This window comes from Perca fluviatilis, unplaced genomic scaffold (assembly GCF_010015445.1).
Source record: "Perca fluviatilis unplaced genomic scaffold, GENO_Pfluv_1.0 PFLUV_unplaced_scaf_20, whole genome shotgun sequence".
NCBI lineage: Eukaryota > Metazoa > Chordata > Actinopteri > Perciformes > Percidae > Perca > Perca fluviatilis.
In genome coordinates, this window is record NW_024375614.1 from 9,804 (window position 1) to 81,892 (window position 72,089).

A 72,089-nucleotide genomic window follows, 5' to 3' on the forward strand; every position below is an offset into this window, starting at 1 on the left:
ACAAACCCCTCTGTAAAACCTTAAACATATACATAGGAATACAACTGGAAAGTTTGGTGTATGTAAGTGCTGCTGAAGTGGAGATTTCTGACTCAGAGTATGAGAAAAAACCCATTTTGAGAAAATGGCCTTTAAAGATTTGTATTGTAAAAATTCATATTTTTTTAGTGGAAACAACTATTTACAGACACAATATTTTATCAAATCATTAGCAACAACAATACAAACCACCTAAAACACATCAAAACGTATAACACTGCATTTATGGCCTTCAACTGAACAGAACCCCAGTAAAAACCAGTGTACACACACACACAAACGGTCCCATGTAGAACTGCCACCCTGGCCTAGATACCATCTACAGCCTAATTTTCCATTCCTGCTTCATATGTAGGCCCCTCATCCAGTTCCTGCTGATGCCTTTTCACTTTCTTAGCTGTGCTCAGACTCTTGCGCCTATGTTTTGCACAGGCCTCAGCTTTCGAGATCCTGAGATCAGTTTCTCTCATTGCATTGACCGTCACAACTGTGCTCTGAAGCCACAGCTTCTCCACAACAGCAAGCATGGCAGAGGAACCTTCACTGAAGGTGGAGATGGCCATACTTGCTGCTGCCTCAAGCTTACTTTTTGGACACCGCGCCCATATAACAAATTGAGGCACTCATTTGCATTTTGAGTGCCTCCAGCATTCGCTACAGCAGGCTTTGGCTAGACATGTGGTGGTACACTGGGATCAGTTTCTTCCCAAACTGTTGTGTTTCTAGAAAAAGGTTTCCAGCATGGCTTTTATTTTGCAGGTGTTTTCGCAGTGTCATTTTCCTTTGCTCGCCTATATAGCTGTTAACAGTGGACATAAGAGTGGAGGAGACCTGCCCAGATTGCTGCCTTCATCTAATCTATTGAACCCTGGTTATTATTACCCTGGTAATTGCCCCCGCAATCATTTTGCCAAGTTTTGCATTTATTGGCAGTCAGTTTCCCCACACCCTTCCCTACTAACTACCCTGTACACTCAAATTTCTCAGTACCGTACCCATTTGCTTGTGGGCATGATTGATACACTCCAATTTCACGCCCAGGGTATGGGTTCAGTGCAACCACCTCCCTAAACACTGCACTATCCCCATCTGAGAGCATCTCAATGTACCACACCTGGTGGCGATTTGCCAGACCTGGCCCACATCCTCTTTGCTGACTGCTCCATTGCGCTTTCGATCCTACCTAGTAATTTCTTTGTACAGTCACTGTGTGTCTCTTTCCAGCTGTCATTATTAGATTACATAACATTTCATGTCATTTAGCTATAATGTTTAATTGCTATAACGTCCAGAGGTGACACTCCTCTAGTGCCACCAGCAAATAGGGTTAAATGCCTTGCTCAGGGACACATTGGTTGATGTATCACAGTGGGAATTCCCCCAAAAAAAAGGCATGTGTCATAACCACTGCGCCATCACCACCCGCTGTCAAGCTCCTGCTCTGTTATCTTGTGCTGTTGCTTAGCATTTTCCTTCAGGGCACAAGCATGCCAATATGAGGATAGGACAATGCACACACCGATCCCATAATAAGAGGTGAAGCCTCTCTTTTGCCAGGTGCCATCAAAAGTAAGATATGAAGAAGAGACGGATCCTGACTAAATACAGGGTCACGTGACGACCAACTGGGTCAGACCATTGACATATATAAAATGGACCGATAAAGCCTGCTGCTCGGACGGAGACCAGTGAAGGATATTAGAAGCACCTTTTCCGGTGATGGCCAGCTTTACTGAGCAACCTCAAACTGACAGACAAATGTAGCGTATTGATAACGTATCTGAAAGTTGTAAGTCTTCTGGTAGCTGTGCCAAGAGAAATCTCAATCATTCCCAATCTTACAGAGACGGAGAGCGTTATAGGTATATGTAAGGAGATAACATAGGCACAGGCTAATTACTGATCACTAACATGCTAGTTAACATTAGTAATTAAACCTAAACAGCTAACGTAAGTAACTGAACGCCTGCAAGCTTCTCCTGTACTATACGGTAATTCTCTATTTGTGTGACAGGTGAAGCCGATACAAAGTGATGTACAAGGTAATGGACCCTTTTATACATTGTCGTGTTTCTTTAGAAATAAACAATGGACAAATAGTCTTAAACGCTTCAGATGTAAAGTTATTCGCAGTCAATGGACGTAAAAAATATCGGCGGTCAGCGGAACGCTAACAGGAGGTGATGGCCAGGTAGCAACAAAATGGCGCCATAGATGGCTCGAAGTTCGAAGCGCGCTTACCCCCTGGGTCAGACAGAGATGCACTTCCTCCTCTACTGGGAACAAGTGAAATGTCAGAGCACGCGTCACGCGGATGCATCTGAACGAATACATGTTGTAAGAAATTGGCATCAGCCAATGAGATTTCGCTTTTTGAGTGTTAAATCCCCATTTGTGCTTTGCATGGATTGCTTGCTGATAAAAAGGAAATTACCATATTTGGATCCAACAGCATTGCACACAAGAGAGAGAGAGAGAGATAGAGAGAAGTTTCTAACATTATATGTGATGACAGGGTGCAGACAGCGATCGAGGAGCAGCATGTTGATTTTAGGATTTGTTGAATTTAGGAGAAATCTACAGGCCAACGCACAACAAAGTGGAGTAAAATAAAGACCTTAATGTGTAGTTTGGACTTTTTTTCTCCACAAGTCTGACAGAAGACATGTTATTGAAGACAAATAGCCCAAAATCTCAAAACTGACCAGTGAAAAATGTTAGAGCTCAATGCTGAGTGTGTGTGTGTGTGTGTGTGTGTGTCTGTGTGTGTGTGTGTGTGTGTGTGTGTGTGTGTGTGTGTGGGGGGGGGGTGTGGCGCAATGTGTGTGTTACTGAGAAGGTGGGACTTCCAAAGAACAAGACACTTCTGAGGGTGGGAACATGTGTGTACAGCAGCAAAATTCCCAGTTAGTGACCGGAGATAATATGTGGTGTTTTTTTTTTGTGTTGTGTGTGTGTGTGTGTGTGTGTGTGTGTGTGTGTGTTGTATGTGTGTGTGTGTGTTTTGTGTGTGTGTATTAATTTTTTTTTCTAATCCTTACTTGTTCTTTCAGCCCACAGCCCTGCCAGGGGAAGGTTGTCTGTTAACTAAGAAAGTTCCTAATCAAACTTCTTAGGAAAACACAGCTTCATCTCTTATCAAAAGAAATCTCAACGGAGGCAATGTTGGCATCACTGAGTACCTGTGTGTCTATCAGTGTTGGTCAATTATTTTGGTGATAATTCTTGATAATCTCAAGAATGAGAGAATGAGAAAGAAGAAAAAGAAAAGGAGAGGAGAAGAGGAAAGGAGGAAGTGACAAAACGTTGGGAAATCTTTCAAAAATATCACACAAAAAGCAATTAAAATTTAGAACAAAATTACCAAAAGGTTAAAAAAAAAAAAACTGTTGAGAAAACAAAAACGTTGAGACGTTGAGAGAGGGACAACAAGAGTTTTCTTCATGGACTGAGGGGAAGACAACACAAGGGTTAAAAGGGTTAAAAGCCGTGTTTTATGAGCCAAACTCAGACCTGTGCACCACGTTCTTATACAGCAGCCAAAAAAACATTACGAAGAATTTCAGCGCTTTACTTTTTGTAACAACATGTACGAATGGTTCATGAGAACAGCCTGAAGTAAGCCAAGAGATGTGTCACAACAAACTCTCCCCTCACCCTCAAGGTGTTTATCAGAGGAGACGCTAAAGACTCCAGTCTGACTCACAAAGGTAGACATGTTACCATCCGAGCCACCATGTCATGTACAGGTGTTTTCTGCTAAATTTGAAGTTGATTCTTCCCTGCACCCTTAATCCCAGTGGTCCCACTAAAACAGGCTGAGGAAGTTAGTTTTGTATCAAAAGATGATTCTACTTTGATGAATAATGTCACTTTTTATTCTCGGCATTATTTGTCTTATAAATCTGAATCTGTATGCACTTCTGCCCACTTCTACCAAATGAGGAATGTACCAATGAATCTCAGTGAACTAAACTATGGAATCCCAATGTGTTCCATATTGATTTAAAAAAGACTTTATGACAAAATCATATGAATAAATTGTGTAAATTATACAAATGCAGCAACATACACACCACCTCCGTTATAATCAACAGAAGCTGCTACACCACGGACTGAAGAAGCTGCGCTGCTCGTCTCTATTTACACAGACAGGAGATACACAGAGTGACAGACGGGTCAGTCAGGGCTGTGTGTGTGTGTGTGTGTATGTGTGTGTGTGTGTGTGTGTGTGTGTGTTTGTGTGTGTGTGTGTGTGTGTGTGTGTGTGTTTGTGTGCAGGGGCGGCCGGACTGGGGGTAAAACCAATACTGATTACCAGGGCCCAAGAGGAGAGAGGGCCCTTGAAAAGTCTGGAATATATTTTTTTCACCTGGATATTTTCATTTCCTAATTTTTCATAATGCATGTCAGATGAAATGTAAAGTTAGTGTATTGGCTGAATAACTTGGTTGATTGACTAACTACATTTTGTATACAAAAAAGACTATCTACGGTCTCTCCCATCCCTTGCTAATGCGCCAAATGGTTTAGTCCATCTGCACACATTTTGTTTGTTAGTTCAGTTGAGCATCTGGTGGAGCGCAAACTTCTGCTGTAGAAATGTGTTTCTCAAAGAAAGTCAAATCAGGCTACCAAAAAGAAAAGAAAGACAGGAGAAGGAGGAGAGAAAACAAAAGGAAGGGAAAACTATTGGTAACTGACTTCTTTTCAAAGAAAGGTGAGCACAAACTAGAAAACAAAATCCTCCAGATTCATGTGTACAGAGGCCCGATTATTATTTATTTTTTAGTTTTTGGGAGTGAGGGAGGGTGAGTTGAGGGACATGGGGGCCCATCAGGACTGCCTATGCATAGGGCCCAGGGTCTTGTGCTACGCCCCTGTTTGGAGACTTCGAGGTTTAAGGCCAAAAACTCAAATTGTTTACTCACCGATTTTGAGAGCACTAAACTAGAGTTGAATTCGCATTTGATATAAATAGCAACACCTCCCCCCCTTTTTGGACGATCTGATACGATACACATTATAACCATCGATGCCAATAGCTTTATCAAGGACAGATTTTGTCAACCAGGTTTCAGATAAAACAACAATTTCAGCATCAGTTGACCTGACCCATAAATTAACCATATCCAGTTTGGACATTAAACTCCGAACATTTAGGTGAATAATACCCAAGCCAGACCTAGATTTAAAATCTTCAGGTGTATCACATAGCATAAAAATATCAGGTCCCGGATTAGGCTGAACATTTCCAGAGATTAGTAATAAAATAATAACAAGGAGTCTGGACTCACAACACATTCTCACACCAACTCGTAAAAATAAGGACGTTCGGTCAGGAGCCTTCTCGTTCTTATTTGGACGTTAAAAGTCTCCTTTCGCGGCTCTCATGTAAACATGCTTGGTCGCCACTATTGCCGTCCCTTTTTCGTCCCTTTTCACCGGGGAAAGGACGCCTCAAAAGCCGGGAAACACACCGCGGGTGAAGCGCGACAATAACGGAATCGCAGAGGTTAGGTTTAGGAGAAAAACAACGGGGAAAGGACGCCTCAAAAGCCGGGAAACACACGGCGGAGACGGGGAAACAAAACGCCACACGCGGGGCGCGAACCCGGGGCGCGAACCCGAGTCTCCTGGGTGAAAGTCCGGTGTTTTACCCATCCGCCACCCCAACCACCGTCCTTACGCAGCAATTTCCCATTAGATACCACTCGCTAAATCTCATCCAACTGCGGCTCTCCCCTAGCCTGGGTAAACCCTGACGGACTTCCGGCAAATTTCAGATTTGCTCTGCAAGTCAGTCTGGCGAAGAGCCCATTCAAACCCATTTCCAGTGTTCACAAAACAGTACACAAGAGCCGACGAAGCTGTGTCCAGATTAATTAAACAAAGTAGTTTAAGCTGCTTTCGAAAAGCCCTATACTCCCACTTTGAAAAAAATGTTGCAATTGTGGAACCTGGACATTTTTGCTGTACCTACTGCCATTTATTGTGTACTTGTAACGCTGGAGGTTGTGCGGTGCCAGCCCCGAAATACGAATTGTTACAAGAGGAGATTTCTACACCTGTTAAATGTAGAAATGTAACCCCACAGGAGCAAGGGTTAATTAGAGATCTTTTAGAGGAATACATGGAAAGTTTAGTTTTGGAGAACACACAGTTATACACCATGAAAACAGCCTGCACTGGACTTGGCACTGAGCTGATCAATTCAGTTCTAGAACATAGCACTGAAATTTTTGACCTCACATACATTATGCAGAATCTCCCCGTGTTTAATAAACAACATGCCCAAGAAATTCTGAGGATAATTCATGAGGTGTGTGGTGACTTTGAGTACTTTGTGTCTGCTGCACCTCAGGATAGTTTTTTGTTGCCAGATATGAATTACACAGGCTACTTTGATGAGGAGGACAGGGAGTGTGATCATGTGCTAACACCACACAGCAGCGTCGAATCTGGCTTGTCTGTGCTTAGCTCAGACTAGATATGGAAGTAATGTAATAAAATAATAATGTAAATACAAATTGTAAATAATTGTAAATAAATAACTTGAAAATGTTTTACCACCTGTGAAATGACTGCATTTGAATAAAGTTTGTGAGACTCAATATTTCTCGAAGGCTCATCAATATTGTTTTATTTTGAACATTATATTAAATAACTTAAATAATCTAATAACACTTACACATTACCCATTTTAACCAAAGTAACAAATAACTACAAACATGAATAAAGTGCTCATTATGCTTTTTTCCCTTTCCTGTTATTTTTTGCGCATTCTATATGTTTACAAAGTGAAAAAGTACACCCTAAAGGGACTTACCATCTCCAACAGAAAACACTGTTCAAAAACTGCTTCAAAAACCTAGTGTAGTCAAGCCTTTACTTCAGAGACAAACGTTATAATGCTCGCCTAGCTGCTAGCATGGCACGTCCTCATACTCTGCTTCTGGCTGGCTAGTAGTCCTTACCTAGGTACTGTCAGGGCACGCCCTCATACTCTGCTTATTATTGACTAGTAGTCCTTACCTAGCTATTGAAAATGTGCGACTCCCAAAAAAGTAACAGAAGTGTGATTCCTCACTCTGTAGCTAAAACAGAGAGCTCAACACACAGGGTGAAAAAAGGAGCTGCAGCAATGTGCAGTACAACAAATATATGGTCTTTTCTGAAAATTATACCATGTAAAGATATTCTGGTACAACCTCTAAATACAATTATGTACATGAAAAAGACAATAATATGGGCACTTTTAACATTTTCAGAAAATCTTTGCAGACATCAACATATTTCCAAAGTAAACGTGATGCCCACACCCTTAGTTCTCAGATTGGCACACTTCTCCAGTCTTTGATTTTTTCCCTCATCCAACGCCACAATTCACCGTAGTCCAGCCTCTCCAAAAGGTTTTTTGTGAAACCTGGGAATGCACTGAATTCCCTCCCTGATTGTTCCTTAAATAGTTCTGCCTCCCTAAAAATTGCGACTAGCGCTTCAACATCACCACTCTGTTCATGCGCTCGATGGGTGCCAGTCTGCCTTGTGACCTTCGGTTCTAAATCAGTGCTGTCCACCAGCTCCCTTAGCACTCCAATAGATTGACTTATTCTGGCTGCGGATCTGCTCATTCAGGTTGGCTCCAAGGCCTTTCAGGAATGATTTTAGGAAGTTGTTGAGATGTTCCAGGTGTAGCTCGAGTGGGATGTTTGTACCCTTCCCGCCTCGACCATTCCTAAAACGGTTCCATGTCACACTGTGAGCCATGCGGGGTGATAGTGTAGCGTTGACCTGCAAGGTGAGAAGGAACGTGCTGTACGCATAGTGTGTGTGTCCATAAGCTTTGTAAAAAACTCATATCGCAAGTCACAGCTGATTTTTGGAAAGAATAAAATAACGTGATGGAAAATTTACTAAACATACCATACCAAATTCCCCACAGCATGCCAAGCTGGCATATGTACTGAAACACCTCCCCAGGAAAAGCCCTGCTGAATTCATGATGGCAGGAGTGTTTCCCCATCCCCAAACAAAGAACAAGAATTCATGAAGTATCCAGACATATCCATGTTGACTGGATTTGGAAAGTCATCAAACACTGTGAAAAACATTGGTTAACAGTTTAAATAACGGTCATCATCACATGTACAACACTGTAATGACCAATACTGACCGAAAGCCAATACTTTCGAAATACAGAACAGAAGTTTTGATCAATTTCATCAAAAACTATTTTCACATTGCGATATCATCATGGTATTTATTTTTTTAAGAGCTGTACCTCAACTTGGTCATATTCGTATAGAGTGTTCCATGGTCTTTTGCAGACGCAGCATTGTAGAATATCCGGTATTGTATCTAAATAAATATATAAACATATGATAAGAAAAGTTTCTTTACCACAAAACATCAGAGCAATGTTTTGCAGTTCAATAACAACTGCAATTACCCATTCCAAACAGGTAAAACAATAATTAGATTATTCTGCGTTGGGTTACTCACTTCAAACAATACTCAAATTGCATGCCAGTCCTCGAATTTGAAGACCATGCCTTCCAGTCGGTCTTGCTTTGTTTCACCATCAGCAAAGGCCCACTGAATATTTCGGCAGTTCCCCTCTGTCAGCCGGTCACCACCGACTAAAAGACTGGACATGCCATCTGGGCCATTCGGCACATACCTACATAAATGACAAATAATTGGTCTACTACCATCATAAAAAGGCCTTCTCCAACCAGGAAGTCACAGTGTTGCCTTGTTCAATGCTTACTCATTCTGAAGGTGGCGAAGTACATCCACGAGGTCCGCAGTTTTGTTCTCATCCTTGAAGAGAAGTCCCAAGGGGAACTGTAATAGAAATAAACATATATAATTATTACTTAAATAGTATCTGTGTATTCACAATGCTAGTGGAAAAAGCATACATTAATGGATTATTGTTATCAGTACTCACATCTATGGAGCGTTGTGCCATTTCATCAGTGTAGTCATGGGGAATGTGATGCACCACAATGTCCGAGAATGGTTTCAACACCGAGAAGTACTTTGTTAACATTCTGCTCCCAATGACAATGAACTCTCGTCGCATGTATGTCTGAGTTTCAAGTCCAGGAAGAGATTTCCCAAGGTCATACTCCAGGAGGTCTTGAATTGGTTTGTTTTTATCGAGGGGGATCCTGTCTTGTACGGCAATGTGATGTATCCAATGTATGCTTTGGTTATTGTGGATGGTGGACTGGTGGTGAGTGCGGATGAAGAAATCCAGATTATCAAATAGGATTGCATATGTAGGTGGTGGAGTACACTGTGTGTCTGGCAGAGTCATTGGTATCAAAAATGCTTCTCCAGCAGCCTGGACCTCATTGCTGCTTTCAGTCACCTCCTCTGTTTTGATAAACAACAAACACAACAAAAATAATCACCCTTTATGTATTGATGACATAACCTAGGTGTATGAGATTGTGTGTGTTTGTTTGCTCACCTGATAACTGAAGGTCTTCCATGCTACAAAAGATCTTGTTGAGTGCCATCTCTGAATGATCGCCGATGACTTCATACTCTCCTTCATCCTCTCCTTCATCCTCTTCTTCATCCTAATTGACTGTGTGCGTTTCTGCTCCCATAGTCTGAAAGATTTCCTTCTGATGTTTCAACTGACAAAGACCAGCCCGCTATTCATTAGCCATCTCCTTCTGCTTTCCGACTGCAGCCCTGTGACTCGTTGTTATTGACATTTTGCTGAGCCTATCAAAGACGGCCTTATTTGCCCCACCATATTGAAGGATACTATTCAAATAGTACGCAAATGCTGACATGCGTGGTTGTCTTCCTCTTAAAGCAATGGCGGCTGCAGCACAGGTGGCATGAAGGGAGTTGTTGGTGATGGTTAAAAAGACAGATGAAAGGAACGGCGAAATACGGTCGAGATCAGAATGTAGACTGGAAAATGAAAAGGACTTTAGGTCTTTAGCTGATGACCTCCACAGCATGAAGCCTTCATTGGGATTGCAGAGTGTTTTACACTCATCCCAAATTAGCTCAAGGATATTGAGCTTTATTTCCTTGACAAGCTCTTTGTGCTTGATCATCAACTTGGCAGCTGTTTTCCATTTTCTCTTGTTGATATTGTTGACTATCAGAGCATCTTCTGGATCACAGACTTTGATTAAATTTTTCTGTGATGGGTAGTGGGTGATGACCTGAAAAGATAAGTTTTAGATTGAGACCATTTTACAATGGGAATTGTTTCTGTCAAATATTGTAATGCACTAGGTCTATGGCTACATTGACTACGTTTACATGCAGCCAATAACCCGTTCAAAACCGGAATATTAGCAATAACCCGGTCGCGCACGGCCATGTAAACACCGGCAAAAACCCGAATATGCACAAAATTCCGGTTTTAAAAACCCGAATATGCTACCTGGGTTACCCCTTTTCTAACCCGAAATTTTGGTCATGTAAACGCGTATTGGCATATCTCCATCAAAAGGAACATTGATTTGTGTTCTGCGCATGTTCTATTCGCAAGGAATCTTGGTCTTTTGAGTAGAGGAACTTCTTGTATGTGCCAGAAAACATAGTTATAATAATAATTATATACTATAATAATATAGTTATATATATATGTCAATGCAGAAACCTACCGCGCAGTATACCGGAGTAAACAAGAAGTAGAGGTAAACATGGCGAGACGCAGCACAGCACCACACTTTTGGAGCGAGGAGGAAACCAATTTCTTTATTAGTGTGGTGAAAACCATGAATATAATGTCTTTTGTTGACGGCAGAAAGTACCGAGATAGTGAGATTTATAAGAAGGTGACCGAAAAGTTATTGCGTCTTAAGGTTTACGTCGGGATATTGCCATTTGATTACAAATGCTATGTATACAGGAGTAACTCTCTCTGCTCACGCATGTAAACGGGTTATTCCGAATGTTTCAGAAACCCGAATAGTAACCTTAACCCGACCATAACCCGAAAATTGACAGCTTGTAAACGTAGTCATTGATATTGTGTTGACATTAACATAATGTTAGGAAAGGATCTGACTCGTGATGACAAGCTGTTGCTATGGCGAGCCATAAATAACTAACATGTATAGTGGCTTGCATAAGTTTACACACCCATGCTAAAGTTGAATAAAAGAGGAATACAAATCTAGCTTTTGGAAATTGATTTTAATGCCTTAATTAAAAAAAGAAGGAAAAAGCCACCCTTTAAGGACACCAATTTTCTTTGTGAATAGATGTGTAGATCCAAACCAAGTATAGGGGGCAAAACTTAGTTCAATAACTTGATGTGTGTAAGGATAAAAAAAGTATAAAATCAACTGATGTTTTGTTGCTCACATTATAGGCTGATAGGACTCTCGTTAATATAAAAGTCGAGGAAGTTGGAGTTAAAGTAATGTAAAGTAAAAAGTTAAAGTAATGTAGACTACACCACGTTACAAGCTTACCTCCATAATACTCCTCCGAGCAGTATTGGCTCGACAAGGACTTGAAGGGTTTGGGCGAAACTTTTTAAAATCCCTCAGTGTTTTTGAGGGAGTAGGTTCCCGTTGTCTTTTGTCAGCATCGGTCGATACCATCGCTTCCTCGTCTTTCTCGTTCTCTACCCATGACCTATACACTGGCAAATCACGTTCTAATCGCAATATAATTCTCTTACACCGCTGGCAAATGCGATCAGAGCTTGATGTTTTCTGTTCGACCGTCAATCCAAGATGTTTCAGTCGGTCTGAGATGCTATGAGGTTTCCTTGCAAAAATGTTGGTGGAGTGGCGGTGGACACCAGCTATAATCATATTTTGTTTACACAAACGGCAAAAATCGTCAGCCGCCATTGCTACATCTTCCCATATTCCTCGACATCACAACAGTAAACGATAACAACCACCGTACCGTGAACGTGCCACCATTCTCGAGAGGTTTTCCCGTCGCTCTAAATACGTCATCTCCTTCATCGCTCTGATTGGTTGAAGGAATATCCAATAGCGCCCAGAGGCATTTGAGCGGCGTCCGTTGGTGATGCCCCTTTGGAAATGAACTGTCAATGAACCTTTCCCAGACCCACTCTCAGTTAGAGTGGGTCTGGTGTCAACCAGGCTAGCTCTCCCCAGTACGTTACACAAATACGCGGAAGGGTGCCTTTTTCGTCGCATCAGACGCTGAAGGACACTGACCAAACGTAATTATTTTACGAGTTTGGAATGAGAACGGGTTGGGACTTAGCTGATTTGTAGCAGAAAGTGCCAGATCTAGAATTTAATGATATCAAAAAGGCAGTGAGTGAGTCTGCAGAGACGATGAACCAATCCTTCAAAATGGAGAGGCAGTGAAGGTGTAGTAGATTTGTAGTCTTGTAAACAAACATAAATGAGTGACTTGGCCCCTGGGATTTTAATTGAACAATGGGAAAGTTTGGTCAAGGCCTTGAGACTACATAAGGGAACTGCATATGGATGGACTCATTCTCTGACTGCAGTTTGACAAACCCACTGTGAAGGGGGATCAGAAAGATAAACAAAGCTAGATAAAGCTTCATTTTTAAAACACTAGAGAGACAGCTTTGTGTAGGTGAAATAGATAACAATGTGGTGAGTAGTTAACAGGAGACCGGTGAGTTGAGGCAGGTGACAGCCCAGTGGTGGTGGAGGCAACTGAGGCTGAAACAGATGACAGTCCAGTGTTGCAGACAGCTGAGGCTGTAATCGGTGACAGCCTGATGGTGGTGGAGGCAGCTAACCGGCAATTTCCACTGGATGCGGAACGTCCGCGGAACGTCCGCGGAACGTCTCCGGAACGTCTCCGGAACGTCGACGGAGTCATCAGGTTTCCATTAAAGTCAGTGTGTGTATTTCCACAGACTGCGGAACGTCTGCGTCCCGACTCCATCCCAGTTCCGTCAGTCCGCAGCCCTCCGCAGCAGATACGCAGAGCTTCTATTTTTGACGGACGACGGAGAGCTCCGCAGCAATTCAGCACACGGCAGATAGTGCGGGACAGGAAGTCGAGCACAGAAACAAAATAAATATCCGGTTAATTTTCAAAATAAAATCCACCGTGCTCACGGCGGATCATATTTCCCTGCACTACACCTTGAAAACACAGCACGGAGTCATTTCCCCTCTACTCCTCTGGATGGAAACTAACTGGTGGTTGTTTTCTGGTTATATTCTACGTGAATTCACTTGTGGGTCCTCGTGACTACAGCTGTCAGTCACGGCCGCAGCCGTTCCGCAACAAATCCGGACCCGGTGGGTATTGACGGACGGTGTAGCACGCAGCAGACACGCAGCGGAGCCGGTCCGCAGCCGTTACGCATCCAGTGAAAATCCCCGGTAACGCTGTAGCAGACGACAAGTCCAGTGATGAAGGCAGCTGAGACCTTAGCAGACGACAAGCGCGGTGGTGGAGGCGGCAGCTGAGACCGTAGAAAACCACAAATGTGGTGGTGGTGGAGGCAGCTAAGGCTGTAGCAGACGACAAGTCCGGTAATGATAACAGATAACAGCCCAGAGATGGAGGCAGCTGAGGCTGTAGCAGGTGACAGCCTGATGGTTGAGGCAGTTGAGGTTGTATCCACTGAGGCTACAGCAGATGACAGACTGGGGAGGTGGAGGGAGCTGAGTCCATAGCAGGCAGGCCCTCTGAGGTGGTGATGGTGAAGAGGTGGGGGCCACAGCTGATGTAAGCAGAAGCCCGATAAAGAGGTTTTAGGCAGGCAGCAGCTTGGTGGTAGAGACTTGGCTGGTGACAGCAAGCAGTGAGGGCTAAAACTGCAGCTAGTGGTAGCTAGTTAGTAGCGGCTATGAGTAAGCCACCTACTTTGCTGTAAGTAGTGCTAAGAGTAGTGCTTAGAGTATATACAGTGCCTTGCGAAAGTATTCGGCCCCCTTGAACGTTTCGACCTTTTGCCACATTTCAGGCCTCAAACATAAAGATATAAAACTGTAATTTTTTGTGAAGAATCAACAACAAGTGGGTCCCAATTATGAAGTGGAACGAAATTCATTGGCTATTTCAAACTTTTTTAACAAATAAAAAACTGAAAAAGTGGGCGTGCAAAATTATTCAGCCCCTTTACTTTCAGTGCAGCAAACTCTCTCCAGAAGTTCAGTGAGGATCTCTGAATGATCTAATGTTGACCTAAATGACTAATGATGATAAATAGAATCCAGCTGTGTGTAATCAAGTCTCCGTATAAATGCACCTGCTCTGTGATAGTCTCAGAGGTCCGTGTAAAGCGCAGAGAGCATCATGAAGAACAAGGAACACACCAGGCAGGTCCGAGATACTGTTGTGGAGAAGTTTAAAGCCGATTTGGATACAAAAAGATTTCCCAAGCTTTAAACATCCCAAGGAGCACTGTGCCGCGAAAAATATTGAAATGGAAGGAGTATCAGACCACTACAAATCTACGAGACCGGCCCGTCCCTCTAAACTTTCAGCTCATACAATGAGAGGACTGATCAGAGATGCAGCCAAGAGGCCCATGATCACTCTGGATGAACTGCAGAGATCTACAGCTGAGGTGGGAGACTCTGTCCATAGGACAACAATCAGTCGTATACTGCACAAATCTGGCCTTTATGGAAGAGTGGCAAGAAGAAAGCCATTTCTTAACGATATCCATAAAAAGTGTCATTTAAAGTTTGCCAAAAGCCACCTGGGAGACACACCAAACATGTGGAAGAAGGTGCTGTGGTCAGATGAAACCAAAATCGAACTTTTTGGCAACAATGCAAAACGTTATGTTTGGCGTAAAAGCAACACAGCTCATCACCCTGAACACACCATCCCCACTGTCAAACATGGTGGTGGCAGCATCATGGTTTGGGCCTGCTTTTCTTCAGCAGGGACAGGGAAGATGGTTAAAATTGATGGGAAGATGGATGGAGCCAAATACAGGACCATTCTGGAAGAAAACCTGATGGAGTCTGCAAAAGACCTGAGACTGGGACGGAGATTTGTCTTCCAACAAGACAATGATCCAAAACATAAAGCAAAATCTACAATGGAATGGTTCACAAATAAACATATCCAGGTGTTAGAATGGCCAAGTCAAAGTCCAGACCTGAATCCAATCGAGAATCTGTGGAAAGAACTGAAAACTGCTGTTCACAAACGCTCTCCATCCAACCTCACTGAGCTCGAGCTGTTTTGCAAGGAGGAATGGGCAAAAATGTCAGTCTCTCGATGTGCAAAACTGATAGAGACATACCCCAAGCGACTTACAGCTGTAATCGCAGCAAAAGGGGCGCTACAAAGTATTAACTTAAGGGGGGCTGAATAATTTTGCACCCAATATTTCAGTTTTTTATTTGTTTAAAAGGTTTGAAATATCCAATAAATGTCGTTCCACTTCATGATTGTGTCCCACTTGTTGTTGATTCTTCACAAAAAATTACAGTTTTATATCTTTATGTTTGAGGCCTGAAATGTGGCAAAAGGTCGAAAAGTTCAAGGGGGCCGAATACTTTCGCAAGGCACTGTATATATATATATATATATATATATAAGTCCTGATCACCCTGTCGGGGTTGTATTCGCTATAACAACCACCTCGCTCTACATTATCCCTTACATATCATCATTACTGAGTTTAAACTACATTCTCGGTTATGTTTGCACTGAATAACACTAAACAGAAACATAACTCTTGCAGCGCACATGAACAGATGCACAATATTAGCTTACACATAAAATAGCACCCTCATGAATTAGATTACTGATGCTAACGTACATTCATAAATCCTGCATAACATCGTCCCGTACCTACAGGACCTCAGACTTACTTATTGATGCACGCACAGAGTAGTGTGGACAAACTTAGTCCAATGAGGGGAGAAAGGAAAGTGTGATAGCGTTCCACTTTTAACGCTTTTTTCTCTCTCACTCGAGACCGCTGTGTCCAATCGTTACTAGAAGGTAGAGCGATCTACAACTGACAGGGAGAGAGAGAGAATGTATCACTACAGCCAATCCAGTCTGCTCAAAGCGATGGTCTTTTTCACAAATAGTTTGCACGTAAAGGGGGAAAAGGTAGCTTCCACTTAAGGAGCCCTATGTCCTGTCTTTGTGTCTTTGCTAGTTTAAGACCGACGCACTTGTCAATTTCCCATCCAGCGCCCATGACTAGGATTAGTGTGTTTGACAGGGTGGGGGCATCACGATGGTGGCTCTCCATCGTGATGTCGGCCAGTCATCACGATGGACGATGATATCGTCCATCGGCACAACCCTAGTTGTTAGTCATAGCTAGTAACAGAGCTTAAGTTTAAAGCAGGTGGAAGCTGATTAGTAGTGGAGTGAGGATTAGGCTAGAGGTGGATGAGCCAAAATAAAAGTCCATGTATTGTAGGCCAAGGCACAAAATGGCTACTAGCCCACAGCTAGCTAAGCTACACAGAAAGACTCCAGCAATTCCAGTTTGAAGACATTCACCAGTAAAACACATTAATGTGCTCTTCCTGTTCCAAAGAATGATGCAAACTGTGAGTCAGTTGTGCAGAGATACAGAGGCCCAAAAGTACCAGGAATCAAGCAAGTAAACTCCACAATGGAACACAGTAATCCACTCAAAATGCTTCAGAAGTCCATATGTTGTGATTTTCAAGGTTAAAATATTATTTAAAAGAGATGCCATTTCCAAAAAGACCTATCTGAGATCAAACTGTATTGAATAAAGCAACAAAACAATAAAGACCTAACACAAAAGTGTGAGTAATGAAGCTCAGCGCAAATTCTTTCAGGAAGACGTCATTACCCCAGTCACTACTCCATTCTTAAATCAAATCAGCTGTTCAAGAAGTGACGTGTCAGTTAAACCAATCAGACTCGACCACGAGATTCAAGGGCCAATCACAGCCTTACAACTCTGCTTTAAATCTGTTCTCTCCTTGTGCTGTCAGCTGTCGTTTCAGGCAAAGCGCTGGTCCCTCCTCCTCCCCTGCCTCCTCCGGTAGTTGTGTTTCTCCCGGCTGACCGCTCCGTTGCCTCTTCGGTCCAGTCTCTGGTCTCTTCACCGCCGCCACCAGTGTCTGGACTCCATCGGGGGTTATGTTCCTATTCCCTACCCCTTTAAGAAGATTAATTCGATGGAGTCCAATCTCCAAAAGACTTTGTACATTCAATATCATACAGTTGTACAATAAATATTTTTGCATATCTGCAAACGAAGTCTCTCCTGATTGAAATGTTTGGAGCCAGAAGGCCGTAAGTCCACTTACGGCCTTCTGGCTCTGAAAAATACATGTAGGACCCACATTTTTATTCAGAGCCAGAAGGGTGTAAGTTTAGTTGCTGCATAAAACAGCATTCAAAATGGCTGACACAACTGCACGCATGGAACTGAGGCAGAAAAGATTTTGATGAATATTATGAAACAAACGGATGAATCCTATATTGAAGAAGTTGAAGATGAGTCAGAGTTGTTTTTGAATGCATTTCCTCATAAGAGTGATGACAGTAAGACATAAGCATGCCTTGAGAGCCTTGCCTTGTTAGCCTAGCATGGCTAATGTTGTTAATCCCATTGTTTTGGTCTGATCTGGCTAACTGTGCTTGCTAACTAGCCTAGTATTCTGACATAGAATATTCTTTTGAACTTTCTCATAATCTACTTTACCCTAGCCTTGAAGAAATAGATTCAGGGCACTCATGTAGGATATTATATTAATAAATATTAATGTGTTAATCATTAAGGGACACAGCCACATGAGGTGAGGAAGAGAGATCAACTTGAGGGACACATGGAGACAGCACATGATGGAGGAAGTGAGTTCTGACTTGCATAGAAAATAAGTTTGAACATTCACCTTGTCTAAGCCTTACCCCAAATTATTAGTATCAGGGCATTCATGTAGGATATAAATACATTTTAATGATATCATTTAGGGACACAGCATGAGATGAGGGAGAGATATGAGGAGATGGAAGAGAGAGAGGGACACATGGAGACAGCAGAAGATGGAGGAAGAGAGACAGACAGGGAGACAGATCATGCAATTGATGAGGGACACATGGAGACAGAAGAGGATCGAGGAACTGAGACAGTAGACATTGTGCTAGAATTTGTTCAGGAGGGAGGGGCTAACAGGGCCGGCCGGAAGAGGAGACAGAAGAAGATCGAGGGAGTAAGATAGTAGACATTGAGCCTGTTCAGGAGGGAGGGGTTGAAAGTGGCCAGGAAGAGGATGCCAACACACCACAAAGAGGAAGAAAAAGACAGAGAGATGTTGAAAATTGGAAAAGAAACCAACATAAAAGGTTAAGAAATTCTGGCCAAACATTAATTCACATGGCATTCATGTTCCAGGAAGGAAGGTGAGGGAGAAGAACTGTGCCTCTTGTCGTTACAAATGCAATCAGAACTTCCCAGAGCTAGTGAGGGAAAGTATATTTAAACATTATTGGGAGATGGGAGATGCAGGAAGGCAGAAAGACTTCATTGTCAACCACGTTATCAAAAGAGGGAAAAGAAACAGTGAAAAAATCTCAAGAAGAACACATTTGTTTGAGTATTATCTAACCTTTGAGGGAAGACAGATAAGGGTATGCAAAGACTTCTTTTTGAAGACCCTTGATGTGTCTGAGAAATTTGCGAGGTCTGCAGGCGGCCATCCGTCGAGTGAATTGGGAATTTCCCCTCCAAGCAAGAAAGGGCGGCATGCACCTCAAAACAAAGTGCCTGAGAGTAGGAAAGACAAAATACGAGAGCATATCATGTCAATACCCAAAACTCGAATCCCACTATTCCAGGAAAGATACAAACAAGCTCTACTTGGAAGGATCTCTGAATGTCCCAAGAATGTTTGCGCTGTATAAAGAGAAATGCGAACAGGAGTGGAAGATTAAACCAGAAAAACAAAGTCTTTATAGAATGGTGTTTGACACTGAGTTCAATCTAGCTTTCCACACTCCAAAGAAAGACGCGTGCAAATACTGTGAATGGTACCAACGTTTAAAAGACAGTGAGAAGGAAAGTCATAAGGATGACTTTGAGGCCCACCAAAACAGGCCAGAGAATATAAAGATAATGACTAAAAGAAAGCAAAGGAACAGAAGTCATATAAGGCTGTCACTTTTGACCCGGAGCAAGTGTTAACCACCCCCTGGAGCAACGTTAGTAGCCTGTTCTACTCACGCAAGTTAAGTACTTACAACCTCACTGTATATGAAATGGACAGTAAAGATGTTGAGTGTTAGATGTGGCATGAGGGGGAAGGCGGCCGAGGATCATCAGAGATCAGCACTTGTGTTTACTCGTACCTTTCACAACTTAATCCTGAAGTCAAACATGCAGTTCTTTATTCAGATACATGTGGTGGACAGAATAGAAATGCTGCCTTTAGCACAATGTGCCTGCATGCAGTCAGCACACTGCCCCTCTTCACTATTGTTGTCCGCGAGGCCAGATAAAAACTCAAAAACAAAGAAATAGCAGAATCCATGTCATTTCTTGCTTTACAACATATATAGCGTTGTCAGTATTAACAAGATAACCATATAATCACTTAGATAGATGTGTTTTGAAAAGCAAACTATATCATTGCTTAGAGTGTATGTTGAAACCCCCCAAAAAATAACATATATCTTGCTTATATATTAATCTGTTTTTGCTCATATATTAATCTGTCTTTTGCTTACATACTGATCTGTTTTGCATTTTATGACAGAAAGAGTTTTCTTTGAGAAACAGTAAAGTGTAGGAAAGCACCTAGACAGATAAGAGCACAGGCAGGAGCTGCGGCCTTGACCAGTGCATGCAGCTGTGTGTGTGTGTGCGTCTTGAAGGCACATGTGTGGCCATACACAGCACATGAGCTGTAGAGTTCATGAAGTTCATTACTGTAACGTAATTCGTGAAGTATCTCCTACATTACCTTACAAGGATATGGAAGTATATATAGTACATCCCTTTTGATAACTTTGGGAGGAGTAAAATGTTTTTTGTGTATAAATATGAGTGTTTTTGCCGAGTAGCGGCCCCCTTTCGGGTGAGCCCCTCTTTTGGGTCCCTTTTGGCCCCTTTTACTCTTTTGGGTCCCTTTTGGCCGCTTTTACTCTTTTGGGTCCCTTTTGGGCTTCCTTCGGGCTCTTTTACCGAGTGCTTTACGTGGCATCGGGATACCATGAAGCCTTCTCCATCTACCCTTGCACTTTCTGTGTTTTGGGGAAGATTCATTATCACTCTCCCAGCCGGAGAGGGGTTCCCTTGCGCTCGCTGAGTGTAAGGGAGGGAAAGAAAAAGAAAAAAAGACTATCTCTGAGAAGCGGCTTCGGATACCTCTGTTATACAGAGGCCAAAAAAGTGCTCTTCTCTCTTAGTTTTTACCCAGACGCTCTCTTCTTTGCGTTGTGGGGAAGATTTATTTACCCTCTTCGAGATCGAAGAAGGAGATTACCTGCTCGTTTATGAGTGTGGGAGAGACAGGGCCAGGAGGAAAAGAGAAGCACCTTTAAATACCTCTGTTAGAGCGGAGGCTTTATCTTTATTTTTAGTTTTATGTTGTAAAGGACCACTTGCTTTTAATTTCTGCTTTTGTCACAAAATAATAAAAATCACCTGAGTCTGATTTTAGACTAGGGGAGCCAATCTTTGCCAGTTCTTTATTTTCTCTATGATCGTACCGCCCGCTGTCAAGCGGGGAGGGTTTCCCCCCCTACAGGGGTTAGTGACTCCTCTTTAACCACCCATGGAGAGTTGCCTCCCGGCGGGGATCGACTTGGACACGCAGACCTCCTGTTATCTCCTAGTGGGAGTGCATTTCCCTACCACAGCCTGGTCAGAGCCTCTGAGCATCACCCTCTCTCAATCCGGCGACCAAGAAGGGCAAGGCGGGCGTCCTTGAGAAGGAAGGGACCTCCGGTGACCCTAGTACTCACGGCTAACCGTGAGTACTAAAGAAAAATCATTGGTTTTAAAGATCCCCTCGGGCAGTGCTTGTCATATACAGGGGGATAAGAGCCCGTGTTTTTTGGGGACGTCTGGTGTAGTGTGTATCTAACCTCTTGTCTCGCCTTTGGGTTCCCTGATCCGGGTGAGGGCCTCTCCTTAGACGGAGGGCGTGTGTATCTCTATAAACTAATTAATCAGGGAAGCGTCAAAAGCAACTCCTTTTTAGTATAGGTCAAAACATCCGCCCCGCTGACGGGCAACTGGCGTTCGTCCGTACGGCAAAAGAGGACACTAGTAGGGCCGGGGGTTTGCTGAGGGGAAGGCGATAAAAAGGGGTTGGCTCGGCCTCAGCGAACTGCCACACCGGTCGACACTATTGACCATAAGTACATGGAGTCTGGTCACAGCCAGATGGAGTGTGACAGTGTACATGCTGCAGTAGGTTCCAATCTACTCCCCTGATGGCAACTACACCTTTGTGAGAGTGGCAAGACAGAACAAACCATACACCGTACATGAACTTGGTCACAAGGACTTCCTGGACTTCAAGTCTTTCTCCCATCACGTACTCAAAAACAAAACCAAAGATGAGGAGGGAAAAGCAGTGCATTGGCAGAAGATTAAATGGTTTCGCTACACAAAAGAAGAACCCAGAACAATCTTCTTCAAGTATGATTTCACCGACCCAAGCTTCCATGAACTGAAGGTGGCAAAGCAGGCAACCAGGGGCACCAGAAGCACCCATTCCGTGTCCAAACCAAGTTCAATGTATGAAAGCCCTCCTGGGATCAGTGCATTAAAGAATAAAGATCTAGTCACCCTGTGCAGCAATGGGAGTATTCCTAACACATACGCAGAGTTCTACAATGCTCTGATAGTGGACAGTGAGTAGAACTAAACAAACTAGTGAACAGAAAAGCAAATAAGACGCGACCTGATTCTTTGGATGTGGTCAATGAATAGAGTAATTGAACAAAAAAGAGAAGTGAAATGAGTAAAAAGAACACGAGAGAACTGTCAATTGTATAGAGTATTTGAAAAAAATGAATGAATGTAATGAAATAAATTGAACAACTCATGAATTGCCAATCAGAAGTGTGTATAGCAAGTTCAGTGACTTTTATTACAGTCTGTACTGTTCAGCAGATGCCCAGAATGGAAAAGTGAAATGAGAAAAAAAAATTAATGAATGAGTTAAATGAAAATTAATTACTTGTTCAAGTATTATTCAAGTGTTAATTATTCAATCAATTCCCGTTTTGACCAATTATTTTCTGCATTGTTCAGCAGATACGCCCAATATGTCCATAGAAGACTTGGAAATGTTTGGTGCCAAAAAGGCGTATCTGACGTTTTTACCATATTTCTTTGATTTTCAAATGTTTTAGAACATGGTCATTGTGTTAATATGCCATAAGTTTATTACTTAAATACTCATTCATGTAAGTATGCCTGTGGTTGCAATATTTGTGGTTTAAGGTTAATAATACAGGTGATTAAAGTGTGGTCAAAATTTAGTTTTGTCTCTCCTGTAAAGTTTGTCAAAAGCCACTTACGCCCATCTGGCACCAAGCCCTCGAAATTTTGGTCCAATAAAAAGAGGTGGTCTCGGTCCGGACCATGGTCGCGTGACAATAACGGGATGGCAGAGGTTAGGTTTAGGAAAAAAAACAACGGGGAAAGGACGCCTCACACGCCGGGACATGGCCGCGGGGGATCCGCGACAATAACGGGATGGCGGAGGTTGGGTTAAGGAAAAAAACGACGGGGAAAGGACGTCTCACACACCAGGAGACCGACGCGGGGGAGGTCGCGACAATAACGGGACGGTTAACGGGGAAACAAAACGTCACACGCAATCCCTGGCCTCCGGCGTGAAAGTCCGGAATTGTTTGACCCATCCACCACCCCAACCAAGCTCCTAACGCGGATTTTCGGCATTTCATACTACTCGCTACCGTAGACGTGCTGTGACCACGACATATGCTTCCCATTTAAATACATTAGTTACATTTTTGTGCTGGCCACCACGAAAAAAACAAGAAAAACGTCCCTGTGAACACGTATCAATAGATTAAAAATATGTGACCATTTCACGAACTGCCGTGAGACCGGGGTGTGTTATAACCAGGGCATGAAATTAACACCTGCCCACCCGCCAATGAATTTTGTAATTGGCGGGTAACACTGTCAATCTACCTGCCACTTTGGCGGGTAGCCAATGAGAATTGAGTGATTCAGATGCGTAACTATCGGTAAGCAGGGTACGCGGTTGCTTACGGGCCTGGTCCAATCAGGGGCCCGCATCACTGGAAGACATTGATTGACAGCCGGGGCTCCCTATCGCGCGGCCACTGACCAAGCGGGAGGGAGAACGGGTCAAATTAATTTCCTCATTTCTGATATGAAGGCGAGACGTGTGTTTGACTCAAACATCTCACATTGAGCAAACAAAACATAGAGCGAAAGACCATGCAACACTTTTCAAACTGTCCTGCCAACATGTATACATCGTAACATCAATGTACGCTGTAACGATTTTTCACTCTAAAGTTTCTGAAAATTGCTGCTGTTTCATCTTGTCAGCTGTCTGCAGCGGCCTGTTGCTCCGTTTCCCCCGCGACTGACTGACTGGACACAGCCCTAGGCCGAGGCACATCCACACCCACCCCTAATTGCAGAAGAAACTCCACTCAATCAGGAAACTCTCTTCACCCACGCAGACGTCACCCTACCCAGCAGTTTTTTTTACATACTAACCTCGCCTCATAATTTGCTCCGAGCTATGTCTGCAAGTCCAGAATTACATGACGTTGATAATGACGCCATTGTGTGTAAGTATTTTTAACTTTTTCATCTTTCCTTTTTTAATTTTACTGTGACTTATGTTTTTTTTTTTTTTTTTTCATACCACTCTCATTTAATTGTTTTCCAGCTGCCTGTAAGACATACGAGACAGCACGCAGGAGCTTCAGCTAGAAACAACCAGATCTGGCATCGCGGGCAGAAGTTGCGAAGAGTTCAGCTAGGAATTTGTCGAAGAAAAGAGGGTAAGATTAGATCCGTTTGGTTAATGTGAATATTTTTCAGGTGCATTCATAGATAGGTCTTTTATTGATTTTTACAGCTGCTGGAAGCGAGACAGAGTGTGCTGACTGCGGGTGAGGTGGACATTTGGAAGTGCGCCACATAGACCTGATGATCCGAAATACAGGACAACGCACCACAGACCAAAATGGACAGAATTCAGACAGAATGCTGCCAGTTACCTACAGCTTCGAGGCGGCCACGGGTTAGGGGTTGAAGGTGCTGTAGGATTTGGCTTCTCGTGAGAGGTGGGATATTTGTTGTGTGTGCTGTGTCTCCTATGCTTTGTACATTTTTTTTTCTGATTACGTTTGTGTTCTGTGTCAATAAAGATCTCTTTGAATTAACAGCATGTTCGAGAGAGAGAGAGAGAGAGAGAGAGAGAGACTCACTCTCTACTGGTCAAACACCCCATTTTATTTTTTCCAGGTTTATTGAAATTCATGCAGTTCAATTGTCTTATTGTACTCTGAAATGAAAGAATAGAACAAATTAACAATTTAAGTTAAAAAATAAATCATGGAATCAATTTATAAACCAAATGTATTCTAAATTTTTGACTCATCAAAGTAGCCCCCTTTGGCAGATATAACAGCTGAACACACTTGTGGCATTCTTTCTACAATGGAAATCAAATATTCTTCAGAAAGTTCTTACCAACTCTGTTGCAGAAGTTCCCATAAATGTGTGGCACTTGTAGGTTGCTTTGCTTTCACTTTTCTGTCCAGTTCATCCCAAACCAGCTCAATGGGGTTCAAAGCTGCAGTAGGTAAGATTGCGAAGTCCTGAGAGCCAGGACTTCGTCAACAAATTTGAACATCAACAACTTCTCAGTCCCTCCCCCCTTTCTGCTGCAGCCCAAACCGTCTCCTAAGCCCCTCCCACACAAGGGAGTTTGACAGAACTGCCGGCATGTCAGACAACATGTTCAATAACTAAACACTAACACAACGTTAACTTTACTCACAAACAGTAAAACGATGCTAACTAGCAGGCTACCATTAGCCATTTCAGCATCATATGTGACCGACCACTGTGCAAACGTTACTATCATCCTCACCAACGTAGCTTTGTGGACTTTGGACTACTAATAACCAAGTGAAAGATAAATCATTCATCGTAATTATGTTACCTGTTGAGAGGAAACATCATCTACATCTGCATCGTTCTTCAGATCTTTAAAATCCCGCAGCTCACGCCACCTCTTAAAAGCCTCTCCAATATTCACCGGAGTTTTGGGAAACCTTTCTGCAGCTCGTGCGCGGGGAGGGGGGAGGGGAGAACGCTCTTATATGCGTGTACGTGCCTGAGCAGTGACTGACACGCAGATAGACACCCCCTGTGGCCCTGATTGGAGAAAATCAACCGGGAGCGGTGGAATTTTGCCAATGGCACTACAGGCTGTAGGCGGTGCCAGAGGAGCTGCTTTTTTTTAACTTTACATAATTCATGTAGTTCTACTGGAACATAGGGTCATTTTCAGCAAATATGACAGAAAGTTAGTTTTATAAGACTTACCTACTGCATCTTTAAGTCTGGTGACTGTGCTGGCCACTCCATGTTTTTAAGCTTACCATCTTGTTCTTTTTTCCTAAGGTAGTTCTGGCATAGCTTGGACTTATGTTTTGGGTCATTATCTTGCTGTAGGATGAACCCCTGACCAACTAGCCGCATACCAGAGGGTACTGCATGGCGCTGCAAAATGCTGTGGTAGCCGTTTTGGTTCAGGGTGCCTTTCACTCTGTACAAATCACCGACCCTGGATCCAGCAAAACAGCCCCAGACCATCACGCTTCCTCTTCCATATTTGACAGTTGATGTCACACACTGAGGAACCATCCTTTCGCCTACTCGATGGTGTACAAAAATCCTGCGTGATAAACCGAATATTTCAAATTTTTATATATCAGTCCATAGCACCTTCTTCCAGTCTTCAGTAGTCCATTGACGATGTTTCTTGGCAAGCCTCTTTTTCTTATTCTGACGTCTTAGCAATGGCTTTCTTGCTGCAACTCGACCTATCAAACCTGCAGCTCCAAGTCTTCTCTTTACAGTTGAAACTGAGACTTGCTTATTACGAACACTATTAAGCTGTGCTTAAAGCTGTTGTCCTGTGACAACAGCTGTTGTCACGCAAGCTGTTGACTCTCAGAAACTTGTCTTCTGATTCTGTTGTGGCTTTGGGTCTGCCAGACCTCTTCCTGTCAGTTTCCCCCAGTTTCTAAGTGCCTTTTGATGGTGAAGAATACTGTACTCACTGACTCCTTGACTTTCTTCGCAATCTCTCTGTAGGAAAGACCAACATTCTTAAGTGTTATGATGGTCTGTCTCTCTTCCATTGTTAATTGCCTTTTTTCCTGCTATTTTTATAGCAACACACTACTTTCTGCAGTACAATACTGTTCAAATAATGCCCACGTGGTTATGGTACCACAGTGTGTTCCAACAATACGTTTATACAAACAGAGGGGGTTGTAAGTAATCCAGACAAGTTATAACACCTGTGGGAATTGGTAGCACCAACTTTCAAAGCTTGATCAACCTCCATTGCTGCAGAACAGCTTTACATTGTTTACCCATTTCTTGTTCCCTGAAAAAGGCATTTTTTTAAAATTCTGAAATTTACATTATTTTTCAGTTTTGTGTAACCTTACTTTTTATTTTAACCTCAGGCAGTTCACCACTTACCTTTGTACCATTTCAAGCTATTCATTGGACTTGAACTGCTAAAATTTCAATAAAAATCAAAAGAATTGGGGTGTTCTAAAACTTTTGACCAGTAGTGTAAATATAATTTTATTATTATTATAATAATAATCGCCCTGGGGGGCAGCCTAACCCATGAAAGACCTGCCAACCAATCACGAGAGATTTTTCTTGTTTAAAAGTAGTGGTTTCATCCAATACTGAGTGAGGAAATTCCAGCCAGGCCAGACACTCTCTGGCCAGGCACGTGTAGCTGCTATTCATATGCTAATTAGAGCCATTCACACCTCTGCAGGAGCTCTCCACATACGTCATGGTTCGTTTTCAACAATATGTGGCACAGACGAACGTGACGTTCACAGCCTGTAAATTGTCGATAACTGCCCAAAATTAGGGGGGATTTCGGGCGTTTACAGGGACGAAAATGCTACTTTTCATGCAGTGATGATTATTGCAGCACACATACCCAAGGGCGTCGGACTGGGGGGTAAAGGGGACTGAGTACCCAGAGCCCTCATGTGAGGAGGGCCCAAAAAGATGCTAGAATGAATAGCTGTGGATACAGGGAGGGGCCCGTAGAAAATACCTTTCTACAGTGTACAGAATTTTGAGCTACGCCCCTGTACATACCTTGAACTGGTAAAATAAGCCTTAACATATTTTTAGACAGGATTGTTAATGTTTTTTCCCGCTGTTAATTTTCAACTTTTTCATTTACATCATTGATAGAAACTTATATGGTTATACAGCTAATATGAATAATCTAATCTAATAATGCCTCTGAACCAGATGGGGAAAATCCAACATTTATTTTTTTTAAGAGCCTAGTCCTCCATGAAATGCATATGTAAATATAATGTGAATGGAATCTTTTAAGTGTTTTTGCCCGTATAATATGTCCACTTTCTCACCTGGTTCTTCCAGGTCCCTCTCTTTGTCCATTCTCTCTCCATCCTTCTCTCTCTCTCTCCATCCTCCTCTCTCCCTCTATTCCCCTCCCTTCGTCATATCACTGACACTCACATACAAAACATTTTGTAATCAACTAGAAAATAATCTTCAAATAAAAGAGGAAACAAAACACAGTAGTCCTACTATATATACAGTATGTGTCTTATAGGCTACCTAGCCATTTTCTCACCTTGTTCATCTTGCTCTCTCTGCCCTTCTCCCTCTCTATTCTCCTCACTCCTTTGTGCTTTCAACCAGAAGGCAAATGTAATCAACAGAGAATGTATATGTAGGCTACCAAAGGTTATAAATTCACCTATTTATAACATATGCAAATATGGGGTTGCTGTTCAGTGCAGTGGGATAATGTTAAAGACTTAGCTTATACTTTCTCACCTGAACCTAGCTGTTTTCTTAAAGAAAAAAAAAAAAAACGTATATCCATGTATGGGGAAACAGACCTAGTCCGGGTTTGTTGTTCCAGTGTTTCAGCTCTGATATGAATGAGTCTGATGATGAGGGAATTACTGTAATTGTTGGGGCTTTGGAAATTATAGAGTGTGGTCTAGACCTACTCTATCTGTAAAGTGTCTCTTATGATTTGATACTATAAATAAAATTGTATTGAATTGATACGTCAGGTCATAATTTTTTTCATTGGCATTGACACTTAAAAATAAGAAAGTGTCTGGTAGGGAGGTAACTGCAGCGGCACTAGGGTATTTTTAGCAGTGCTCAAGCCGTTACGGCAGGCTATTAATAGAAAACTTTAAAAACTCGTAGGCTACTCCTAAGCTACCTATATCTGCCTTCAGTTAGTAATTTTGTCTGATGCTGCACAACAAAATTGGACTCCGTGGTGAATAAGCTAGGCTAATACAGATATAATTGCCATCATTGTGATCAGGGATCACAGATTTGTTCCACAAATACTACACCTGTAGCCTACTTAACATGTTCATTCGATTAGATTTAATTTTCACTCCATTAGTGTGACGGGGCGCATAGCTGCCGTCACGGTAGCAATGTAGCAGTGTAAATGTTGCCTGTTTGTTTTGTTAGCGTGTCAATATGCTCTGTTTCAAATCATCTGTTAAACTAGCCATTCATCAAATTCCCCACAGTAATCCCGTAGCGTTCTTGTGCACATATTTACAGCTAATACTGCGGTGATTTATAGGCTATAGCTATATCCACCAATACATCATTCTCTATTGTTTAAAACCATACCGTTTGTCACAAACATCGCCATTTATAATAATCACACAACACTTACGTCTTTGTTAACTACATTGCTGTTTATTGAGTTTAAAAGGTAACAGGATAACGTAGTCTTTGTGGCTTACCGGCATCTGCTCTCTTTTGTTGATAAAGGAAAGTTTGCCGCGATCGGCGAGTTTATGAGGTTATTACATCCGGAGTAACAGTGTCCGAGCAGCACTCTATGGGTCAAGATGGATGATCGAGGAGCGGGTATGGCAACCCCTAGCAATGGTTCGGCTATGGAGGCCAGGCCCAAATCCACGGCGTCGTCCCGACCTCCCTCTCCGGTGGAGGAAGACAGGACGAATCGCTTGGAGAAAGTAGTGATAGCGATGGTGGATCACCAGCATCATCAGCAGGACCAGATGGAGGCAGAGACGCTTCGTCAAGACCGGAGATGGAAAGGAGTGGAGCACCAGTTTAGGCAACTGCAGCAACTGGTGAGACGAGTCGGCATCAACGCAGGCGACGGGACAGACGCTCGCTGAACGGCAGCAGATGGACCCACTCAGCTTCCGCCCCTCAGCAGCCTCCGATCCGCTCTACAACATGCCCTTTCTGGATGTGCCAACTCCTCAGCCACATCCAGGTCAGCACCCAGGATGTAGAGCTCCCTCAACTCCACCGTTCTCGGCCTTGCCGCACCTCAACACCTTCAGCTGAGGTGGACACCCCCTAGGATGTCCCCTATGAAGAGGACGAAGATATTGAGAACTATTTAACCACCTTTGAAAGGCTGGCAGCAGCAAGTCAGTGGCCCCCTGAGACTTGGGCATTGTACCTGGTGCCATTGTTAAAGGGTAAGGCCAGATCTGCCTATGTAGCCATGAGTTTGGCAGATAGCCGGGACTACATGAAAGCAGGCCGTTCTCGACAAGTTCAACATCAGCGCCAAGACTTGCCGCTAACGTTTCCGGTCCAAGACCGTCGTGGAAGGTGAGACGGCGAAAGAACTTCAAGCCCGGCTGAAGGACCTGATGGGAAATGGCTGGTTCCAGAGTTGCAGACCAATGAGGAGGTGTGCGACCGAATCGTGCTGGAGCAGTTCCTGGGCATGCTGCACCCCGAGCTTCAGGTATGGGTGAGAGAGCGCACCCCTGCCTTGTCCGCGCAAGCTGCGGACCTGGTGGAGAACTTCATGGCCGCCAGGCAATCCAGAAGAGGAAAGGGTACTTGTATGCCAAGGTTGTGGCCAACCAGGTCACATTAGGCCCAATTGCACAGTGAAGAGAATGTCTGATTCCAGAATATGTTACATACCTGGCCATAGCAAGCACTTATTATGGCACTAAGCCTACACTTAGCTGGTCTGCTGCTGGCTCTGATGACAATTAGTGATCTTTTAGTTCCATGCCCCGCAACACAGTGGGAATATGGACTACGACGTATATACTCCAGAGATACGCTGTTGTCTCTCCGATCATTCCAATCTACACCCCCGGATCATCTGCCGGCTGTCATCCGAGCCACACGGCCGCGGCGAAAGCGAGGAAGGCGAGGAGGCGTCAGAGAGCGTCTCCGCGGGCGAGCAAGTAAACCACCACTACCATCAATAATCCCGAGCAACGCGCAGTAGTTGATGCCTAAGATGGATGAACTCCGACTCAACCACAGAAACTGTTTTGAATTCCGGGAATCAAACCTACTTGTGTTTACCGAGACCTGGCTTCACCAACGAGTCCCTGATTCTCTGCTTAATCTGGACGGTTGCTCACTTGTGCGAGTCGACCGCTCCTCAGAAACGTCAGGCAAGAGGAGCGGAGGAGGCTTGTGCATTTACGTGAGTGACAAATGGTGCAGACAGTATACAGTAAGAGACATCACATGCAGTCCGGATATAGAACTACTCTGTCTATCCCTGAGACCACACTACCTCCCAAGGGAGTTTGGCAGTGTTATTATAGTTGCTGTTTATGTCCCTCCCAGCGCTAATGCAAGTAAAGCTGCTACATGCATAGCAGAGTGCGCACTTGAACAGCTGCAGCGCACACCCGTAGCTCCGATCTTCTTTTTAGGTGATTTTAACCACTGTAAGCCAGAGGCAGTTTTACCAGGCTTTGAACAATATGTAAGATGCCATACCCGAAATAATAAGATTTTAGATAAATGCTATGGAAATATTAAGAATGCATATTCTTGCTCCATTGTCTGACAAATGAGCTTTGTTTCAGGATTGTAGTTGGCAAGTGCCCGCATCACCACAGCAGTTATGGCTTCAGCATCTCGTTCAAGGCTAACGTCAAAGAAACCAAGAAACCGCTCACATATCATTCCCTTTTTATTTACGTAGCAGATAATGACCGTCAATTGGCAAATGATATGTCTGTGGTGTCATCCACTTCCACTGCTATGAATGACGCTGTGTTTATTTCTTTATCTATTTCTTCCTGAATAACATGAGCAGCGCTCTCTATTATGTCATTCTGAATTGTCTTTGACACACCCGTAAATGTTGTAGCTGATGCTAGGCGCCCTGCTAGCGTTGTGTCAAACTCGGCGACAGCTTGCACCAGAGCTGCGGAAACATATTTTGAATTGGGGGTGCTGACAACTTTTCCAGAGTGAAGTTTTAAGCCACAGTCAACCCCCACACACCAAACTGCATCCATCACAATTTATTGAACTGTATAGAGATTCAATTCATCTAAATAGCCTATCCAACACCGTAATTAGCCTGCCGTGGGCTACTGATCCCCAAACACCGGGAAATAATAGAACTGACATATATGTCAGGACTGACTGATTTGAACACTGAAATGAAATAGAGAAATGCAGCCTTAAGTTTTTGTAGCACAGCAATAGCAAATTACAGGCATTAAGATATTGGGCCTGCGTGTTAAGCTGGGCCTAATAATTTTATAACAATACGGTAGGATAATAAAAAATCGGTATGACCTCATTCTGGTCAATACGTACACTAGGCTTTACACAAGTGTAAAAAAACACAATTATCTCCAATAATTCGTATAAACTTCCAGTTGAACGGTTACTGAACAGTTGATAAATCATGCCAATTTACTGCACGGCGGCAGCATAATAATAATAATAAACCAGCATTATTACCTTGTGTTGCAGTCATAACACTAAAAATAAATCCTCATCTCCAAAACGTGTACCAGGAAAAGTGTGAGCCCGAGGCTGGCAGCACTGAGTTGACGTTGATGTTCCCTCTGGGGCTACCCTGGTGCTGCTAGCTTGGTTTACAAGATTAGCTCCCTCGTCGTCTGTTGCTAGAAGGGTCGCTACTTCATTCAGTTAGTTGCTGAGTTTTCTGCCTCCGCTCTTTTACGCTTTTTAGCTTGTGGTTAATCTATAAAGAAAATCAAAAAAGCACTTTTGTGCCATTCATTGTGTAAACTTGCTGTTAACTGACTGTTAGCTCAGCTGACACCGGCCGGCACCGCTGCTGTACTGTTACCATAGTTACCCATCTGTCTGAGGCATGTGATTGGTGAGAAGCCAGGTTGAACCTGGCTTCCCTGGTTCTTTTATTTATGATGAATTGACCATTCAATGTCGAGCTCGGTCAAACCTAGCCTCAATCTGATTGGCTGAAAATATTATTTTTTTTCTCTAAAGGAGGCCAGGAAAAGCTGGCCTCCTTTGAGCATTCGTAGCATTTTACTGGCCACTAGACAGAGCCCAGACAGGACTGCACCACACACGCAGTGACAGAGGGGCGCTGTTTCGCTCTGAAGAAAATGATAATGGAATGTTTTGATAAGGGAAATTACAAAATCAGTAAAACACAACCGTACATTTATAATTCCTATGGTTAAAAATATAAAACGTAATTTTAAATTATAACATTTATCGTAAAAATTTTTTTTTTAAATGTTATTAAAAAAAAAATAATTATATTTTAAATTATGTTTTATATTTTTATGGGGAGGCCAGGCTTCCTTTGGCTTCCTAGAGAGACCGCCACTGATGGTCAGAAGTACTTTAGATTTTAGATAAATGCCCTTACCCAGTGATTCTAGGCCAGGATGTACCAGTTCTTACAGAGCTATTACAAAGTGTTGACACAGTTGATGCTTATGTTACAACTAGAGCCCAGGCCAGAGATGGACCAGACATTGATGTTTGGTCGGAGTTACCATTTGAGAGTTGTCCTGGTGGCAAACCTAAAAAATCTAAAGCAGGGAGGCGCAGAGCGAAAGTGTCAGGTACAGCGATGCAGGAAAGTCTGTTCTCCCCACAGTTAGAGGGCACTGAAGCCTTTTGTGAGGACTTCCAGATGCTTCAACAGGCAGACCCCACTCTTAGCTCTTGCTTATCTTCTGCTAAAACCCCTGATGAGGCCAGGGAAGCCATGAGGGAAGGTGACACATGTTTTGTTGTCAATAATGAGAAACCGTATCGAGTGAGTGCAGACACAGAGCAGTTGGTTGTTTCTGAGGCTCTTAGGGCCAAAGTGTTGCACTTGGGTCACAGTGTTCCATGGTCAGGACATCTGGGCAGGGAGAAGACAGAGAAGAGAATCCTGCAAAGATTCTATTGGTGAGGTTTCAGCAATGACATAGCAGAATACTGTAGGTCCTGTCCAGAGTGCCAGTTGTCTGCTCGCTCCAAGAGAGGCTTAAAAGCTCCGCTCATCAGTCTTCCCATTATTGACACAACTTTCAGTCGCATTGCCATGGATGTAGTTGGTCCCTTAGAGAGGAGTAGGGCAGGTCACCACTACATCTTGGTGATTTGTGATTAAGCAACACGTTACCCAGAGGCATTCCCCCTCAGAAACACTAAGGCGAGGCAGGTGGCCAATAGTTTACTTCAACTTTTCTCCCGTATGGGTGTCCCCAAGGAAATCTTAACCGATCAGGGTACTACCTTCACCAGCAAGACATTGAGGCAGGTGTACTCCCTGTTAGGGATCCATGGCATTAAAACCACACCCTACCACCCGCAGTCCGATGGCATGGTTGAGAGATTCAATCAGACCCTGAAGTCGATGCAGCGGAAGTTTGTGTTTGAGTCGGAAGCTGACTGGGACCAGTGACTTCCTTACCTGTTGTTCGCGTACAGAGAAGTACAGCAGGCATCCACCGGGTTCTCTCCCTTCGAACTCTTGTTCGGACGGGAGGTGAGAGGTCTGATTGACATCCTCCGAGAGAGTTGGGAGGGGGACGCTCCTCACCAACCAACTAACATCGCGAGCTATGTCCTGAAGATGCGGGAGAAACTGGGCTGAGCTCCATGGCCCACCAACACCTGGCCCGGGCTCAGACGAGGCAAAAGACGTGGTATGACCGGACAGCACGCAGTCGCTCCTTTGTGTCCGGACAGAAGGTGCTGCTGCTGTTGCCGTCGTCGGAAAGCAGTCTGCTGGCGAAGTGGCAAGGCCCTTTCACGGTACTTCGCAAGGTCGGCGAAGGTCGGCGATCCGTCAGGTCAAATTATTTATTTTTCATTGGCATTGACACTTAAAAATAAGAAAGTGTCTGGTAGGGAGGTAACTGCAGCGGCGGCGCTGGGGTATTTTTAGCGGTGCTCAAGCCTTTAAGGCAGGCTATTAATAGCATACTTTAAAAACTCGTTGTAGGCTACTCCTAAGCTAGCTATATCTGCCTTCAGTTAGCAATTTTGTCTGACGTTGCACAAGAAAATTGGACTCCGTGGTGAATAAGCTAGGCTAATTCAGATATAATTGCCATCATTGTGATCAGGGATCACAGATTGGTTCCACAAATACTACACCTGTAGCCTACTTAATGTGTTCATTCGGTTAAATTTAATTTTCACTCTATTAGCCATACCTTTTCAGTGATTGAAAGTAGCCATACTCTGACGACCGTTCCCCAAAGTTATCTGCGCAGACTGAACAGTAGGCTGAGGCGCCCTCGTTCATGGAATCGCAGATAGGCTGTTGACTTTAGGCTACAACTGAGCTGAGCCTGTCGTCATGTATCGCTAAAATTCGGTTTGCAAAAGTAATAAGGTTTGAGCACTAAACGATTTCACAAATTCACAATGATAAGGACGTTATTTTTCAGGGGTGCTGAGATGATTTTTAGGGGTGCTTCAGCACCTTAAAAATAGCCTAGTGCCGCCTATGGAACTAACAGCTTTAATAGTTAATGTGTTGTAGATCCGTTTTGTGTCACTAATAGGGACAACAGTAGGGTTGCCAGGTTGTAAGAAATCCTGCTCTAGTGTTTATCCTTTCTATGTTTTATTATGTTGCACATTTTGGTAAATTCACTCATAAATACTCATTGGTTTCTCACTATTGAATGAGCTGGTTTATGTGGGAAGAGATGCTCTTTTATTACTCAAATATTAAATATTAAAAAGGACTCAGATCCAAATTGGGGACAAAAAAACAAAACTGACATCCCTACTCAAAGTTAGTTATTTCTGCAGCTTTAAACAAACATTTGACTGTTCAACAAGAAATGTCAATAACAATAATAATAGTTTGTGGCCCCTGAGCCCTTTGGCCCTTCGGCACATCTTTTGAGTAATCCATCCATGATGCTATACACCATCATTTTAGCGGAAGCTTTTTTATTTACACACAATCAACAATCTTTCGATTAATTCTCACAATTTGTGTTATTATGGTCATGGCTAACCCAGAACCTCGGTGGCCCCTGAGGCTCCGTGTCTTTTACTTTGTGGTAATTTGATTGATCATAAATGTGTTTACATTTACACCAAAGCACAAATACAAACTGGAATACTCTTGGCCTGATGTGTCCCCTGCATTTTTACCCAATCTTAAAGTGCTCATATGCTTTTACCCTTTCCTTTATTGTGTAACATATATCTTTTTTGTGCATGTTATAGGTTTACAAAGTGAAAAAGCCTAATATAAGCAGGGCCCTGTCTCGTGAAGGGGCCCTGTGTCAAAATCTGGTTTGAAGACCTTTAATATTTCAGTTATGAGGGTTTGAGCCAAAGTGCACCAAATTTCGACAATGTCCCATTGGCTGTTATTTAATTAGCATGTATGTCAAATCAGTGTTTGATGCTCGGGCAAATATGATTTGATAGAGAGAGAGAGAGAGAAAAAAATTCTGTGAAGTTTGGATTTTTAAAAGTTAGCCAGGATTACATCTTTTTGGTGTTCGATCATATCAACAGGGATGAGCCTTTCAGTCAATAATCATATTGTGTTAGCTGATCAGCACGTCACAATCCAGATGACAGAGATCTAATACGTTGGTTTATATAGCACTTTTCACAGATAAAATCACAAAGTGCTAAATTGGAATACGATAAATAGAAGACATGAGAATACAAAGGAAAACCTAGGTACATAAAATCAGACAGCTATAAAAGCCCTTGTCTAACTAAAAGGCTGTTTGAATAGCCAAGTCTTCAAATGCTTTTTAAAAGAATCAGAGTTTGAACAACGCAAAGAGAGTGGCAGTGCGTTCCACATCCTGGGTGCCACTGATTGAAAAGATCAATCCCCTCTGGTTTCAAAATGAGTGCGGGGGACCACTAACAACATCTGTCCTGATGACCTCAGACTCCGGGAATAATACACTTTTAAATATAATTATATTGTTTTTTATATATTTAAAATGATTGATTACAGAGAATGTGAAAGGGCTGTCATATTCAAGTACAGCTACAAAGAATCTCTTTCTACGTCTAAACAAGCTGCAAATTTGTATTCATTGTGCATGTAAACCAAGAACAGTAAGTGTAAAACTCTGAACTATATATATTAAATGGAAACCTGAAAGTATAAGGTGTGGTGTTATCACTTCACCTTTTACCCAAGGGTGATGTGACCTCTCAAGCTGTGCGAAGTCACCTCATCAGCCGTAAGCCAGGAGGCAAAAGCCAACTCCTTCATCCGAAAATGGCTCGGCCTACCACGGTGCTTCTAAGCTGCTGGCCTGTATGGATGGAATTGACTCCAACTACCCCTGAAATCCATCACCTTGGGCTACAGGCAGGAGAAGGCAAGGCTGGTGATGGAGTTAAGGGACTCCGACAGGGCAGTGGCTGATGCAAATGCCAGAGTTGAGACTGGAAGGAAATGGAGGGCCAAGGAGGAGGTGCGAAGGTGATGGGAAGACTGCAACATCAACAAGTCGTGGGCATGGTACAGACAGGGCGGGCAGGCCTCGGATGGAATGACCCATCCAGCCTATGGTCCAAGGAAAGCAGGAAGGAGAGGAAGGATCTTGTTGTCGCAGAGGTCACCAGAATTGACCAGGAGGCGCTCAGAGTGAGGTCTGTGGCACAGGTGCAGTGGACAACTTGGGAGGGTGTCGCAAGACCTGCAAAAGATCATACTATTGTGCTTTTCAGCACATGAACATACACACACACACACACACACACACACACACACACACACACACACACACACACACACACACACACACACACACCCGTTGCATAGTGGAGCACACTACTGTTCTTTTCAGCAGATGAACACGCACACGTCACGGACATACATGTACATGCAGACATGCACATGCACACACGCCGATGCGTGCCCCCACACACACACACACACAGACAGTTGAGACCTGCAATATATCACCCTATTAAGCTGTCCTGACATAAAAATGTACACAGACACTTGTACACACACACACACACACACACACACACACGTGCCCGCACTTACACACACACACAAATGCACACACACACACAAATACAAACATACAGACACAACTTCAAACTACAGCTTTGTAAAGTTGTTGTTATAACACCTTTGTTGTGTCTTTTCCTAAATTGAGACAAGACGATTTTCCTTAAATTATTTTTTCCGTTTTGGTAGCTCTCCTTTGTTTGTGAATACAATTGCATCAGTTAATTTTAACCTGGGAATATAATAATTGTCACATACCAGCCATTAATCCAAACAACAAATGTAGCTCAGCGCAAATTCTTTCAGGAAGCCCTAACAAGTAATCAGTCCCTCTTAAAGCGAATCAGCACTGGAGGCGTTCACCTTCTGATAAACCAATCAGGAACAGCCAAGGATCCCATAGGCCAATCACAGCATCAAAACACTGTTTTAAAAAGCTGCTTCTCTCCCTGTGCTATCAGCTGTAATTTCAGGAAAACGTGTTGTCCGACGGCTGTATGGCGCTCATTCCTGTGCTATTTTGTATCATGCTCTGCTGTCTCGCTATGTTGGATTTCGAGTCTGATCCCACATCGGACCCAGGAGCTTGCGATGTTTCGGACTGTCTGTTCGACCTAATTGCATTTTAATATACTACATTTATAGGAGAGGCTGCACTCGCTAGTCTGAATCAGATCCACTCAGCCGGCTGATTCGCGCGATTGACTGACTCACGCGAGAACTCAATCACCGACAACTCACGAGTCATCAACGTGAGTTCTCAAGTGAATCCCATGGTCTGTGAGCTTCCGGCTTTGAGGCTGCAGGTCGGGAACTGTATCTCTGCTCTCTCAGTCGCTTGAATTGACTTGTGGAGTTGTTGTTGCCTACGAAATTGTAATTATACAGCTTTTGCCAGCTAAGATGGCTAGGACTAGTAGTAGCTAATGTTGCAAGAGGTTTGTGTGCAGCGCTGTTATTTTAGATTTAATTGTAGTAGGACTCACCTGAACCGGGTTAATGATACAATAGACTCGCGATTCGTGAGTCAATTTAAAGACTCGGGTTAAAGATCAGGATAATCACGACTCGAACAGGTTTAGTCGGAGGTCGATAAGGGGTACGTCATCGGACCTTTCAGCTCGTCTCCGTTTGCCGTGTTTCGTGTCAGTCCCATCGGCATGGCTACTCTGAAGTATTTGGGGAAGAAACGCCTAATCTTTGATTTATCTGCGCCGCACAACGGGCCTGTCACGAGCATCAGTAGTCTCATTCTGGCCGCTCCTTTTTCTCTGCATTATGCCACCGTGGATAACGCCATTAGATTGATTAAGCTGGCGAGGGTGGGCACTTGGCTCTCCAAGGCGGACATCACTGACGCATTTAAAGTAGTGCCCATTCATCCTTTGCAGTGGCCCCTCTTTGGCGTTAGGTGGGACTCTAAGTTCTATTTTTGGGTGCGTTTAACCTTCCGAGGCCCTGTGCTGGATCCTGTTTTACAGGGTGAGGGTGCCCTCGGTGCTTCACTTGCTGGACGACTTTCTTCTCGTGGACCCTCCTCATGATGGCTGCGGTACGTCTCTGGGTAAATTGCGGCTCTGTTTTGGGTCCCTCGGCGTCCCACTGTCCGATGCGAAAACTATCGGTCCCGCCACCTGCTTACAGTTTGTCGGCATTACCTTAGATTGGATTTTCCCAGTCCAATTCCTCCGCCCTGCATGAGATCTACCCCATTGCCGTAGCTTGCCGCGTCTGGGGGCATCACTGGAAGCGTAAACGCATCTCAGTCATGTGTGATAATCAGGTAGTTGTCAGCATAATCAATAGAGAGCGCTCTTCATGTAGGAAAATTATGCCATTCATCAGAAGCATCACATGAGAAGCATCACATGATCCGTGGTAATGAATAATTTCATCATCACTGCCCGTCATGTCACCAGGCAATTCAACAATGCAGCTGATGCTCTGTCTCGTTTTCACTTTCAGACCTTGCGAAGCCTCTGCCCGTCAGCCAGCCCCGTCCCGGTAGCGCTTCCCTCTCTTCAAGAGCTAGAGCTATATTAACTCAACCCATTGCAGCAATATCTAGAATCTTCCAAGATGTACATGAGGAAAGGTCTAGCGGCTTCCACTCTAAAAACTTATGATTTTGCCTGGCATACATTTTCCTTATTCTGTGTAATAATTTGTGTACCTTCCAGACCTGTTCTTGTTAAAAGCATTCGTGCATTCATATGTTATTGTACCGATACTCGCAACTTCAAGGTGCAGTATACTTGTGGGTTGATTGCAGACCTGTATTCAGTTTCATATAAAATGTTACTATCCATCGTTTCCAAGCCTCCTTTCTAATCCGGCTATTTAATTGCTGTTGAAAGGAGTCTCTAAAGTTCGCCCCTCTTCCCCTGACCTCAGGCAGCCTATCACACTCGGCATTTTACATAATCTAGTGTCGACACTCAGGACAGGTGTTTTTTTTCCCTGTATATAGATGCACTTCTGGAGTCCGTTTTCCTGTTAGCTTTCTATGCATTTCTCAGATGCGGTGAATTTGCTACTCCTTTTAAATCCTTCAATCCCAATAGTTATATTACTTTCTCTGATCTGGCCTTTCACGCTAATCACTATTGCTTACAACTTAAGCATTCTGGAGGAGCAACGTGGAGGAGCTTGCTCAGTTATTCTCGCCCGTACAGGTACACTATTTTGCCCATTTAAATCCATGTTAAACTATCTTAAAGTAAGGCCTTCTACTAACTCCCTCGCGCCTCTGTTCATTATTTCAGGGGATCGTCCCTTGTCTAAAGGGTGGTTTAGGCAACATCTGGGGGCAGTTCTCCTCAAATCTGGCATTTCACCGCAGCATTATTCAGGGCATTGATTCAGGATTGGGGCCGCTACCACGGCGGCCAATCAAGGAATGTCTCGGACCTCGATGCAAAGGCTGGGTCGGTGGACTTCTTCGGCTTACTCTTCGTGTTTTCATTTGGGCCACGGGTGGCATGTCTCACATCCACGGGGCAATCCCCTTCATATCGAACTAGATATAAGTAATACAAGAAGATGGTTTATGTTCAAGGCTACATTGCCGTAACCGGCGGAGATGCCTTGTTTTCTTCATGTTTACCCGCACGATGTGCTGTAACAGCATATAACCAGTGGTGGTGTAATTCTTCAGTTTAGCCGTTATTTCGACGGAAATATCCTGTTCCTAAATAGTTTTAATTAAAAACAAATATGGAAGCTATGTTTCATTCTATGTACCGGCCCAAGTTGCCGTACCGGCGGAGATGCTGTGTATGCCGGCCCGAGTTGCTTTACCGGCGGAGATGCCGTGTATGCCAGCCCGTTTTGCCTTACCGGCGGAGATGCCTTGTTGCCGGCCTGAGTTGCCATACTGGCGGAGATGCCGTGTTTGCCGGCCTGAGTCGCCGCACCGGCAGGAATGCCGAATATGCCGGCCTGAGTCGCCGATGACGAAATACAGGCAGTATTTTGCATGCGTTTTCGGGTACGGGTCACTGCATTTGCTTTTCTGTTTCAGATCCGTGCCACCCAGAGGTAAGCTACATTTTATAAATTTAAAATCTTTTATAATTTCCGTGTGTTTTATTTCCTTCATGTTCCAATTTCAGTCATGTTTTGGGGGTTACATCTTGGTTCCCTACCCCTATATTAAATGTATTAATATATTAAATGTATTAATATAACGATGGAGTTCAATCTCCAATACACTGTAGAGTACATGCTCTTGTACATTAAAATCTTCTGCATATCTGCAGACAAGTCTCTCCTGATTGAAATGTAGCTCAGTGCAAATTCTTTCAGGAAGACCTAACAAGTAATCAGTCCCTCCTAAAGCGAATCAGCGATGGAGGCATTCACCTTCTGATAAACCAATCAGGAACGGCCAAGGATCCCATAGGCCAATCATAGCGTCACAACACTGTTTTAAAAAGCTGCTTCTCTCCCTGTGCTATCAGCTGTCATTTCAGGAAAACGTGTTGTCCGACGGCTGTATGGCGCTCATTCCTGTGCTATTTTGTATCATGCTCTGCTGTCTCGCTATGTTGGATTTCGAGTCTGATCCCACATCGGACCCAGGAGCTTGCGATGTTTCGGACTGTCTGTTCGACCTAATTGCATTTTAATATACTACATTTATAGGAGAGGCTGCACTCGCTAGTCTGAATCAGATCCACTCAGCCGGCTGATTCGCGCGATTGACTGACTCACGCGAGAACTCACTCCCGCCTCCTCCCTTCCACCTCCCGTCCTAGTGATTCTCTGGCTGTCGCTCCAGTGCCTCCTCGGTCGGGTATTCCGGCCTTCTCCGCCACCACCGGTGTCTGGATTCCATCGGAGGGTTACATCTTGGTTCCCTAACCCTATATTAAATGTATTAATATAACGATGGAGTTCAATCTCCAATACACTGTACAGTACATGCTCTTGTACATTAAAACCTTTTGCTTATCTGCAAACAAGTCTCTCCTGATTGAAATGATCTCATCTCATTTTACTCAGAATGTATAATTTCATGTTAATGAGGTCTGTTGACCATATATATAAAATAATAAGTGTAAAACTAGTTGAGATGAATTGGACTGAAGTTGAATAAAAGTGGTAACACAGAATTCAGTTTAGTTCAATTTTATTTATATAGCACGTTTAAAAACAACCATAGTTGACCAAAGTGCTTAACAAGGTCCAAAATCAAAGAGATAATATACACAAACAATACACAATATACAATACAAAATAACCAACATTAGAAAAAGGTCAAGATATCAAAACTCAACTAGAATTGAAAGCCAATGCATAGTAATGGGTCTTAAGCAAGGACTTGAATGTTTCAGTAGTCCGAGTTGTTCTTACATGAATAGGTAGACCATTCCAGAGGTTTGGAGCAGTCAAAAATCACGCCCAGATTCTTGGTAAAAGGTCGAAAATGGGAACCTAAAGTACCAAGAGCATCTACACAGGCACTAAAATGTACAGCACGACCAAACAACAATTTCAGTCTTATTATCTTTGAGATAGAGAAAATTCTGATCCAACCAAATTTTGATATCACTCAAGCAGTTCAACAAAGGCTGGACAGTGTCTTTCTCATTGTTTTTTACAGGCAAATAGATTTGTACATCATCTGCAAAACAGTGGAAAGAAATGTTATGTTTTTTTAAAATGGACCCTAAGGGCAGCATGTACAGAGAAAAGAGCATGGGTCCCAAAATGGAACCTTGGGGGACCCCACAAGAAAGAGGGGCAGCAGATTAAGAGCAATTCCCAAGGTGGACAGCAAAACTCCTATCTGCCAAGTAAGATTCAAACCATTTTAGGGCTATGCCCGTAATGCCAACACTTTGTTTGAGTCGGGATAAGAGGATAGAGTGGTTGACAGTGTCAAAGGCAACAGTCAAATCTAAGAGCACTAAATAACTGAGTTAATCACTAAAGACTTGAGTGTTTAATTATAAATCTTATAAAAGTCTATGCTTTATAAACACGCAAATCAGACCAAGTCAATTTCTACCTGGGAAGACACCAGGTGTGATTATTGGCTGCCATTAAAAATAATAAAATTTGTTAAATATTGTTTCATGTAAATGAAGTTTATTCACCTAAATTCCAAAAATAAGTGTAAAACTTTTGGTAATGAGTTGGAATGAAGTTGTTGAGAAGTTGTAAAATAGAATTGGCTGATCATTTATACTTTATTACAGTTTGTTCTGATGGCTTAGGCACATTTTTTTGTAACTATTGGCTATTTTTGCAAAACTCTACACACAAATAAGAAAACCTTTCACCAAATCAGCAAAACATTGTAGTTCTCTCGCAAAAGCTAATAAACCTTGCTTAACTCTTCAAACCTTCGTAAAAATTGTATTTTTCGTATCAAACAGTTAACACAAGCCATCACATTAATAAGCACACAATGCGCCAACTACACACTGATGGCATGAATAAAGAACACATCTGGCTTTTGCTTTCTCTGTGCACAAGGTAGGCTATGTCAGTTTGAGGTCATACTTTGTTCATAGTTCTGTAAACATACAGGGATCCAAACTTCAAGTATTGGTGTTTATTTACACAAATCAAAACAAACACATTTTTTTTCCAAGTCAAAACACAAAATAGTAATTTCACTCAGAAGAAAAAAAAAATAAATCAGTCTACATCGTGTCGTCTCTCCACACAATTTCGTCTACATCACAAGCAATGTCCTCTAGTCCAAGGCACCGGGGAAAATATCTTCTGGAATGCCGTATCCAGCCATGACATGATGCCTAGTCAATATCCCCACATGCCTCCTCCATTGCCTGTTAAAGGGCTATTAGTTGATGGGGATGACGGTCATAGACCTTCCAACGCCAGGCAGAGAAGAACTCTTCAATTGGATTCAAGAATGGAGAGTATGCGGGGAGGTTGAGTACCGTCAAGAGTGGGTGATCTGTAAACCAGTTGTGGACCAAAGCAGCCCTATGGAAACTAACATTGTCCCATATGATGATGTATCTGGTCTGCTCTGGTCTCTGAACATTAGTGAGCATGTCATGTAAGGTGTCCAGGAATGTAATGATGTCTGCAGTGTTATATGGGCCTAGGGTTGCATGACGGTGAACAACACGATTTTGACTTATAGCTGCACACATAGTTATGTTACCACCATGTTGTCCTGGGACATTGATTATGGTACGGTGTCCAATAATGTTCCTGTCACGTCTCCTTGTTTTAGTCAGGTTAAAACCTGCCTCATCCACAAAAAGCAGCTCATGACCCATAGCATCTGCCTCCAGCTCCATCACTCTCTGGACAAGACAAAACAAATGCAGCACAGCAGGCCCATGCACAGCACTACAGGATGCACTTCCAGATTCAGTACAAATGATACTATAGCTTACATGCACATATGTAACATGTCATATCGCAGTTGTTTCACACGTTCACCGTTTCTTTCAAAAGGGACTCTGTAGATTTGTTTCATTCATATTCTGTTGCGGGCAAGTACACAACATAATACAGAAATGCTCACATTGTATGTTTTGGAAGGTGGTGTTATCCTCAATTATGCACTGCTGTATTTCTCGTAGCCTTATGGAATTATTTGCAATCACCATATTGACTATATGGGTCTCTTGTTCTGCAGTGAACATTCTTCCTCTGCCCCCAGCATCTTGACGTCTAACAATTCTGTAAAGTAACAATTTCAGTATTTTTACATTGTTATGGTTTTGTATTGTTGTGTTTCTTATTAGAGTATGGCAGTGCTACAAAACTTAGTGCAAAGTGACTGTACTAACCGATTCTCATTTTGAAATTTCCTTATGATGCTTGCTACAGTGTAGCGGCTCAAGTTAGGCTGAACCCTTTGGCTAGCTTCCCTCAGGGTCATTCCATGGTTGATACCATGGTCCACTATTGTATCTCTGATGTCATCAGTAATTCTATTTCTTACTCTTTTTACCCTCCCTCTACCCCCTCCTCATCCTTGTCCTTGTTGTCCTCGCCCTCTCGCTTCTTCACCTCTGCGTCCTTTTCCTCCTCCTCTTCCTCCTACTTCTTCCCCTCCACATCCTCTTCCTCAGCCTCCTCTTATTCTCACTCTTCCTGCTCCCTTCATTGTACTCCACACGGACAGTTCACCTGTGGCTTATTTTAGTATAGTATAGTTTTCACATGTGACAGTGTGCCAGACAGTTTGCAAAATAGTGTAAATAATAGCCATACATGTGTATAGTTTTGCTAGGGGTGTGTAGATAATTTGGAAAATGAGTGTAAAGCAGTGAGTTGTGTTTACAGTTCTGCAAAAAGAGTGCAGTGCAGTGGATTGTACCTACAGTTTTGCGTGTGTGTGTGTTACAAAATTGCAAACTGAGTGCAAAGCAGTGTTTATGCTTTTAGTTTTGCAAACTCAGTGAGTGGTTTTGCTATAAGTATTAATAGTTTTAGAAATTGTGCTATGACAATCACAGTTAGAGTTTAAGCATTCAGAAAAAACTGTAATAGCCAAAACAGACCGGGTCAATTTTGACCCGGGAGGACAACAAGTGATTATTGTCTGCCATTAAAAAAATTTAAATAGTTTCAAAACAGTATCCTGACTAAACTTTGACTTATACCAGTCTGTGATAACCCATCAACATATGTTCCTGTTGATCTCAACTGTTGGTCAAAATAATTCATAATTTCAGCTTTTTTTAACTCAGAAATTAGGTATAATTTTATATAAATGCGTGTTTGTGCATGTTTTTGACCATATATTAAAATAAGTGTAAAACTAGTGGTAAAAGGTTGGAAAGAAGTTGGCTAAGAAGATGTAACATAGAATTGGGTGATAATTTATACTTCATGCTTTATAAACTGGCAAAACAGACAGGGTCAATTTTGACCCGGGAGGACAACTAGTGCATGGTCGACGGGAGGAAAACACAAGGGTTAACTTCTTCAGGACATCAACACCTGTTTCCAGATGTTAAGGCGAATACAGAAAACTGGGTGAAAGTCTTGTGTGTGTTTGAGCCATGACCACCACCCCAACCTGCCTCCTTATGCAGAGTTTGGTGCCATTTGGAACCTCCCTTGCTTGTTTCCTCCTGTAACACTTACTGCGGCCACTAGAGGGGGCTGCCTGACAACAAATGTACATCGTTATGCAGTAAGCAGCTTGCACTATTGCCTTATATGGTCGTTTACTGGGTGAGGACAGTCTGATCAGTTGCCTTTATGGCTGTTATTGCTACTGGGTTATACAGCTGATACAGGGTTTGATTGTTTGATTGTTATTGTTGGAGGCTATCTGAGTTTAACCTGCTTTTAAAGGTGGAGTGTTGTTGTCCAATGCCACATTCTAGTGTAGTGCTTTATTTATTTGGTTAGGTTCTCAGTGGAACAGTTCCTCTGCAAATGGCAGATTAAAGGCGAGAGGGGAATCAGTGGGAAGACTTCAGGGTTACAGTTTTAGTCTCGCATTGTCAGCTCTATCTCCACAGCGCTGTGTAGGAAGGTCTGGCTACAACACAGATGCATTCTGGATTTTATTTTATTGGATATTATCCTGGAAATGTACTTCCGTTGATTCAGACTACAGTTTAGAGATCCAGGTAGGTTAATTGAAGTTTATAACCTGCTGCTACTTAAATATAAAAAATGAAATGCTTTAAACACAGCAAGCTTTCATGTTGTCAAAGCATCACAGAATCTCTTGCTTCATTGAACTCTTGACATGCTCGGTGGTATGTGAATTGTAGTGCATCATGCATGATTATGGAAAAACCCAGACAATCTCAGAATCCTCCCCCTCTCATGACTGAAGGTCAACTTCGGAGCAACCAGTGATATTCAGCCTCAAGTCAAATGAATAAAAAGCTTCATCGAGCAGCAGTTTCAGCCACAGCTTGACTATAGGAAGTAACAGACTATTCATCTCGTCTCTGCTGTAAGTCACACTTTTACCTGTTTTTTCAATGTTGTTTTACTTTTTACCTGTTTTTTTTATACTTTCAATCCAAATCTGGTCGTTTCCTGTTGCTTCTTCAGTTTTTTGGGAAGGGCGCAACCTTCACTTTCCACACATGAACATGACAGCCGGCTCCAGACGTCTGCCTATATGACATTATATAGACATTATAATCAATACCAAATCACCCTCATCCTCTTTCTCCCTGTACAGGTTGAAGACATCATGGCAAGTCCAGGTTTAACCTATCGCAAGTGCACCATTGAGATTGAGAATAAGTGCTCTGAGTTCACCCTGTGTAACCCGAAGTGAGTATAGATTTAACTTTTAACCAATGTGTGTCTTTTCCTTAGAAGATCAGGCTGTTCTCATGAAGCACTCTTTGAGTTTGAGCAAGATTTCTGCTCAACTTTGTGCACAGTCAAAATAAAACTCAAACCATCTGTGATCTGAGATTTGGAAGAGTTTTGATATTTTGAGTAAAAAAGTAATATAAGGAGAATAAAGTTGTAATATTTTATGAAAACATCTTCCGGCCCTACAGTCTGCTGTGCATTAGGTTATTCCTTTGCTGTGTGGCAGTATCCAGACCGTCTGACAGACACAGAGCCCTGTTTGGGTCTATGAATGAGAAAGAGTTTAGGGAATCATATGTGAAAAAAAACGAAACTATTGGCAGAAATAGGTGACATAAAGCACGCACGCAAGGCCACACTTCTGCAGCAACATGCACAGCACCTCCGAGTTCAGAGGTAAATGGAATGCACTGTTATCTTTGTACTGGATGCTCCATCTGGAACATGTCAAAGTGTTTCAATGGCTCACTCCAAGGTTTTTTTTCTTGCTTGTGTCACCAGGGTGCACATTTTCAGTGGAACCTGTGAAAGTCCTCTGCCACCAACACTTGCCCCGTCTGAATCTGGCAAAGCTCAGTTCAACAAGACTTCTTACTCGGCACGTGGAGCTGTTGGAGTCTTCACTTACGATCTCCAGAATAAGTCTGAAGAGGAATGCCTTGAAAAAGTGGCTATCATGTTCTCTGTCCCTTTTGACTACATGCTCTACTCTAATGTGTACGCAGTGGGAGTCTTCGACAATAATAAAACATGTGATGGCAGCCTTTTTGAAGAGATGTGTTACAACAAACAGTCTACCCACACCCTCAAGGAGTTTGTCAGAGGGGACGCTAAAGGCTCCAGTCTGACTCACAAAGGTAGACATGTAACCCTCCGAGCCACCATGTCAGACAGTGCCACATCGGTCGTCAAGGTACAGGTGTCTTCTTCTTAGTTTGAAATTGATTCTTCCCTGCACCCTTAATCCCAGTGGTCCCACTAAAACAGGCTGAATAAGTTTGTTTTATATATCAAAAGATGATTCTTCTTTTATGAATAATGTCACTTTTTATTCTCAGCATTATTTTGTCTTTTAAATCTGAATCTGTATGCACTTCTGTCATTGTCTGGTTAGATGCTAAACTGCTCTTCCTCTTCCTTGTTCTGCTGCTGACTGTGTGAATGATATCAAGTTGAATCTAATCTGATGTAATTTAAACTCTGTGAACATGTGTAGTTCATAAACAACGTGCCTGTTCCGAATCTCTCTCGGGGCTGAAAGAAACTAAACTCTGAACATGAACAACTTGGTCCGAGGTTTATTTTTATATATATATATATATATATATATATATATATATATATATATATATATATATATATATATATATATATATATAGTCAAACAGTAACTTGTATTATGTAATCATATTTTATATATGTCTGGTGTATTATATTAGATGATGTATTACTCTTCTAAAAAGGTATTTATTTCTGACTATTTTCTGTGTCACTTAACTTCCTTCTGTCTTTTTGCTGCACTTCAGTTTGATCTCTGGGCCCAGTTTAAAAAAAAATGTAATCTGGATCCCACCTTCTGTTCGGATCTGGCCACAAGACCTCGTAAACATCACAGGCAATGTCTCTTCCACGTCCAACTCCTCTCTCTCTTTGTCCTCCTCTTACTCTGACTCTCATTGCCTCCATGCTTGCAAAGTTCTCTAAATGGCTTCCCTGGGGCCTATTGGTAGTGCTAAGGCTCAGACCGATTGGTGTTCTGTTTTCTGTGCAAGTGTTATGTAAGTGCCTACAATTGCCAGATGAGTTTAGCATTTTGAACAGAGTATTTTCCCAATGATAACAGGAGATTTCGTTTTTGAACAAAGTGTCTCGCAATAAGTGTGTTACAGAATTGCAATCAAAGTGCAAAGTTGACTGTGTTTAAGCTATGGTTACACTGTGTTTAAGCTATGGTTACACTGTGTTTAGGGTATGCTACAAGAAGTTTAGGTATTGAGGCTTCGGTCTAAACATTCATTTTTAGTCTGTAAGCAATGGGCGGAAACTGTAATTTTAAGAAACAGAAACACTGTAATAAACAAACATTTTACATTCTTTATTTTGTTATAATGTTAAATAACAAAACAAAATTAATACTATCCAATAGTCAAAAAGCATTAGATGTGACATGATTCATATATGCTTCAAATATGAAGAAATGTATATATCATCAGTAAACATTGATTTTGTGATCTCATCAAATCACAACTGAATCCACCCTTCTGATGGGATCAGGATAATCCTTTTTTTATTTTTTTTTATCAAATAGATCCCAAACCGAGTTCAAAGTTTTGAAAAACCCAAATGGCAGGTTTGATCCAGATAAAACGTAAAATTGGATTACATGATCTGATCTTAGTTCAAAATCCCTCTTTTGCTTTTGAAAAACCCATTTCTAAGATTTGATCCAATCTGTGATCTGAAATCCTACTTTTGCAAAACTGGGCCCTCAATAAAGTTTTATCTAATCTTATGAAAAGGAGGCTTTACTGCAGCACTTCAAACTCCATGGACATCATAAACTGGTAAATGATTTATTGATTTTTCATCCTAAATACAAGAATTAAACATTGACAATAAAAACTAACATGTCCAACATCAGCAGTGGTGTAAAGTAACTAAGTAAAACCAGGTTGATTTCATACGGACTTCTGGCTTCTACAGGAACAGAGACTTTGTTTCACAACCTCGTAGCTCGTAGTCAGTCTACCTCGGATGGTTTAGACATTATGGCTGATAATCTAAATCCTTATGGAGAAAATTAATGGGATTATTACTTCCAGACTGTTGCGCTCTATAGTTACTAGTTACTTCACAGATGGAGATTTTACAGACAAAACAAATATGTCAAAATGAAAGTAAAGAACAAAGTGTTGAAGAATTGTAATAACTAGCAAGACTTTCTTGATAAATGAATGGTTTAAACAATTTTCAAACATTTAATGGTTCCAGCTTGTTAAAGGTGACCATCTGCAGCTTTTATTTTCTTTATAATAATTTGGGGCTTGGGAGAAAACAAGCTAACTGAAGATGCCACTATTCATTTTACAGGGGACATTTTACTGCCCTGTTTACTTTAAGTACATTTAGCTGATAATACTTGTGTACTTTTATCTAAGTAATGTTTTCAATGCTGACCTTTTTACATGGTGGTATTAGTATTAGTGTTACTGTACATTAGAAATTACAACACAAACTGCAGCTTTTCACACACAAACACATACATTTCTGTGTGACTTAGACCTTTAATCTCCCTTATCAAAATATGTCTACGGAGGTCAAGTTACAGCACTTTATGAGTCATTATGAACACTAGAAACATGCACGCTGTACTTCCTTCTGTCTTTGTGCTGCTACAACACCTGAGTTTGTTCTCTGGAGATCGATAAAGTTTTATCTAATCTCATAAAAAGGAGGATTTACTGCAGCACTTTGATTTCCAAGGACCTCATAAACTGGAAAATCATTTATTGATTTTTCATCCTAAATACAAGAATTAAACATTGACAATAAAAACTAACATGTCCAACATCAGCAGTGGTGTAAAGAAACTAAGTACATTTAATCAGGTACTGCACTTAAGAACATTTCATTTCAAAAATTTTTGTACTTTTAGTATTTCTATATTGTGTTACTTTCTACTTTTACTGCTGTACATTTATCTGACAGTTATAGAGCTCAACAGTGATCCACTTTCTTAACGGTTCTGGTTCCAGAAGGGTTTTTCCCTGTTTAATATCTGGTAAAAGAGATTGAAGCCTGTAATCAAGCCAACCAGCTACCAGATGAATCGTGACAATAAAACATTTGATTCGGTGCAAAAAACATTTTGAAAAGGAACAAAAAGTCAAAGGTACAAGATTGTGTACAGAAACTATCATAGACTTCATTGGCAGCAGCTTGCTCTAGTACTGTAGTTCGTGCGTACGGTTTCCATGGTACCAGCGAGTTAGACTAATGATAGACGTCACTGTTACGCTTAGGATTGTGGGTAGTGTAGTACTTCTCCATAAGATCGCGAATAAATCATGTTTTTCTTAAAACCAGGTTGTGTTGCAGCAGTAGGGAATTAAAGGACCCAAATGCAGGGAGGAGGCAGGCAGGCAGGCAGGCAGGAGAAGGTTGTACTCAAAGATTTAATAACAAGGGCAGGATACAAAGGATCAAAAAAACAGAAGGAGTGATGAACTGGCAGGGATGAAAAATACACAACCCTGCAGGACCGGGGACCTGTTTCACAAAAGCAGAATATATAAATCCAGGATAACTGATAAAGCGAGGCTTGACCTAGTCTAATCGGTGCATCCTGGCTTGGTGCGTTTCACGAAGGCCAAGCCAGGCTAATTCAGATAGATGCGCGTCCACGGCTTTCCTCAAAAGACCGCGAGGTCGATCACAGATTTACTGATGCCACAATGGAGAATACGCGTTGTACATACTTTATACAGAGTGAGCAGCAGCTTCTTGTGGAAGTATGATGACGTGAAACACATTATTTGTATAAAAAGAAAAGAAACACGGCCGCTGTAATGAAACAGCGAGACAAAGCGAGGCAGACGATCACGGACCGACTGAATGCGTAATTGTAGCCTAAATTCAATTCAATTCAATTTTATTTATAGTATCAAATCATAACAAAAGTTATCTCGAGACACTTTACAGATAGAGTAGGTGTAGACCACACTCTGTAATTTCCAAAACCCCAACAATTACAGTAATTCCATCAAGAGCAAGCATTAGCAGTGGCTATCGCGACAGTGGCAAGGAAAAACTCCCTTTTAGGAAGAAACCTCGGCAGACCCAGACTCTTGGTAGGCGGTGTCTGACGGGCCGGTTGGGGGTGTGATGAACAGTGGCGATATATATATACATTAACTGACCACTGCTCTGAACTGAAACCGTAAAAATCATTCCATTCAAGGATTAGGCTACTAATCATTTGCACACATTAACAGTTGTACTCTTTGCCTTAAAAGTAAGCAGAAGATAATGTATCAGGAAATTTACAATGAAGATCAATTTTCTTCAACGCTAGAATGTGATGCGTAAATATCTCTTTCACTCTGTTCCTCCCTCTCTCTCATGGGCTAAAATATAAGTTTCCTAAGTCATTAACTTCCACTGCTCGCTTTTAATGCAAAGTGTACAACTGATCGTTTTTGCAGTGACTCATTGAATGGTTTCAGTTAAGAGCAGTATTTCATAAATGTATATTTTTAGACTATCATTCAGTCGGTCCGCTATTATCTGCCACGCTTTTTCTCGCGTTTCATTTTTTTATTTTTTATAGAGGCCGAGTTTCCTTCTCTACATATTATATGCCTTGCTCCTTGTATATATGGACATAGAAAATAAAGACACTAAAGAAATTGGACTCTAAAATCTAGAAGCTATGAAGATAATTAAGTGATAAATTCCATGCACACTGTAAACATGAATGGAACAGAGTGATATTCATCAGTTATTTCCCCCCAAATATAAGGTCAAAAACCATTGAGGTGTCCTCTCCCTGTTATTACATGAATGTACAGTAGCCTACATCACTAGATAGGTACTGGTCCAGTGAACTAAGACTATAATTTAGGAGGATTGTACAATTAGGATATGTTCTTAAATTGTACAATCCTCCCAAATTATATTCCCAGTTTACTGGACAACATAAATTGTGTGCTAAGAATGCCAAGAACAATGCACATGAAAGTGGAACAAACATGATGCTTATTGTTAAAGAATTTAAAAAAATGAATCAACGAAAATGATTCAAGGTGCATTGGCCAACTATAGAAATGTACAGCATTGTATGTATTGCCCTTAGTAACAGACTTCATTTAAAACACATTTGAAATGTTATCAGCCTTTTCTAATTATCTCAACAACTGCCATAATATATTCATCAAACTTCTAACAACAATATGAACAGCAGTCTTCATACAGCAATATAACAGTAACAATGACTGTCACATGAATAATTATAAATAAAAAAAAATAATGGTCACAACTTTAAATAATAACAGTACTTAAATAAACAGCAAAATGCACCTGCTGTATTTTAATCCAGGCTGATAATAACAATAGGGTAAAACCTCTGCTGGGTGATCAGAAAAGGCTCCAGGATTAAATAAATCCTGGCTGTTAGCCTGGTCAGGAGCAGGCTAGCTGTACAGAATAAATCTCCATGGTGATTTATGTGCCTCCGCTTTTGTGAAACCGAATCAAGGCTTAATTCATCCAGGATAACTGGGAAATCCCGGCTTAATCCCTTATCTTGGTTTTGTGAAAGAGGCCCCAGGACAAGGTAAGTAGTTTGACAAGGTGAGTATTTATTTGGAATAGAACGTGGAAATGATTTGGTCCAGTTGGTCGGCAGGGAGTGGGGCTGGAAGGTGGCAGGGTTTTGTGCTGATCCAAATGCAATGTAGTGAAGTTGACAGCCAGGTAGATGAGAGTGACAATCCAGGTGAGGAACTGTAAGCAGAGGAACGGGCAGCTGATTAGCGACAGGCAAAAAGGAGCAAAAATAGCAAAAGACTCGGCAAAACTAGGCGCTTGATACAAGAGCAACAACATACTGTGTACGCTAACAATCCGGCAGGGAATGGTTGTCTGGTCACGGCTTAAATGGTGCAGTGGATGGTAAGTAGGACCAGGTGTGCAGACAGCAGCAGGTGTAGGCAGTTGGAGAATCAGCCGGGATGTGTTCAGGGAAACTCAGAAAAACGAACCTCAGGTTAGAGCAAAACAAAACCTAGGCAAAACAGGCTCAGGATGCTGGATTCATGACACACAGACAACAAACATCGAAACAACATGGCCACAAAACAAATCTCCGACTACCTGTTATGTGATATACACAGTGCAATACACTCAGAGAAATCGTTTCCCTACCTTAATAAACTATGAAAGTATAACAGGTAAGACATGGGATTTGAGTATATGTACATACACATATACACATTTACACACTGACATAAGGAAACTCAGACCCATTACAATTGACAGCGATGTAGCAAATACATATCTGAAAAGAGAGAGTAATAAAGAAAATAACAATGAAATCAATTTGAGAGAAAATGCTATATTTGAAAAAAAAAATATAATAATGTCCAACCTTACAACCCAAAAAGATCAGTAAGCCAGTTTTCCTCATTGCCATCTATCATCCCTTTTAATACAATAATTGTAAGTCTTTTACCAGCATATTTAAAGAAAGGGGTCCAGATCCTAAAAAAGTCATCCACCCTACATTTTAATCTGTATGTTAGATATTCCATTGGTAGTAAGTCAAATATCACTTTGTGCCAACCCCCAGTTGTAGGTGGTGCATTATCAATCCATCTGAGCAATATATTTTTGCGAGCAGCAAATGTGAAAATACTGAGCAGCCTTCATTGGTGAGACCCTTTAATGCAAGGACTGGGCAAGCCAAGAAGCAGAACCTGAGGATCAGCATCCAGCTTTTACTTCTTTTAAATAACAGTAAGAGATAATTTGGAAAATGTTTTTCACTCATAACAACTGAATCCTTACATGCAAAGAGACAATATGCAAAATTGAAATATGTGGTAAACTAGAAGTCAAACCCCACATGAAATGTACTTTGTTAGAGGCACTTTTCCTTGGCCCCTGATTGGCTGCTTGCAGCTACATTTTGGTTTCTAACCTGTGATTGGTTGGCTCTCTGTGCCTTCTTTCTTCAAACTGGCTAGATAACAGATGACATGTGTTTAAGGGGAGGGGACTACACAGACTTTATAATATATAAAAATGAAATGACAAACTATTCAACAACAAGACATCACATCAACTGCTGTAAAAAAACAAAGATGTCGGGCACTCTTCCTGGTAAGTTTATTTCATTTATAGAACTCTTACTCAGTGTAGTGTTTGATAAACCAGCTAAGAAACAACTTATTCTCTTATTATAAGTCAATTACATATCAACCGGATCTCAATCAAAACATTATGTCCTCCATGCTTTATTTTACTAACACTTTATGCTGTCTAACTTTGTTGTATTAACTTTATGTTTCTTCTTTCTCTTCACATACTTTGTTTCTTGTATGACACATTCACATTTTGCAGCATTTTATTTGCCATTATTGCATTGTGTTGTATTACATTTTTAAAACATTTGTTTACATTTTTATTTGACTTAATGGCTTTACATATTTAACAACTCTTGCTCAAAGATTCTTGTCACAAATATATAAGAATATATATAAATGTTTTTTTTTGTTTACTGTGATTAAGCTTTTCAGGCAAATGTGTATTGACAATGAAAAATAACTTTGCTAAATCATTACTTATATGATCATTCCTAATTTAAACATTGCCATGTATCAACTTTGGTTTCTTAACAACCAGTGTTTGAATTATGTGGGAGCCAGAGGGAGCCGAGCTCACATAGAGTGAGGCCTGGCTCCCATGAAAGCACCAAAGTCAAAAATCTGACGGGGTCTCTCATATCTGAAGGTGTCTGCCATATGTGGCATTGTAATTTAATCTTAAAGGTATAGTGGAGGATTATCCCGAATTTTAGAAAAGAACCGCCCTCTCCACTTTTTGAAAAAATGCACATGCGCAACACTCTACCTGCTCCCGAGAGGGAACGCCTAAATGTGTGCACGAGAGTGCACTGTTTACAAGTTGCTGTCGGCATGGCTCATACAAGCCTACTTTCAGAAAGAAGATTTGCACTTTTTCTAAATAAATTGAGATATTTACCGTGTGTGCGCGGTGCGTGACTTGTGCCAGGGCTAGCATTGCTAATCATAGCTTACATCAACTTTTATTAGCAGTGATTTTAAATGGATTTCTCCAAATAGCACGCCAGACTTTACCTGTTGAGTAGAAACTTCGCGACTGAGGCATCAGTGGGAAGCCCAACCTGTGCTTTTAGCGCACGCCAGCGTGTGAAATATTCTCCCAAAAACACTCCGGTCTTGTTTCTTTCTTCAGAGGTCTTTCTCTTCTTGTCATACAATTCCTACACACTTTTTCTCTTGCGACCCTCAGACATTTTGAAAAAACACGGTGAGAACAGCGAGCTTCAATGAATGGCTGAAACCGTAGCTCACTACCTATGCTCACCACACATATAAACCTGAAAGTGTGCATGCGCAGAAATCAAAAACTACCTAAGGACTAGCACGTACGACGGCCTTACGTAAACATATCACCAGAATGATTGACAACTAGGAGGACCAATAGTCTTGATGATCCACCCGGAAAAAGAAAATCCTCCATAATACCTTTAATCAACGCTCATTATCCATCCCTGTGCGATCTCTTACCATTAAATACGTTAAATTAAAATATAGGCTACTACGGACGTAGACCTGAGCCTACCCTACGATCATGAACACAGCATGACTGCACTTCACCACCACACCACCAGGCTACGTGAGCAAACCACATATGATAGATTTCACAGCACTCACAAGTCTGAAGAAGTGACCTTGCTTTTAGCTTAATGTTTTTTTGAGGTAGGCCTAAATACCAATACATATAAATATCACTGTCAGTTATGCCACAGAAAAAAAGGTCACCTGCGCCAAATTCATTTTCGGCCCTGACAAGTTTCGGTTTTACCACCAAAAAACAAAAAATAGTTGCAGATTTAGAATCAGAAAATACCAAGTCCTCCCAGAGTTGTGCCTTTTGTCATTAGTTTTGTTTTCAATAACTTCGTAAATAGTGGAAGTAAGCCAACAGCTACATGCAAGGTATGTGACACCAAGATAAATGATGCCGAATCAACAACGTCGGACTTCATCAGGCATCTCAAAACGCACCTAAATAGGTCAGTCACACGCTAATGTAAAAGAGACGTTACATTTAGCATATATCGTCATAGGTAACAAGCTAACCATTGTCTCAAAGTGCTGTGCTAACGCTGGAAACAGGCAGATTATATCTTTATAGTTATAACTATAAAGATATAATCTGCCTGTAGCATCAGTTGTTGAGCCTCAGACATCCATGGCGCACAGGAGGCGGGACGCACAAATCCATCTCCCCAGGAACAAACGCTGTGCCGGGTGGGCAAACTCATGTGATGCGTATTTATTGATCCCGTGGATGATTTGTAGGCTATTAAGTGTACAAGGTGTACCCCGGTCCACCAAACACTGGGTCTTAATTCGGCACATATTTCTGTTACTGTAGTCCTATTTACTATTTCATTATTTCATCCATGCGTGGCGCAGCGGATCCGTGTGCACTGTCACCTGCCGTGGAGACGCTGGCCTCACTATCGCTCCTCCTCTGAGTCGGGTCTCCCTCACGCTGGACTCCGTTTCACTGAGCCTACTAACACAAAATAAATAAATGGCATTACATCAGTGACTTCAAACTGCTTATCGTGCGTAATTTGGACTGACACTGAGATGCATGTTGTTCTGTAGCCTAACTGTTGTGGCGCTGCCACTGTTCTCTTGATTTCCACTTCGACATTAGACATTTTTCAGATCAGAGACTTGAGACTTGACTTGAACTTGCCCCTCAAAGACTTGAGACTTGACTTGGACTCAAGCTCAAAGACTTGAGACTCGACTTGGACTTCCAAAAAATGACTTTTGAACATCTCTGCTGTGCGCATATGCTGCGCAAAAGTGCCACTCACGCCTAGGTTATTTAATTGTATAGCCTTGTTAGGCCATGTGCGGGGTGTGCCAACTTTTTTATGAGATAGAGAGACCCCCTTAAAGACAAAAAGATAATTCGAACAATGTTAACAACACATGTTTTTGATGGCTTGATTAATTATCGCTGAGTGAATTTACTTGATGATTCAGTATGGAAGCCGAGAACGGCTGTGCTCGCAATCATTTTTCCCGCTTTCTAGATTTCAGTTATTATTTTGGTTTTCTCAAGAAAACAAGCTTCGTTATCTCGAGATTACAAGATAATTAAGTTATCAGGTAGCACTTTATAATAACTATCCATAATTCATCATTTATTAAGCATTAGTTAACTATTAGTTAATGGTTTGTTAAGCATGATTTATTAATTGTTCATATGTTGTTCATCATGAGTAAAGTATTTGTTCACACAGTTATACATGGTTTGTTCATATACAACAAGCCTATTAGTTAATGGTTTGTTCATCATTATTAATTAATTTGTCTTACCTAATTCATCATCAGTAAAGCATTCGTTCACACAGTTATGAATGGTTTGTTCATAGTAAATAAGCCTATCTAGAAAAATATGTTTGTAAGTACATGATATATACTTAATAGATAATGAAACAACCATTTGTAAATGAAATTATTTTCCCATTATAAACCAGTTGCTAACTATAGCTAAATGCTTTGTTCATCATTTGTAAAGCATTGCTCCTATGTTAATTCTCATAAATAAAGCATTTGTATACACACTCCTAAGTGGTTTGTTCATAGTTAGTAAGGCTCTTGAAAATTATGTTTATAAATAGAAGTTTGACACCTAATAAGTATTGCAAAAAACATTGGTAAATTAAAGTACAGCATTTGTAAATACAGTTAGTAAATGGTTTGTCCATAGTAAGTAAGGCCATGTAAAATGTTTATAAGTTTATTTTTTAATAATTCATAAATTATGCATTAACCATTTGTAAATGAATTCATTTTATCATTATTAACTAGGTACTCAGGAACGTAAAAGGTCATTTAAAACTAGGAAGTTAATGATTAACAGACTATCTACAACTACATTTGTTCATGCCTTAAATAAAATGTTATGATTTAGAAAAAGGCCTGAACTAATAGCTGGGGTGTTACTACATCTGTTACAAATACTTACCAATAATGTAATCCATGATTAACTCATGAGTTACTACTGGTTAGTTAAGTATACTGTGTGAGCCCATCTAAAGTGAGTACTTTCTATGCTTTACAAAGCATTTATAAATGAGTTGCAAAGGCTACCAGAACCTGGACACACACATGTATTGTTCTATTTGGACATGCCTTCAGAAATATGTGTACGGATAGTTAGTGTTAATACATCTGTACCAAGCACTTACCAACACATCAATTCATAATTAACTCATGAGTTACTACTGGTTAGTTGACTACATGGCGTGAGCCCATCTAAAGTGAGGACTTGCTATGCTTTACAAAGCATACAAATATAAATGAGTTGTAAAGGTTAGCAAATACAAAGACAAGTAAAAAAAACATTTTAAGAAAAGGGAAAGAAAGGTCAAAGTGCTGGAAAACATACAAATATTTATTTAAAACTAAATAAATTCTTCTTTTCAACACAAAATTTTTTATACAGTGAGAAAGAACACACACCCCAGTGTAAAAAAAGAAAATGAAAATAAACTATGAACAAAGGGGTATTGAACAAACAATGAAAGAAATGCTTCACGGGAAAATAGGAAATGTAATTACAATAAATAAAAAATGTATTTAACGCATCCGTATTCTGTCAAAAACGAAACTAACAACAACAACAACAATATATACATATGTATATAATAATATTATGTAAAATGTACAAATATTTATGTAAAGCTACTGTAAATAAATTCTTCTTTTCAACAAAGAACACATCCCAGTGAAAAAATAAAGCTTAAAGTAATGGTATTGAACAAACAATAACAAAAAATGCTTCACGGGAAAATAGAAAATGTAATTACAATAAATAAAAACTTATGGGTGGGTTTGAATCCGACCTGCTGCCCTTTGCTGCGTGTCACCCCCCATCTCTCTCTCTCTTTCCTGTCTATCCACTGTCACTGTCCAATGAAGGGGAAAAGCCCCCCAAAAAATTATAAAAAAACAAAAATAAAAACCTCATTAACATTACCTAGGCCTAATTATATTTCTTTGCGATGTCGTGCATTAGCTGACCAAATGCACCATGGTGGTGCTTTTTCGCCAGCCACTCGTTCCACTCTATGAGGGACAAATGGTCAGACAGCAGACTTTCAGAACGATTTCCCCTCAGTCTCCAAATCTGCTCCTTGTAAATGCGCCAGGCCCTCTCCACATGTTGAGTATGAGCCCAGTACGGGGATCAACATACCGCCTACTGTGATTCACAGAATGATGGTTGTACCCAAGTACTGACAGTACACGATAGGCATGCCATTCATCACTTACAATTGATGTCCCAGGTCTGACGTGTTGAACCACTAAAGGCACGAGGTGCCCCCTGGACCGTTTCTCCACAAGGCGCAGAACTGGCTTCCTTGACTTTCGATTGACGCCAAGCATCCTAAATACCCACTTCCGCCGGCCCCACGCACCAGCCATTCTTCCTCTTCCATACTGATGCAGGAAAAAAAAACATATATAATAATTGTATTAGTATACTAGCATATTACTATAAAAAAAGCAACTTGATTGACTACTGTATTTCACAAGTATCAAAAAGTTATGAACTAAAAATTTACCTTTCGTTTGTTTCGAAAGTGGCTCTCATCAAGAACTACAAACTCCCTTCTCCCACCAATCTGCTGGTGTGTCCGCCTTCTCAACCTCTCCATCGCAAACACACATACCTCCATTATTTTTCTGGCCATTTTGGTCAGAGTTGCTGAACTGGCTGCAATGCTGTCTTCCATCATGTCAATTTGACGAAGTCTTAGACCCTGTGAAAATCTTCAAAGGTAAATACAAAAAATGTTGTACTGTTAATACATTTAACACAATACATAGCACATAATTTATGCAGATCAAGGAGAACAGCAAAAGGCAAAACAATGCACTGTATTGTTTCTTCAAGGATTAATTCAGCTTGACTGGCTTAAAGGTTCTCTAAGTCTTGCTACGCAGTTTCTTAGCTCAAACATTTATTTTGTCACATACAGCAAACATCTCACGATTCACTAGCTGCCTGTCCCCTGAATATGCGATAGAGCTTCGTTCGGGCCCAAAAAATCAAGCCCGACCCTGCCCGAGCCCGTGCACGTTGTGTCCGAGCCCAGCCCGGCCCGACACATTAACTGGAATTATGAGCCCGAGCCCGATTTCAACCCGACACTTTTTTAATCCGTGGGCCATTATAACTGCGATGCCTCAACTACAATTCAGAGTTGTTTGAACTGCAGAAATCTGTTTAAAATGATCTTAATGAATAATGCAACAGGAGCGAAGCATGTAAACTGCGCTGTTTGTTTATTCAGAATGGAACGGATCCCAAATGGATCTGAATGAAGAAATGTAAAAAACTCAACGTATTTCTCTGTGAGGGCTTGCCCGCTTGCCTCGCCCTCAGGGGGAGCCTATGCTTGGAGAAGTAACAAAAGAGGACGTTGAAGGCTGGCTATCATCTTTTCTGCCACGGGGAGCCTGCTTCATGTGTCTGTTCATCATCCACTTCTCTGTTTTATCAGCTGTCATAGGCGAACACCGTGCCGCACTTAATGCACTCAACAAAGCCGACACATATGTTGTCACTGCCCACGACTTGTTTAAAATGGTTCCATACCTCCGACTTTCCTCCAAATTTGCTCAAAGGTAATTCTCCTGTTTTTCTTTTTTTCTTTACATTCTCAAGCTCCATGTTGCACTTAAGCTCCACAATACAGCCCGCAGCCCCGGGGTGATGTGTGCGAGAGGAGGAGACTCCGCGCATGACACATGTTGCATTTTGTAACTGTAGTCCAACTTGTGTAACTTTTTGGACACATTTGTTACTTTGGCCTAAATAGATAATAGTTCTGATTATGGCATAGCTTTCTCCCCACCCAATTAGGCTAAAGTAATGATTAAAAAAACCACAAATGCTTGATCACGGTGCCGTCGTTTTTCCCGCGGATAGTGGGGGAAAATAACGGGCCGGGTCGGGCAGAGAATCTGAAACTCTATATATGCGGGTTTTTTTTTTTTATTTTTTTGAATTTTTTTTTTTAAAAAAAACGTCAAAAAGTGCGACGCCACCCAACCATGCTTAGAGAACCAACATAGAACAACATAGAAATTAGTTTAACATTTTGTCACGCAGGTCTTGAAAAGGATGCTTGACATATGTATTGTTAATTTTTGTGTATACACTTTTTGAGATATTAAATAAAAACTAAAAATAATTTCTGCCATAGATTTAACATGGCCCATTGAGACATCATAATAGGTAAATCAAGCACATGTAGAGTAACCAAGCACCTGTGCTCTTACTGACTATGCAGCTACTTAAAAGTACTTCTCTTCTCTCCATTCAACTGGATCACTCACTACTTTCTTCCCCACTTTCTCTCACATCTTCTCTTTCTTCTCTCTCTCTGTCTCTCCCTCTCTCTCTCTCTCTCTCTCTATTAATCTATCAAATTCATTTTGTTATTTTATTTATTTTTAAAACGAAAGTCTTTGCATGTTTTTAGTACTCAACATCTAAGGCTCTCTTTCTCGGTGTGTCTCACTTTTCTACACTTCCTCTGCTGAAGTGCATACAAGGTGCTGTTTCAAAAGGTCCTTGCACACTTAACTTCAAAGGCTCTTAGGCTCTACTACCTAGCAACTAGTTTATTTAGCATAGCGCCACAATGTCTACCCTAGCAACACAATACTAACTTTCTTCGCATTATCTGTTTTAGCTTTATATAACATTTTACGTCACTTATGGATTTTCATGCATAATTCCTTGGAATAGCATTTGTAGTTATTTTTGCTAATAAGGTTGTATTAAGGTGGTAACAATATAAACCTATTGTTAACCTTACACATATCATAACACTAAAAAGTACCAACATAGCCAATAATAACAAGCAATGACAAATCTAATTTGAACACAACAATAACACATACATTACAATAACAGTACTAATAATACAATTTTAATATATTGAGTGTAAAAAAGTAAGTATGGCTCCATAATCAATTACAATGACAGATAATGACAAGGTGATTTCTTAAAAACCCAAATGTATTGCTACCTACCTGTGCATAAACTGCCTCCAGTTTTTCAGGGAGACCTTGGAATGACTGAAAATTGACTTGTGACGCACAGATGTTTGTGTGACTTTTCTGGAGTGTTTAGCCCCTCGACAGATCCTAACAAACAAGAGTAACATACCGCTGTTTGTTGTTATTTAGAAAGATGTATCCTACAATTACAATACAAACAATACAATTCCCATATTTGACTATAAACGAGAAAAGGCACGATAAGGAAAAGCCCACATATTGAGAACTGAGAATGAAAATGTGAAGTCATGCATATTACTGAACAGTGCCAAAAGACATAGTGGACATAGGGTTCTGCCTGACTCTATGGGAATTTAACGTAGGTGTGTACTGACTTATGCCCCCTGTATTTCAAGAAAGAACATTTATTTATTTATTTACTATACACTATTCATTCACAGAAAAAATAGGTGTCCTTAAAGGTTGGATTTTTTTTAATTAAGGCATTAAGATCAATTTCAAAAAGATGGATTATTATTATTTATTCCTCTTTTTAGTCAACTTTAGCATGGGTGTGTTAACTTATGCAAGCCACAGTACATATTTTTTTTACCAATAACATATCACAAATTCAAACTGAAGGGATCTCTGTTTATGTTTACATCTGTAAATGTATGTAAATGTTATGTAAACATAAACATTCTAAATGGACCCAAGTTGATTTCCTGTTGCAATGTATGTGAATGGCATCAACTGACAGGAAGTTAACAATGGGCCAGGCTGTAGCCATTGAAAAGGTCTATACATTTCTTACCAAGCATATTGGTCCACACTGTTGACCCTTCTCTTCAGCTCTATGCTACAATGGCATTTTCTGCATTTCATTTTTCTTCTCAAAAGTTTCTTCCTCTGCAACCACTTAATAAGCTTCCGAGCATTTCTCCTAGACACATCCTCATGTAGAAAGTTTCTCAAACTACTGAATCGAGTCATTGTGTAGAGTGATGCTACAGAAATGTGCACTAGTGAATTATGCTGGTGAATGATGCTGCTTAGGCCGATGTGATGATCTGGCACCAGAATCCCGCTGCCCGCGTTCAGTAGGGATTGCATCATCAACATGGGACAAAGAAAGGTTTCTCGCCGTTTCTATGGTTTCCTGATGGTTTCCTGATGGTTTCCTGATGGTTTCCATAAGTTTCACCAAATAACTTCTAATATATCAAGAAGTTCCACTCCCTCGTTACTTCCAGCTTCTGAACTGGTTGCAGTTCCACCAGAGTTCCATATAAGGGACGCTCACAGGCCAGTGCAGAATGAATGGGGCTCTATGGAGCTATACCCCTCAAAACCCACTTTTCTCAGGATATAATTTTTTGTCTAGTAATTTGAATGTTGCATTCGAAAGGGGAGGCTAAGAAAATACACACTGCTGTGTGTTAGATTTTTTAAAGTTGCTTTTTTGTTCTAAAAAGCCTTTTAAAATGTCAATGACGTCATACACATATACGGCCAGAGATACTGCTTTACGGCAAGCTCTGAGTCGCTTCCTTTGTTCTCTCGAGGCATCGACAACACAGCTGATAGGTTCGGCTCTCCCTGTTAATACACGTGCTAGAAAGAGGTTTGCTGATGTTTTAAAGACCACGCCGAAATATTCACTCTGACATTCAGGCTCTGCTTCGGATGCCGTCAAGCTGGAGCTCCGATCGTAATCAGTCCTTCACTGACCAATCAGCATTCATTAGCAGAATGCTAGCGTGTTATGGGCTACAACGACTCACCCTGTAAGAATCAAAAGGACATAAGTACACATTCATTCAACTTTCGACCTATAACCCATGTTGAACTTGCAAAAACTACAATCAAATCTGAGGTTTCTCAACGACAATCAGGCGAAAGAGACAAATTTAGCCGTCTAGCTCCATAGAGTCCCATTCATTTTGCACTGGACCGCGATCCCCCCCAGTGGAACTCTGGTGGAACTGCAACCAAAATCCGGTACAATGGGGCTGGATAGGGAGTGGAATGGCTTTCCGTAGACCGGCTTTGGTTTCACGCAGGAGAACTTTCGCGCGCGCAGGATTATACTCTGGGCATGCGCGAACATCTTGCGCATGCGCATGTCAGGTTGTGCAGGCAGACGGATCGCGGGCGTACCCCGCATGTTTACGCACAGATTGCGTACACACACATTCTACAAAGTTACAGCCACCTGTTACATTGTTTGTAAAGTGAGAACAACAATGCCAAACAGAAAACGGATAAATACTAGAGCAAGAAAAGATGTGGAGGAGACAGAAGCGGAGGGCAGTAGTGTTGGTGAGTATACATTTTGGTCGTGCTTTATAACTTACATTGACAATGAGGTAGATTGCTAGCTAGCTTGCTAGCTACTTATACAGTAGCTAGCTACTCAAATGCGGGAGTACTGAACTGCATAACCAGTTAAATCAAAAAGCAAGAGTTAACTGTAGCGTAATTACCATGAAATGTCAACAAATTAATTCAGCATGTTCTCCTAAGTTAAGCAAACCAATTTAAGACAGTATAAGATACAAACCGAATGAAAACCACTGAATGCAGTCTGAAACTAATTATATAGTAATTCACACTGCATTATACCTGAACAATAAGCTAGTCTGACATAAGAAAGGGAAATTGACTGAATTCCATCAGTTTCTTTTCTTTCTGTCAGATAAGGTTACTTTAATATGGTAATAGTTAATGTTATATAGGCTACTTAATTAAACCATGCTTCAATAGCAGAAACACATATTACTGAATGCCTGTGTCCAGTGATTTGACACTTATTGTCATAAAACAATGTTTATTATGAAGTGGGGGGAAAACACTGTAAATATTTTAATATCACGTTATCATTAGATTGTTAACCCTAGCATTGCTTATGGACAAAGTTGTGATCATTATGACTTGGCTTCTGTAAGGATAACTTTCTACATTCATTCAATAATAACACATGCATTTCTTTTAGGTGTGTCAGTAGCCCCCACAGCACAGCTGGCCATACAAAATGTAGCACATGAGTTGCAGATGTGCAAACAACAGATGGAATGGCAGAAGGAGAAAATAGAGGAGTTGACCAAGGACAGAGATTTCCTCAAGGAACAACTGGCATCAGGCAAGTCTCCCAACACAATGTTTAGTTAGAGTATTGGTTTGTTCTTATTTAGGTAGAAGGAAGGCATTGCGTGTCCTCTTCACCTCCAGTCAGCCACAGTCATCTGTCAAGTGGTCAAAGAGTGTACAGATCCGTACCAGCAGGTTCACATATTCTCCATCCACAATCCATCATGATATTGAACTGCTGTTATTAAGACACAACTTCAAACCCATGATGTTAAAGTCTTGTCTTACTAAGGTTCTGTTTTAGGAGGCAGTCTTTGCTTTCATCGAAAATAGTACTACTATTGCTAGGCAGCAGGCTACATCCATCTATTAATGACAGGAACGTCTGTGTATGTTTGTGTGCCTGTCATTCGCATATCTCTCGAATATGGTTGTGCGGTATCGTCTACGATAGTATTGCGATCATTGTTTTAACGATGTGCAAATTCACATTAACATTAGTATTTAAATTACTTTGGGGGAAAAGGTATAACCATGGACTTGCAGGGTCTGGCTCTGCATTTTATGCATGCACATTATGTGTTGTGACTCTTATGTTTGTATTTTAATCTTTTTAAACAGCTCTTAAAAAAGAGGAACCCAGAGCGCCTAGTACTGCCGGTTCCAGCAGTGACTTGACTCATCTTCTGAGAAGAGTTCAAAGAATTCTGACTCAGAGTTTTCATCTTACACATGCTCATCTTCAGAGGATAAGAAGAGAAAGAAAGAAGGGGAAAGGTCGAAAGAAGTCACCAAAGAAGCCAAAACACTGCAAAGAGGTTAGATATGCTAATTTCAACACTTTCCACTCACATGCTTCCTAGATCACTCCTGCTTTGCTCTGCTCTGTGCTCCAGGCTGGCTCTTCCCATATGATGTGACCTTGCATTTGTTGATTGTTTTTAGCACTCACAAAGTCAATTATGGAGGAATAGGTTGTCATCCTAGTACATAAATCTCATATTCTAGATTGGAATTGAATTTGACTGTGTAGCTGACAAGCCACTAGATTCTTAGTGTAGTGTGTGTGTGTGTGTGTGTGTGTGTGTGTGTGTGTGTGTGTGTGTGTGTGTGTGTGTGTGTTTGTTTGTGTCAAAGAGTGTGTGTAAGTACAGTAATATAAATGAAAAAATCCTACTGTAGATAGCGCTAATTGTATGTTCTCTAAATTCCAGCCCAGAAGCCAGAGCAGGTTTTGGCCCGGTACAAGAAGATACTGAAATATTTCAAGAGGCTTGGAACCATGTCTCGTGCATTTAGACAGGTCGGTGTTGACAGGAATACAGTGGTGGTCACGCAGCGCCAATTGCTGAGCTTTACATTGCTGCGCCAGACCACTACAAAGAGGTTTTAAAAATGTATACCCATTCTACAAAATTAAGTGAATTTGCTGCACAGTGTGCTTCTACAATTGAAAGAGATGAGGAGATTGCTGCTGCAGTCAACATGTTAAAAGCTAATGGAAAGCTCCTCCCACTAAAGAAGAAGTAGGGTTGGGTATCGTTTGTATTTTTACGATTCCGATTCAGAACTGGTACTTAAAAAACTGAAAAATTACATCAAAGATGTAATATGTTTACTAGTGATCACGTGCAGTGAATGGTTAATATGCTTTTATGTTCGTTTTGTTGAGCCCAGAGGGAAAATATGGCATTTTAAAAGTAGCCTACATTTACGGTAGCTAGTTAACGGTAGACTACAGAGAAAGGGGGATATTTTTACGTCCGGTCCAATTACTACCGGTTGCGTAGGAACTAAGCCACATGTTTGTTTGTTTTTTATGTTATGTTTTCCCATTAAGTAATTTCTTAATTTTCTGTTCAATGCCATTGTTCATAGTTTTTTGTATTTTTTTTCCCCCTGGGATGTGTTCTTTGTTGAAAAGAAGAATTTATTTACAATAGCTTTACATAAATATTTGTACATTTTACATAATATTATTATATACGTATTTATATATTGTTGTTGTTGTTAGTTTCGTTTTTGACAGCATACGGATGCGTTAAATACATTTTTTATTTATTGTAATTACATTTCCTATTTTCCCGTGAAGCATTTCTTTCATTGTTTGTTCAATACCCCTTTGTTCATAGTTTATTTTCATTTTCTTTTTTTACACTGGGGTGTGTGTTCTTTCTCACTGTATAAAAAATGTTGTGTTGAAAAGAAGAATTTATTTAGTTTTAAATAAATATTTGTATGTTTTCCAGCACTTTGACCTTTCTTTCCCTTTTCTTAAAATGTTTTTTTTACTTGTCTTTGTATTTGCTAACCTTTACAACTCATTTATATTTGTATGCTTTGTAAAGCATAGCAAGTCCTCACTTTAGATGGGCTCACGCCATGTAGTCAACTAATCAGTAGTAACTCATGAGTTAATTATGAATTGATGTGTTGGTAAGTGCTTGGTACAGATGTATTAACACTAACTATCCGTACACATATTTCTGAAGGCATGTCCAAATAGAACAATACATGTGTGTGTCCAGGTTCTGTTAGCCTTTGCAACTCATTTATAAATGCTTTGTAAAGCATAGAAAGTACTCACTTTAGATGGGCTCACACAATATACTCAACTAATCATCAGTAACTCCTGAATTAGTCATGTATTACATTATTGGTAAGTATTTGTAAATTGAAATTCAAAAGCCAAATATTAAATGAAAATTAAAAGCCAATGTTAAATTGAAATTCAAAAGCCAAATATTAAATGAAAATTAAAAGCCAATGTTAAATTGAAATTCAAAAGCCAAATATTAAATGAAAATTAAAAGCCAATGATAAACTGAAATTCAAAAGCCAAATATTAAATTCAAAAGCCAAAGCCAAATGAAAAAAAAAAAAATATTTTTAATTTCATCTCGCTTTGTTTTCTCTTTGGACTTTCAATTTCTCTTTGGACTTTCAATTTGAATTATGAATAAATATTTCCTCCATACAAGAGAAGGAAAAGTCTAGGTTTGGTTCATACCCCGGTGCACACAATTCAGTGTGAGTTCACCCTGAACAAACACTTTCCCAGAAGGGAACAGGCTGTAAAACTGAAAAGCATATCTGATGGTGTGAAACTGAAAATGATAAATAGTGTTTGTTTTTTCCTTTAACCAGGGTTAAAATGCTGAAGGGTAAACGGTCTAACATGTGCCTGTATTTCACTGGCAATATATCGTTGTCCTTCGTGGGATACGAGTATCAATACGCTGGCACCAAATATCAATATTTTAATCAATAAGATAAGGAGCTCTAAATAAATTCTCCTGCTCCCAGCGTTTCTACTTTGGTTTTCCACTTAACCCTCCTAACCCCAAAAGAAAAAGCATGTTTTGTTTAAAAGATTGCCAAAAAAAACCTAGAAAGAAGCTGAAGAAAGCGAATTGTTCTCAAAATTCCGAAGAACATTTCCGATTTCAAAGAATTGTAAAAAATTAAACATTTGCACGTACGTCGTCATGTTTGTTTACTGCCATGCACAGCCACGTGATGAAAATTCATCCAAACTGACTGAGACCAGCACCAAAACATAGCGCAGTGGTAAACAGTGGTAGAAGAAGTATTCAGATCCTTTACTTAAGTAAAAGTACTAATACTACTGCAATAATACTCTGTTACAAGTTAAAGTCCTGCATTGCAAATCTTACTTCATTAAAAGTATATAAGTATCATCAGGAAAATGTAGTTTAAGTATCAAAAGTAAAAGTACTCAATGCAAAACTAGTAACTAAAGCTGTTACATTCCACCACTGGTGTTATCTTTGTAAAAATGTAACTAATTCTTTGTGGGAATGATTTACAACCAAAATTATTTTTTCCTGTATTGTATATACATGTGTTTCCTTATATATATTAGGGAAATGGGTTATAAATGATCAAATAAATGTAATGTTTTTCCTTTTTGCTATGCCATTATAACTTTGATGCTCAAAAGACATTTAGGAGTTATTCTTACTTCTGGTCATGGTTGTGCTTGTTAATTTGAGATACAAAACTTGCAGATAGAGTGGAAAATGAGCTCACAGTGAGTACCAATTAGACAGGAGCAAAAGAGGGTTAAGCACTAGAATTTGGATTTGTATGTGCCTTTTATAAAAAAAGTTTTTTTTATTTATACAGAGTGAAGAACTTGTGCTGCAGAATTGTGCTGTTTTTTAACAGTTTGGACTTGCAGTGAATAAAGAGAGGAAACCTGCACTTAATCTTCTCACAGGCATTTTGTATTCATAGGTAGACCGATATTTTGATGTATCAAAGAACTGTCTAATAATATATTGATTATGGCAGAATACTTTATCGGGTCATGACCGAAAGAACGAGATCCAGGGTACAAGTGGCCAAAATGGCTTTCAAGGTGACTGGCGTCTCCATTAGAGATCGGTTGAGAAGCTCAGTCATGCGTGAGGAACTAGGATTAGAGCCGCTACTCCTTTGTGTAGAAAGGAGCCAGTTGAGGTGGTTTAGGATTCTGGTAAGGTTGCCCCCTGGGATCGTCCTTAGGGAGGTGTTCCAAGCACGTCCAGCTGGGAGGAGGCCTCAGGGAAGACCCAGGACAAGGTGGAGTGATGTCCAGCTGGGAGGAGGCCTCGGGGAAGACCCAGGACTAGATGGAGGCACGTCCAGCTGGAAGAAGGCCTCGGGGAAGACCCAGGACTAAGTGGAGGTACATCCAGCTGGGAGGAGGCCTCGGGGAAGACCCAGGATGGTGGAGGGATTATATCTCCACCCTGGCCTGCTACGTCCATCCATGCTCTGCTGGGCCACGCTACATCCTGTAACGCCCTGCAGCGCCCTGATATGACATGAACTACTACGACTACCATTTGAAGTCACTGTTCCATTATTAATGTGACTATTATCGCCACTGTTCATCGCATCCCCAACCGGCACCGTCAGACACTACCAAGAGCCTGGGTCTGTCCGAGGTTTCTTCCCAAGAGGGAGTTTTTCGTCGCCACTGTCGCACTGGTTGCGCTGCTTGCTCTTGAGGGAATTACTGCAATTGTTGGGGCTTTGTAAATTATAGTGTGGTCTAGACCTACTCTATCTGTAAAGTGTCTCGAGATAACTCGTGTTATGATTTGATACTATAAATAAAATTGAATTGAATTGAATTGGCCTGGGAACGCCTTGGGATCCCCCAGTCGGAGCTGGTTAATGTGGCTCAGGAAAGGGAAGTTTGGGGTCCCCTGCTGGAGCTGCTGCCCCTGCGACCCCACCCCGGATAAGCGGACGAAGATGGATGGATGGAGAATGCTGTATTGTGAGCCATGTATCGTATTGTGAGGTACCCTGTGATTCCCACTCCTAACAGCTACAGGACCTAATGGAGCGTTCAGTTGCACCTTGTTAGCTCATGGTGCATTCAATGTTGTTGTAAAGTAACCTTCTGCCATCATGTGTTTCTTCTTTGTGTTGTTTAACAGCAATGAACTGGTGAATTTATTTTAAATAAATTATTTAAATTTGACCATATGGTCTTAGCCATTTAATGTCGCAGACTGTCATTCTGTACTTTTAAAAGTACTTTTAAAACTGTTCCATCTGTTTTCAGCCTTTAAGCTAAGCTAAGCTTACCAGCTGCAACTTCATATTTACTGTACAGACATGAGAGTAGTATCAATCTGAACATCTAAGTGAATAATCACACTTCCGAAAAATGTCTGTTTCTTCAATTTGCACCAACAGTGTGGTCCCGGACCACTTTTCTTCTGATATCCTGTACGTTTAGCTCTTAAACTATTTATTTTGGGGATTTCTTAATTAATTTTTTTTT

General features: G+C 41.3%; 1 protein-coding gene across 1 annotated transcript; it reads left to right on the forward strand.

Moving 5' to 3' along the window:
• Positions 1–46,263: 46,263 nt before the first annotated feature.
• LOC120555181 (bryoporin-like) lies at positions 46,264–48,606 on the forward strand. The gene is made up of 4 exons (XM_039793868.1): positions 46,264–46,606; positions 46,819–46,941; positions 47,176–47,270; positions 47,820–48,606. The coding sequence occupies exons 3-4, from the start codon at positions 47,188–47,190 to the stop codon at positions 48,250–48,252; spliced, it is 516 nt and encodes a 171-aa protein (XP_039649802.1). The 5' UTR covers positions 46,264–46,606; positions 46,819–46,941; positions 47,176–47,187; the 3' UTR covers positions 48,253–48,606.
• Positions 48,607–72,089: the final 23,483 nt, after the last annotated feature.

What these genes read in the sequence shown, in the direction of transcription:
- LOC120555181 (XM_039793868.1), top strand. Translation starts at nt 47,188, where the DNA reads ATGGCAAGTCCAGGTTTAACCTATCGCAAGTGCACCATTGAGATTGAG. An exon ending in TTCACCCTGTGTAACCCGAA is followed by an intron (nt 47,271 to 47,819) that starts GTGAGTATAGAT and finishes TTGTGTCACCAG; the next exon opens with GGTGCACATTTTCAGTGGAA.